The following is a 72,089-nucleotide window of genomic DNA, read 5'->3' as shown; positions in this document are numbered from 1 at the left end:
GCCCCCTGGACTTGGGCCTGATATATTAATTAAAATAATAATAATGTAGTTGAGAATAATTATGAAAGCATCTAAACTATTGAGATAGACCTAAGAGGAAATCATTAAGATTTCAACTCGATCACGCAAAGGCAATCAAAAATGAGCCTTGATCAAGATCGTCGCCATCGTCAACATCGTCACCTTTGTCATTCACCAACTCAAATTGCATTTTCATAGGAAATAAACATCTATGTTTTTAAGATTTTTATTCATAAAAATAATTGTAGATTTATTCTAAACTTATGTAGGCCTAACATATCATTTGAGAAAGAAAATGAATTAAGAAAAGTGTTTCACTTGCGAGGAGCAATGCGTCTTTGCACGCTCCTCCCTCGTCACAAACACGCCGGCAAGACACTCGATGTTGCCCGACCGAATTTTGGTCGAGCGCCCTCTCATGGTAAGGGTAAAGTATATACCCCGTTGCTCCTCGATTTCAGCGCCATTTGCAAATTCGCTGCGACAGGGTGAACACACAAGATCTCCCCTTCACACTCGTACCAAATTCATTGCACCTACACACAGCGTTATTACGTAACAGGAGTCTACATGGCCCAAATTCTCGAAGGGTGGCTAACTTAGCCCATGTTGCTAAATCGCGTCATTTGACGTCATTTAGCCCATGGTGCTAAATTTTGCATTTCTCGAAGCTCGGCTAACTTAGCCCGGGCTAAATCGTGGGCTAAATCGCGTCATTTGACGTCACAAATTTAGCCACCCCTTTGGCCATGGGCTAAATCGTGGGCTAAATTAGCCCGCCGATTTTGACCAATCAGAAAACAGAATCGTAGTAATTTCTCTTCGCGAGTAATTGCCGCCAAAAAAGTGCTTGTAGAAGTGTTTTATCGCTGCTGCAAAGTAGTGGAGATTGTGCGTGTTTCTTCAAATTTTCATACGAAATCGTAAGTAAATTACGCTCACATAAGAGTTCGATAGTTATTGATTTACATGTTGAATTTGTTTTTCATATATGTGCTTATTCAATGCATCAGAATATTAGTTGAAAATTGATGTTGCGGAAAGACCATTTAATCGTCGCCACGAGCACGATGATAATTTCTCGTAGTCCCGTATATACATATTTGTGTCGAAGAGAGCCCGTCAAGTCATGAAATTTTGAATGTAGTTATTTTTTAATTAAATAAGAAGTAGTTTTTTAACTCACTGGAAAGTAAGGTGAACTTCGTCGACGTCTTCGACTTCGTCGTCTTCCTCAACTTGATTCCCTCTTCCTCTTGCCAGAAATTCCAAAGCAGTTATTGCTCGATCATTTGTACCAACGTCATCATCGTAGGGATTGACAAGTTGCACAAAATCTGCTGGTACAATCTCCTGTATCATCTTCGTGGACTCACTTAGCTGTGGAGGAGGACCACCTCCAGTTTTTTTACAGCTCCTACTCCATTCGCTGTACTCTTTCTTGGCGGTGACCCGCATCTTTTTCCATTTTTCTTTTATCTGTTGTAGAGTATACTTTTGACCGAACCTGTGATCAAAGCTGGCTCTCACCGCCTCCCACGCAGCTGTTCTCTTTTTGTTTGTGTTAATGTCCGAACACTTATTTGAAAATATCGCGGCATTGTCATGCACAAGTTCGAGGAGGTGGTTGACTTCAGCCAGTTGCCAGTTGGCACATCTACCTTTACCCTCCATCTTGTTGCTATGTGGGTACTGCACACTGCACTGCAAGCATCAAAACTGTACTGAGCATGCTCAGTACAGTTGTATGATGTTGATAATAGTTTGCTAGCTTCAGTTCATGATTTAGCCCACTGTGCTAAATATTTAGCCCAGTGGGCTAAGTTAACCGGGGGTGCTAACTAGCCCACGCTTTGAGAAATGCTCGGTGGGCTAAATTAGCCCACGGGGGATAGTTAGCCCAGTGGGCTAAGTTAGCACGGGCTAAGTTAGCCACCCTTTGAGAATTCGGGCCCATAAGGCTATGTACGTTAACTCAATTGCTAAGAAACCCGGAAGTGAATAAAACTCACCCGATGCAGTCCAATTTCAGGTACGTTCTGAACACTTCCCTCCTCTTGACCGACGTCAGTTTTGAGATAGTTTGAAGGTGCCGTTATGGTGCGTGATTGGTGAAAGTTTTTTTGCTCATGCATTATGCATGAGTTTTTGACAGCTGTTACAACAGCTGTCTGACCGAATACCGGGAGGTGACCGAATACTGGGCGCGTTACCCTAGATTCTATAGCCATAGGTCTAGGCCTATAATAATTGTTACCAAAATCGATCATGGAGCTAGGAAAAAGTCTAGGGTATACCACTAGTAGTAGTACACGTAGTGAAGGTTATGAGTTTGTACATGCACGTCAGGCAGTCAGGAATTGCAATTGGTTTCAGTTTTTTGAGGGTTTTTTAACGTCATGTAATGATGTACATGTAGATCTATGTACACATGCGCCTTAATGCGTGCACTGTACTGGTGGCCGGCCCATACTTGCGTTACCTAGGCCCCTGTACCTTTTTAGTTTTACCACCAATACCAGCCCGATTCCATACCATAATATTCGTAATATTTGCAAAAAATTCACCACCTTTTTTGTTTTTTGCCAACTCTGCCTTCAGTTCCACATTCTTCTTCCTGCAGTAAAAGTGCAAGCGGGCATTGATGAACTTGCTCAACAGTTTTGATTTGATGTCATGACAGGTTGGCAGGTCGACATTCCTGTTGCAGAACTCTGCTTCGGCCACTAGACGGGTCCTGACATTTGTGTTTTCTGTCAATGTGCTCTGTAAACGGCGAAACATTAACTCAACATTTAGGAGCATGTCGTAAGCTTTAGACGAGATTTGCATGAGACAACCTGTCTTGTATTCTTTCAGCCAACTGAGTTCTGATGCTTGGTGAATCTCCTCATCTGGTCCTCTTGTCACAGCATTCATACACATGACGCATGTTTTTTCGTTTACGTTTGATGCTGTGCAAACAATATCCTGCCAGATTGTACAGGCTGTCTCTTTCAACTGGATTTTTTCAGATCTTTATGAAAATAGTGCACAATAGACATCTACCAAATTTCATAGTATCCATGAATCCGTTTTTTAATAATAATCAAAATTCACAATTCAGCCAAAGAATGTAGTATAATTTGTCACAACACACACACACAGTTTTACATTGGGCTTGCTGGAGTAGTGGGGGAAGCTGAGGAATTGTAGATTAAAACGATCATAAGTGCTTTAAAACAGTGAAAATAATTGAGAGATCATTCTTGCTTTCCCAATAGATTGATTTGTTGCAGTATTTCCTATCGGCTGAGATAAAAATAATGTGCCAATTTTTATTGGCACACGCTGTACTAGTCCACAATTTTCTTGTTCTATGGTGTTTATTTGTACAACAATGTTCAAGGGTTTCTTGCTCGCCCTCGTCCCCCAGATTGACTCCATCAAATCTGAGTTTGGAATCATTTTCTTGTTGTTTCCACTTTTATTATTATGGGCCACCATCCCATGATGCTTCTTTTTCAAGTACTTTAGTTTTTGTATTACATGTTTTTTGTCTTTGATGATGCCCTTTTCTCGTAGCTTACCCACTACGTCGGCATACAGCTTCGCTGATGGGTTATCCATTGCAGCCATCACGGCTTCCTCTGCTCGAATTTGGAGCAACACTCCTCCTCAGTGCTCCATTGCTCTCTGCCTCTGCCCTCATTCTGCATTTCCGCCGCACCACGAGTCTTTATTTCCTTTAATTAATTGTTGTCACCTAATGAACTATAGAGATCTAGTAAAGTTGTCAGGATGACGGCAAGTAAACAGTAGTCCCTTTTAAAGTCTGTTCTCAGCATGTGCAGAACAAATGAAAGAAAATTGTAAATATTACTTCTTACCGATTACAAAAAGGTGTCAAAAAATTAAATTAAAACATATTTTGGAAATATTGTGAGCAAAACAAACAATATTAACTTGTTTTTTAATTTTAGTGCATTTTATACATTTAAAAAGTGCTTTTTAATAAATATTGTTAGTAAAAAAAAAAAAATTATATTTTCGAGGGTATCTACTTGGACATAGCATTCAGCTGAGCTTGCAACTATTGCACGCAGAATCTCGGTACATGGGATTTCGGGTGGGAAGAAATTGACCTCTGACGTCATTAAAGAGGAGAAGTTCTCCGGTTAGCTTTCATACTGGCCATTTCACCGATGAACTTCTCTGGGGAAACATTTCCCAGTCAGCAAAATATATGGGGCCCATGTGGGATTATTCTGGGCAAAACTGGGCAACAATATGGGCCCCATTTGTGCAACAGATATGGGGCCCATATGGGAATGTATGGGCCCCATATGACCCATATGGGTCCTATATGCCGTTTGCACCGTCATCCCCATATGGGCCCCATATAGGCCAAGTGGGTTTCACGTGGGTTAAATGTGGGCATGCCCACATAAAACCCATGTAAACCCCACATGGCCCATCTGGGTCCCATATGAAAACAATACTGTGTTTTTATATGGGTCCCATGTGGGTTTCATATGGGGAAAATCTGGTTAAGCCCACATATGAAACCCATGTAAACCCCACATGGCCCATCTGGGCCCCATATGAAAACAATACTGTGTTTTTATATGGGTCCCATGTGGGTTTCATATGGGGAAAATCTGGTTAAGCCCACATATGAAACCCATGTAAACCCCACATGGCCCATCTGGGCCCCATATGAAACAATACTGTGTTTTTATATGTGGGCCATGTGGGTTTCATATGGGGAAAATCTGGGCAAGCCCACATAAAACCCATGTAAACCCCACATGGCCCATCTGGGCCCCATATGAAAACAGTACTGTGTTTTTATATGGGTCTGAAGAAACCGAGCAGATTCCTCGATTCAGAAATGCACCCGACAGAAAAACACAGGAGTCAAGTGCTAGATTGACGACTTTTAATATAGGAGAAAAGAAACCCCTGCATTGTACAGAAATACAAACAAAAACACGATAAGTACCGATTCATATAATTACTAACATATTGAATTAAATTACAGTATGAATGGCATTTATGAAAAGATAATATATTTCTGTAAAGAATGCAGTCAGATAAATTCGAAGTCGATATTCAATTAATGAATCAAAAATTAAATAACTAGCACATGGATATGAAATTTCACCATATGCAACAAATATATTATCAATCAATTAAATTGTATAATTGATATCATAATGAAATTAAATTTTATATATATATATTTTTTAAGAATATCTGAATCGATATACAAATCGATAAAAAATCTATAATCGATCACAATGCCAAATGAAATAACTATCGATATAATTTATTGGTTCTTAATTGAATCACATAAAAATACTTCACATTATCCATTAAGTAAGCTACACTCACCCTGGTCATGGGGCGGTAAAAATATGATTTACACCTACAGGTGCAGAAAGCAGCTCGGAACTCGGATGGCGGACCGCATTTGTAGTACGTGGCTAAAAATACAAATAAATTTAATAAATTATGAAATACACGAGTTTTATTTTCTAAGTTAACAGAGTCAAAAAAGTAAATCAAGACAAACCACATAATTAAGTCTGACACTCGAGACTAATAATTCAAAAAGTTTCAAGAAATTAACTTGTACCCTAAATTTTGCGAGTACCGCATGACAATAAATTGATCGTTCTGCCGCATAGATTTGGTCAAAATTAAAATTTATAAAACTTCTCAATCTTTATCTTTATCTTTTACGATATATACAACAGGTAAATTAAACATCGTTAAGGTACAACTTTCATTTTCATTACGATCAACAATAATAGATACCAGTTACATATTAATCGACAATAAATAATACCAGGCACTAGTTCAGTGCCACGCCCAAAAAATGTAAAGGCGGTCGATCGATCACATATCAGGTAAATCAAAGTAAATCAAATATAACTCGGAATTAAATAGCTAACTGCCATAAAACATCATAATACAACATACTTTATCATCATCATCATCACATAATCATTTAATATAAAATAACGTACCTTGGCTGATTAATTAAAATGCCTTGCCACGTACAAACAGAACATCGATTTATATCGAAGACGTATACTGTACGGTCAGCGTCCACCTTTCCCGATGACTAATTAGCTGCAAGTGACGCTAAACGCGCCTTCCCGGAAGGGCTTGCCTGACATAAGTTATTGGAATATTTTAATAAAATAAATCAGGGCTTCCGAATGAGAGGGTAGGTAATAAATAAATATGTTAAAACAATTGATATATCATGTAATCTTATTTTTAATATATACAAATACTTCACTGTTATTTTTAAGCAATAATAAAAATATATCATAGCTGGACTACTTAGTCAGCGGAGGAAATTATAAGTGATACGTTTTGTAAAGATTGTGACGTATCTAAAACGGCGGCAAAAGAAACTAGTGTGTCTTTAATTAGACAAAACTAAGAATAGGGTTAATTAAATTATTTTGGTCGCTACAAAAAATCCCCCCTTAGTAATGAAGTTGTAAACGTTTTCACACACAGGGAGTATATAAAGTGGTACAAAATATATTACAATTACAAAATATGTTACAATTACGAATTACAACTAAATTACGATTTACAATGAAGTACAAATTGTATATTGACATATTATCACAATTACAAATTGTGAACTAACCAACTGCCATTTATCGTTTAGGCCAATGAACATTTTTGCAGTTGACGGACTGGTTTTCGAAGCTGCGGCGTAGTTCGCTGGCGCTTTCTCAGAAATAAGTGCATCGCCATCAGCTCGCTCTTCTATATACGCAACTTTCAACTGGTTAACACTCACCGTTTCGCGCTTGCCCCCTATGTCCAGGTTGAAGAATTTGCTATTCTTCTTCAAGACTTTGAAGGGACCGTTATACGGTTGTTGCAAGGGCTTGCGTACTGCTTCTACCCTAACAAATATATATATATATATATATATATATATATATATAATTTATTGAGAAAAGTCATCTATATGTCTCTATTTCATAAAACTTACACAAATATGGTTATTAGATCAATGTAATTTTAGGTAACTTTTTTTTTTTTTCAATCATTTTGTTAAAACCAGGGTGAGATATACACATGTTTAAATGCTTTTTTTTTTTTTTCATCTGCAAGAGCAGTGCGCATTTTAGCTTGCATGCAGCTTGAGCGCCACGATGAGCGAGTGCGCCACACATTTTATTATGAAATACATTTTTTTTGGAAAAATACACTTTTTTTTAAAATCACAGAATACACTTTTTTATTCCCAGAGGTTGGCAGGTCTGCAAATCTTATCTGACAGGAAAAAGTGTGACCGTCATCATATTTGTAAGTAAGTTTATTTTTGGGGGGAGGGGGGCTCTACACAAATGCACTTTATAGCTGTAGGTAGGGGATGGGTTCCAGCCACCCTCCCCCTCAGCTTGAACAACGGCAACAAAACGATGGTTCTACTTAACAGATATGTGTCAGAGTGAAATGAAGGTGGCAATGATAGCCCTCTCCCGTTGAAGGCGAGCTGATTATGCTATAATACACATTTCCCATAGACACCAGCCCAATTATACTCAGGACTCGTCTTCAACAGGTTTATTACTGGAGCATTGAGCCTTCAAAATGCAAACTTTGGCCCCATGTCCTATATAATTCATGGAATTGCCCATCAGAAGGATTGTGAGGAAGACTGAATGGCAAAGAGTTTTATGGATGCAGGATGAAGAGCGACCATTAACGCTCACTTTTAAAAACTATTCAGCTCAGCTGAGCTAAAACCCTGCACATTCTAATTTAATGACATTTACAGCTATCTCTCTTGGTTACTTTTAACAGACTTGGGACTTATACATTCTTACCGCAAGAACCTTCTTGTAATCGTTCTGATCCTTTCAGAAACCTGGAACCCTGCTGATGTCTTCATACTTCTTGATCACAAATTTCACCAAAGGTTTCAGACCAGATCTAGATCTCACATTAGACCATTTTGCTATTGCACACAGTCGAGTTATTCACCTGGAAATGTTGCTTCAGTTGCTTTGATTTCTCTTTCAGAAATATCAGTTAGGAAGTATGATGGATTCCAGTTCTTGCCATCCTCTTTTATACAGATAGCGAATAGGCATGAGTGCGATGGTGCGAGATTTCGCTTGAGGTGAAAGAAAGATGCTCTATTCAACGAGGCGTATAAAAAAACAATAGTTTATCCCTGTAGTAATCTATGAAAAGGGAGCAAAAAGCAAAATCCCACAAGCGCACATGAACTTGGGGAGCATTGCGCATTTAGCCAGCAGGCTTATACGCGTATTGCACCTTCATTTTTGTCTCACCTGCATAGCAGAGTGAGACTATAGGCGCCGCTTTTCCGACGGCGACGGCGGCGGCGACGGCGGCGTCAACACCAAATCTTAACCTGAGGTTAAGTTTTTGAAATGACAGCATAACTTAGAAAGTATATGGACCTAGTTCATGAAACTTGGCCATAAGGTTAATCAAGTATTACTGAACATCCTGCCTGAGTTTCATGTCACATGACCAAGGTCAAAGGTCATTTAGGGTCAATGAACTTAGACCATGTTGGGGGAATCAACATCAAAATCTTAACCTAAGGTTAAGTTTTTGAAATGTCATCATAACTTAGAAAATATATGGACCTAGTTCATGAAACTTATACATAAGGTTAATCAAGTATCACTGAACATCCTGCATGAGTTTCACGTCACATGACCAAGGTCAAAGGTCATTTAGGGTCAATGAACTTTGGCCGAATTGGGGGTATCTGTTGAATTACCATCATAACTTTGAAAGTTTATGGATCTGATTCATGAAACTTGGACATAATAGTAATCAAGTATTACTGAACATCCTGTGCAAGTTTCAGGTCACATGATCAAGGTCAAAGGTCATTTAGGGTCAATGAACTTTGGCCAAATTGGGGTATTTGTTGAATTACAGCCATAAATTTGAAAGTGTGTTGGTCTAGTTCATAAAACTTGGACATAAGAGTAATCAAGTATCACTGAACATCCTGTGCGAGTTTCAGGTCACATGATCAAGGTCAAAGGTCATGTAAGGTCAAAGAACTTTGGCCACGTTGGGGGTATTTGTTGAATTGCCATCATATCTCTGTAAGTGTATTGGTCTAGTTCATAAAACGTGGAAATAAGAGTAACCAAGTATCACTGAACATCTTGTGCGAGTTATAGTAGTTTTCAAAATCAGCACTGCTGCTATATTGAATCGCGTGATGCAGGTGAGACGGCCAGAGGCATTCCACTTGTTACTGAGTGCAATGGATTAAATCGTATTGTGACGTCACCTCCTAAAGCCGTGCAACGGTACATTTTGGATGGTACGTCTTTTGTGCAATGGAACAAATGTTTGACATTCAGCCTCCCATTTGCTCGCATACAACAAGCTAAGTAGGCATTGTACAATATCCATTGCTTGGTGGTGTGAAGTCATAGTGATTTCAACAAACCAAGGAGATAGAGTGGTACCCCTTGAACAAACTTAATCCCAGCAGGAACATCATAGCCTTTGGTAGAATTTTTGTTCACAATTTTTCCTATGCCTTTCCAGGTATCGGGAATTAAAGAACCCCATATGGTTACCACAGATAACCAGTGTACTCTTTGCTTGCGATCTGTGCTCTTGGTAAAAGCTTGCAGGTTGGTGTCTCCAGCAATCATGTATTCACTTTGGGAATTCCTTCTTATATCTACTGAACTGTTTTATGCATTCATCTTTTTGTTGCTTTCAGGGCTTTCTTGACTTAATCTCTGTCACCATGTTTTAGTGTTATGTGACAGGACATCTTCTCTGTGAAATACTTTTAACTTTCCCAAATTCCAGGAATTTTGCACGCAATCTTTGTATGGTACTTTTGCCCACCCCAAATTGAATCACAACATCTTTTGGGGGTATTCTTACTTGGAGCAGTCCAATCGCTTGGGCCTTGAGGAATTTGATAAGCAAGGCATATTGAAACATGTTACAAACCACCACTCCTATAATGACATTTTTACCTCAAACACGCACTAATGAGGACAGATCTTTAAGATTAAAGGGCATAATTAATTTACTCAAAATTCACGTTTTATGCATAATAACCACCTGAATAGCATTCAAACATCTCATTCTTTAAAGATAGCACCATTCACCAGACATTTTTCAAAAACATTCACTGTCACCTGCATGGGCAAATTCTTTAAAGAAATGGAGACTCTGATTAGAAAATAATGCTTTTTGCATTTTCACTTCTGACTTTGCCCTATATTCTGGGTAACTGCACATTTGACGACACATCATGGTAAAGAGGAATAATGAAGCTTTCCTGTGATACCGTATTCACAAGTTTTGAATAGGCCTACTTCACTAAAAAAAAAGGATATCATCCCTCAAACTTTGGGTTGCAGAATTTTTTAGGGGTTTATATGCACAGAAAACCAAATACTAATGGATATACTTTTGTCATACTCATAATCACTGAAAGCCAGGTTTTCATAGTGATTCACTGGTTAAAATAAGGTAGATTCTTAGAATGCTTTTGCACCTGTTTTTGGTGCATTGAGAGAAAAGGCCACTGCGTTAGAGAGTTTAATATTTAAACATTTGATTCTCATTGTAAGGAATGAATTTTCACCAACTTCTGAAAAAATCTAATGAGACAGCAATTAGTTTTGAAATTGAGATAGAAGAATTACATGGTTTAGAAACTTATTTCTCCCATTGTATATTTTTGGGGGGTTTTATGCCCATTTACAAGAGTTTTAGCAGAGTAGGAGGAATCACACTTGGTGTCTTTTCAATTCCAGTCTTCCTATTTCACTGTAGTAATAATGATAATAATTATGATAATAATAGATTGAGTGCAAAAACCATTCACTAAAGTATATACTCTGTTACGTGTTACTCCTAAAATGATTGTTATTAGGGCACTTCCATACGTGTCGTACGGGACATTTTGACAACAATTTATAGTCTCTTAGTTGAATGCTTAAGCAATGAAACTTTCCTTTTGTCAACGATAAAGTTAAAGTGGGTAGTGATGTGAAAAACTGGTAACCAACCAAAAATGTTTTTGAGTATGGGTAAATGAAAGGTGAAAATGTTGTGTCATCCATGACACACCCCTAATTCATCTATGGAAAACCTGTTTTTGTTGGTTGTCATTTTTTACACGACAATCAAGTAGTACTTTGATATTTACCACAAAACAAATTGAAGTTCCTTGTTTGTTTGGACAGCAGGTTGAAAAGCGTCGTAAAATTGTTGATTTTTTTTTAGCATAGAATTATTGTAATAGATGTGTATTTAGTTTTGTTTTGAAGTTGTTTATGGGGTTCCATGACATTTGCTCCGGCGACAATTACTCTAGAGTCAATTGCTCTGATAGAAAATCTGCACATTAAGCCCAACATAAAACCAAACCTCCAATACTGAATAAACCATAATCATTATCTTTGCATTATTCTGAACCCAAAACTCTATTACAATGCCAACTTTAACCATATGCCCTCTGAGGTATTAAGTCTAGAGCAAATGTTGCAGGCGGGAGCAAATGTCTGTCACCGTTTAGGGATGGTTCTTGAATACTTATACGAAAAAGGCTGAACAGGATGTCTGCTAAGTATTGTATAAACTATAAGATATGCCACATAATTTTGTTATGGGTGTCTTATTATAACATTTCCAAATTAATGAGTGTAAAATTGTAAGGTGATGTGCTTGAATTAAAGGCAACAATGTTCAAGTGTCTTTTAAAACTTGTTTACCCTGATTGTGTAATGACCAATATTTGGAATGGAAGCATATGTGATGCTGTGATGATTTTGATTTAATTGTGGACCTTAGCAATAAAACATAAATAAATCTACTACTATAGGTATGCCATTTCTCTTTATTTCTTCAGTATTAAACACTTTAAATATCCCATCTTTTATTGAAGTAAGAGAGAGAGAGAGAGAGAGATTGCAAAACATTAAGAAAACAGATTTGAACACGAAGGTGGTTGGGCTCCTTGGTTAATGCATACATGTATTTCATGAATTACACTAACTTCATGAATAATGAATGCACACGTGTGCTAAACCCATGCTTGTTGCTATGACTATTAATGACTAATTTTTTTAATCCACTGTTGGAAAAAAGTGGGGGGGGGCATGGATGGGCTGCAGCCCCCCTCCCACTTTTTTCTGAAACCGTGTAAAAAAAAACACATAAAAATTAACATCTGATTGCGATTCTTGCATGGCCAGCCCCCCCCCCCACTTTTGGCTCAGCCCACCATTATCAAAACCATTACTAGGCCCCTGAATGGCAACAATGATTTCCAAAAAAAAAAAAACATGAATTGGCAATGCTATAAGACAACATCTGTTCATAATTGAATAGTTTCTCATTATGCAGGATAAATTAAGCATATCCAACTCATGAAATCTGCATATACCATGGTTAAAATCTGTGGATTCGAACCACATTTGTGATTTTTTCAAGAGGCAATTAGAAGTCGATTTTTTGTAATACTGCTATAATGAGGAGGCGCGATAGCTCAGTCAGAAGAGCTAGTGCCCTTTGGTAAGGCATTTAGATTCTCATTACCAGGTCCCTCTGAGAGGCCTTCAAGCCGTCGGTCCACTGGTTGCTTGTTTATGAATTATGAAATGGCACAATATAAAAGCTGTAACTTATCTTCTCTTTTTAATGTTGAATATTGTTATTTCATGTCATGAGCAATATTTAATTCAGTGTTGGTTTGGCTGTGGTTTGTAGTGTGAATGAACTTGCTTGGCAAAGTTTAAAGACCAAATATTTCACAGTGATAGCTCAACACCCACATGCAGTTGCATCATTCACCCCCCCCCCTCCATCCCTCTCCATTTCAAGTTTCCAACACCAAACTAAAAATCACCCACTGTGTTTAGCTTGAAAGTTAACCTTTACACTTGTCATTATAATAATCCTGGGTCCTGTTGCATAGGAGTTACTGTTATGGTAACTTTGCCATTCAATAATGGTAATTTCCCAAGAATTCCCTTTATTTTGATTGGTTGTATGACACCGTTGCTATGGCAGTTACAACTGGATGGCTATGTTATAATAGTAACTCTTATGCAACAGGGCCCAGCTCATTCAAACTTTTCAAAGGGTGTAAATGAAATGCTATTGTGAAGTTTGACTTTCTCTTTTTAGAGGGAATCGCCCTGTAGTTCTTTCCAGGTACATAGTACAAAGTATAAACAACACAAACAAGAAAACATTTTTCCCAATCACCAACTTTTTAATTATTTTTTCTCACTTTTTCATTGAATGCAATATTGTCAAACATAACTAAATTGATTTCAAGAAGATGTAGTAGTATTTGGAATAATCACATTCTACCTCAGAATACCTTGAAAATATAATTGTACTTCATAATGCTTGATAATGCCTGACATCCTCTAGGTATTAGATTAGGAAGGGTTGCAGATGCATTTATCCCATTCAAGATAATGATTAATTATAGTAGACTTTTTAGTAGAAAGTGTAATAATAATGATTATCATTTTCTTGGACAGGACTGTGATTCTCTGCATATTGACTCCTGTCATTCCTGACAATGTCAGGTAATTAGTAATAGGTTTCACAAAATGCTCTTTAATAATTCAGAATGTAACAGGAGAGTGTTGACATAAAATATCTGACTAAAAGTGATGAAAAACTTGATTTTCTTTTCATTTGTCTTAAGATGAAACCAATGGTCATTCATCCAAGGATTACATGAGAAGGCAGACACATAATTTCCATAGGGACCTTCCTCTGAATGAATCAGGGGCCCGTCTTACAAAGAGTTCCGACAGATCCGATCAACTCAACTGTACGGAACTCCATCAATGTCATAATTTTTTCTACAAGAAAATTGCACAATGTACTTTGTAAACAAGGAGAAGCACACTGAAATTCAAGATAAGAATGAATGTATGAATTTATAGCATATCCAGAAAATATTTTGAGCAAACATCCATTTTAGATGTTGACGTTGATGGGTTTCCATAGTTGTGGTTAATCAGATTAATCGCAACTCTTTGTAAGACAGAGCCCTGATCTACACAACAAAGCAGACAATCCACTGAAGATGTCAGAAATCCACTTCTACATGTACATGCAGCCCTAATTCTTGGAAATTTTGCCCTTTTGCAAAATTGTAGACATTAATAACATTCAGGAATGATACATACTGACATCTCTTTTCTTGAGAAAATTAGGATGGATATGTATGAAGTGAATATAAAAACAAAGAAAATGAAGATTACAAAATTGGCAATTACCGATTTTGTAATCTCCATTTTCTTTATGTTGGTTAGAGGATGCCAGGCTTACTGTATGTAAACAAATATTACAATCAGATGGGTATTGTATATTTCATCAAATACACTACAGTACATGTACTTTCAGCCTTATGTGTGATGTCAATCATGCATTCAGATATCATTACATAATTTTAGTAATTTCTTAATTGAATGATTGCACAATATAATCATAACAATTGCTATGCATAATGTTTAGAGGCTTTACTGTAATTTCATTTAAATTCTGCAATAAGTGTAATACATGTACTAAAAATCAAAGTTGAAATACTGATTTAGATTCATAGATTTGCCATAAGTCATTGTCATTCCAGTTCAATTCCAACAAATCAAGTCATTATAAACACACCTCTTCATTGGAGACATTACAGTTCATTATGGGAAATAATAATTCTTCTTTTCTAAAATCTTATAAAGAAATATTATTCTTCATTCTGGCTAGGATAGGCCAGCTTTTAGTAAAATATTTTCAATAAATTATTCAAATAGTTAAAATAAAATGTGACCACTATGGTGGTTGTGGATAGGGTAGGCCTAAAGACCATTTACACGAACGGGAGGACCGTTCACACGTTTGAGAGGGCCGTTCACACGTATGGGAGGGCCTTTTACAAGTACAGAACTCTTCACACGAGTGATCAACTGCTTGTAGACAACCTTCCTCTCAATGGAGTGATGTCTCAAACTCCACTCTGGACGCTGTCGGCCAAACGAGATGTACTTGACCTTATGACCCTCGTGGAGGTTAAAGGTCATACACGGGTCACTTCTCTGGTGATTCTCCTTGTCGTAGGTACCATATTGAATAGCCCCATCGGTGAAAGAGAGCCAGACTAGAGTGGAGGGGTCATGGTAGATGCAACTGGGATTAGTTGTCATGTCGATGGCGTTGCCACCGCGGGAGGTACGCAGCTCTGTCCTTGTGTCTTCCATGGCTGAAATGAAAATGCAGTGGAGAGACGAATAGACGATGGACAATAACAATTTCAGGTAACTCTGCCCAAGTTGAGTCTCTTTGGACCAGATAATTTTTTCAACTAGATGAAATTTGACTTTCAAGGTGTTATTACACATTTTTTTGCATATTCTGGTCTGAATTAATGCTTAGAGTTGGGTGATTATTCAAAAATGAAAGATTAACTTTTGCAGATAGTTATTAAATGAAAACCACCCTTTGGAAATTCTATCAGCCTTATGCATCATTAATAATGTTAAAAGTGTATATCATGTGATGGAGGGAGGGGAATAGGTCACAATGCTGTGAGTGCGATTTGAAAGAGCATACAAATTTCCAGTTGCCTGTGATGTATGTCACATCACTTCATTGGTCATATGAGCAGTAGACAAGAACTATTGCACATTGATTATGGAAATGTGCCCGCTGGCTCTAAATCATGATTTTGAAGTTTTTAAAATTCATTTATGAAAAGGCACTTGGAGGTAGCTCCTTTTGTTCCCTACAAAAGGCAAACATATTTGATTTATTGAGAATCATGATCATGTCTCAAGAATCTTGCCATTGAATCATTTTTACTGATATTTTTAAGATTTCACAGCATTATGGTATGTCCATTCTTATTTCTATCAACTGTACTGCCATTACATATACCAGTCTGTTCACATCTACCCAAGATATCAGATATACAATAATTCTAAGTGTGAATGTGCTGCTGGCACTGCAGCATGCTCTGCCATATTTACAGTGGTGCTTTTGCACAACATGGCAAATACCAAGGAATCCTAGATATCCTCTAACACAATACATGTAAACCTATGCATTATCTGTACACTATTAATGCATTTATCTTGTGTAGATGTGAATGTATCAAAATATATGTTTTCACTAATTACAAATATCATAAAGAATTTTTAGAGTACATATCATGTTTTTACTGCTCAAATGTTGCCCCAAGGTGTTTGTGAGCCCCAAATCAAGGGCACATACATGTACATGACTTTAAATTAAGGCACTTGTGAATTGTGAGTAGCTACAATCTTTGACCTGATAAAATACAATTTGTATGATTCATATGCAGTAAATCCTGTCTGTAGTGGCCACTTAAGGGAAACACAAAACTTAATCTTATACACACAATCTACCTCCATGGGATTCAACTTCAGTGGTCATTATAGGAAGGTTGGTGCTAGAGACAGGTTCTTATACACACAATCTACCTCTCCATGGGAATCCGTTTTAGTGGTCACTATAGGCAGGTGGCTGCTATAGACAGGTGACCACCAACAGATTTGACTGCACTTACCAAGCTCTGCTTCCAGGTTGACCTCTTCATCAAAGAAAGCAATCATCTGATCAGAATGTTGAATATTCAGTAGCTTCAATCCCCCATCCAAGTATGTGCTTATATCATGACAATGCTCTGCTCGGTAAATAGTTCCTGATAAAAAAACATTGATCATAACATTATTGCATACTTTATATAGTAATCCTACATGGTATTACAATGTTAGTAAGTACATCAACTGTAAACCTGACAACCTAGTGCAATGGTATGAAATCAGATTCAAACTTTGTTTCGCCATTACTGCAATGCAAGTTATTTTGGAAGCATTTCATGAAACACTAATTTTCACGGTGACACGACATGTGCCCCTGCGACATTTGCCCTTATCTTAACATCCCAGTAAATGTAAATAGAGTTTTTGGTTCAGAATAATGCAAAGATAAGGATTAGGGTTTATTCAGTTTTTTAGGTTAGATTTTAGGCTTGGATTAACATGCAGATTTTTCATCAGAGCGATCGTCGCCGGAGCAAATGTCGTGGAACCATTTTCACTGACTATTGTTTTAAGCTATCAACTTCCTTGTATCTGATTGGCCAGAGCAAATTTGTCAATGAAATATTACTGGTTGTTTATTATATTAAACACCCATCTATCATGAAATTCATGAAGGGTTTACTCTTCATTGTTTAAATTTGTTATTTAAACTTTAAATCCAAGTCTCTTATCTTGACTCACCCTGGTTGAGTCTGATGTGGTAGTAGCTACCGATCGTTCCTCCGAAACCATCATAGAAAAAGAGTGTGCCTTGCTGGATGCCATCGTAGGTAAATAATGCAGCTTCTTGGGTGGTGGAGAAGATCTTAAGAATGCCATCTTCAAATATTATCTGATACTCCAGGAACAAGGACGGATCCAGGAGGGCTGGCTGGTCTTCACGGATGGTGACGGAGGAGATGGCTTCACAACCAAGGCACTCCGAGAGAGATATCTTCCGGGAACTCATATCTGGAGAGGAAAATAGAAAGAATGGTAAGAAAATAACAATGACATTTAAATCTTCATACTTTTAAAAGTAAGACTCATGAACATCCACTGAGAGCATTTTCTCCCAAGTAGTTATACTATTATATGAAAACTGTGGTTAATAGCAAAGTCATACATATTTTCTGTCTAAAGGTTATTATTCCTAGGGTCTGCTTCGTGAAGATTTCTAATTATCGTAACTTTGACAGTATATCTACAGTGGAAACTTTGACTTTGATCAGCTGCTGAGCTCTTTTGCCATGTCAGTTATCTTAAATGGCAAAGCTCAAATGATTGCAAGTTCTCGGTGAAACAGGCCGTAGGAATGATTTTTTTTTCGTTGAAATGGCCATCTGACAATGTGATTTCGATAATTTTATTCATGATCCTCCTCTTCAATTATCAACATACAAGTCAATGATCGGTAATGATACAAATGAAATATTTTAGAACAAAATATATCACTCAACACAATCATATTAAGTAAAGAGTCCAAGGTAATTCCGGTAATCTCCTGTCAACTTACGTATCAAACTCATGCTTGACTCTGGGTGCGCCTGGTCTGTGGCAAGTGCAATCAAGACAGTACCTGAAGCTTTGATCTTGAGGTCTACGAATGGTGCACCTCGCTCATATCGAAGCCGGAAGAAAGTAAGGGATGTTGCTCGGATGCGGTCATGGGTCCATTGCAGAACATTGGCTATAGGTTTTAGAAAAAGATGTAATAGGCTTGAGACAAAACTCAAAAGCATTGAATTTATCATTATATTCCTGCCAGCATACTGTATATACAGTATATCACAAAAGTAAAAAGTTATTTCTGGATCGTTTTTTGTGCTATTTCGTTCGTATTTCACACAAAACATAAAGAGGTACACATGTTGATACATATAGTTAGGAGAAACAAGAGAAAATGATGACATCCATTTTACTTTATATAAACTTAAGCATTATATGAAAAATAAATCATAATTCTTTTCCAACGTTAAATAAACAATATGCGGGTGCTGAAATGTAAACTTCAGTTAAATTACAGGTTAGAGTAATACATTAACGCAAATCTAGCAACCTTATCAGGTGTCATCAATACAATTATATTACATCATTTAAGTTCTACTAACCATATAAATAGAAGTATTTGTAGGTGTGAATAAGATACACGCTGTCCACCTTAGCAACAAACTCTAGCTTGGACACCGAGATCTCCTCCCCAATGACCCAGTCTAGCATCGCTTCGCTGTCCTCTGCTGATTCTCCAAACTTAATCCTGCTGTTTCTCCAGGATAGGTAGTACTGCTTGCCTGAAAGACTCAGCACACCTTCTTGAACCCGACGAGAGGCATCGCCAGGAGACGTTGCCTCACCGAGGGATCCTGTAACGTATTCGTTGCTGTTGTCTCCAACACCTGGGGTAGTTTCAGAAAGAACATTTAGGGTATGAGAGAGAACCATGGAAACACCTTAGAGTACTATGAAAGTATCATAGAAAGCTGTGAAAGTACCGTGGAATACCATGTGGTACCATGGAAAGTAGTATTGAGTTCCATGAAGTACCATGGAGTTCTATGGGAGCATAGATAACTGTGAGAGTATCATGGAGTACTCTGAAAGTATCATAGAAAACTGTGAAAGTACCATGGAATTCCATGTTGTACCATGGAAAGTAGTACTGAGTTCCATGAAGTACCATGGAGTTCTATGGGAGCATAGATAACTGTGAGAGTAACATGGAGTACTCTGAAAGTATCATAGAAAACTGTGAAAGTACCATGGAATACCATGTTGTACCATGGAAAGTAGTACTGAGTTCCATGAAGTACCATGGAGTTCTATGGGAGCATAGATAACTGTGAGAGTAACATGGAGTACTCTGAAAGTATCATAGAAAACTGTGAAAGTACCATGGAAAGCAGCATACATGTAGAGTAGCATGGGGTACCGTGGAAAGGAGTGAAGAGTTCCATGCAGTACCATGACATATAAAGAAACAATCACAGGGAACTGAGAATCTACAATAAAGTACTTTGCCAGATTTGGTCTTCCATGTAGTAGTTCATAGAATGTGCAACTTATTCATCAATTGAATTGGATAAAAATCAAAGAGATCAGTTAGATAATAAAAAAAAGTTTTTTGAAATGAAGGATCTGGCCGGTCATCACAGAAATAAAGTTGTACCCTGATAATCTGTATCCTACTTCTGGAGTGTTTCCATTGGAAGGTGAGGGCACCTAACCCATCTTGGTAAGACTTTGTTCCCTCTGACAATTCTTCTTCCTTGAACATTAAGAAAAGTCTCTCCTTCAAGAAATAAGCTAGTGACGGGCTTGGAGAATCCAAGGAAATGAGAGACAATTTGCTGCATATTTATGGGGTCCACTTATCAGTGCCAATGGGAAGTATAGGCCTATACAACAATGTCTCAGTCAAAACAACATATCTTTGGCGAAGGAAGAAGAAGAAAAGGAAAAGGAAAAATGTGATGATGAAGGAGGAAGAAGGAGAAGATTAGGAGGAAGTGAAAGAGGAATTCGACAACATTCAACTTACGGAGTATGTACATGCCGTTGCTGGTGTACAGATGAATGTAGAGCAATTCTTCTGCTTCTACACTGAATACCAGCTCGCGATCAAACACATCCACTTCCAGACTGCAAGAATCATCAATATCCCGAAGAATGATTGAAGACGACCTCTGAGTAGTACCTGTATCAAATGTGGAAGAAGGTCATGTGACTCATGAATGCACATGATCTACTCCACTGGGAACATTCTGACAATTGCAAACATCAAAATTCGGAAATATTGTAAAATACTCTTTTAAACAATCACTTCATCGAGTTGCAGGTTGTCGTTTAGCGCATATATGAAATACATTATCTACGGTACTCAGTGGGGTTAATTTCTTGCATTAACGATGATTAATCTGATGTATTCTCTTTCTAACGCATAATAATGCACACTCATCCCACCCCCACACATGCATTCACACATAATCTTGCCCTAATACATACAACCTCATCCAAATACACACACCCACACACTCACCCACCTACCCACACACACTACCCATACACGAACACACACACACATATATTTATATATATATATATATATATATATATATATATATATATATAGCTTTACACATATTAATGATTTTCCTCTGGAACTTTATCAGCAGCAGTCAGTGCCCTTGTGTAGGAATGGCTCTTTCTGCTTCTCTCTCATTGCCAATATCATCAAATTCTAACTACCTTTTTTCAAAATAAAGTGAGCATGACCAACTGAAACGTACCAGGTGATACAATTGAGAAGATCTTCCATGTCGCCAAGTACCCTTCAGAAGTGCATCCAATGTACCTGATATAGAAAGTATCTGGATACTCGACCACCACCTCCTGTCCGACCACAGCTCCTCCATAAAGCAATGTGAATTTGTAGGAGTATGCTCCGTCATGGTCATCCTTGTCATCGAATGTCTTCTGAATCTTCAGAGTGAATATATATGCTCCTAGCACCTCGCCCTTAAAAAGAACAGATCAAGAAAGCAACTTTAATAATAGTGCATATCCTGAGAAGGATATATAAACCCTTCATGGTGTGGCAGGGGGACAGGAGAAAACCATGATATATTAGGCATGGATGACTCACAGTCCCAATACCTTTTCTTAAGAAATTACCTGACATGTAATATATACATACATGGATATATGCTTATTATCAATTAATTCAAATTATTTAAATTCCATATATTCATAAATTGATTTGCATGCCGCTATGTCCTGCACAGCTGTCCTCAATTCCTGATTTTCAAATCAAAATGTTGCAAATATGCCTCCACAAATGATCAATGTCAGGTCATAGATAACTGTATATTCTCATGTCGAAACAAGTTCAATTATCTACATGCAATTTTCAAAGATAATGTGGAGGAAACATGAATCAAATTACATTTGAACACAAAAATCCTGATATGATATACACTATACAGAAATAGAACAAAAATCTCTAAGCACAACTATTAGTGGAAAGATTAAAATAAATGAATTTAGAATAGGGAGAAATATAGGGCTCTCTGAAAAGGCTAGGAAGGCAGGAGGTAAACTAAAGTTGACGAAAAGTACAAACGGCAGATATTCATCATTAATTTGGGTGAAATTAATTTGATATAAGTTCACTTACAATTTGTTCAATTGGTCCGGCGTAGAGGGAATCGCATTGGTTAGTTTCTGTGTTACATCGCATAACCATGAATTCATTTCCTTCAGTTATGCCTGACATAGAGCATGAAACGATAAAATGAAATAAACAATTTAATCCCTGTTAAATCAGTAATTATTTAAAATAAGACCAAGAAAAAACAAACCCCACAATCAGTCCATCAGTGTTTGCAGGTACCTGTAGTCCAAATTTAGTAAGATATACACAACAAAAAAGTAAGTCCCCCTTAAACAAACATCCATAATTTACGAACCAATGCGAGTTTTCGATATATTTTTACATGAGCGTGTAGGTAATTTTATAAGCTACCCTCTGAGTAAATGTTATGGACGTATTTTATGTCATGCTTCAGTGAGCACCGCCAGAAGGCAAAATTGTCACTTTTCAAAAGTCACAAGCCAAATATCATGATTTTGATTCCACTTTATTAGAACGAATTCCACATTCTCATGAAAAATAGTCAGAAGGCTTGTAAAAGGTACTTTCTAAAATACGATACAATGTTTTTGCTAAATTTCACGGTTGAATCAACACAAGTTAAAATTTGCTATAATTTGATTTTTTTACACATTTCTATCGATAAAAATGATCGAATATGATGACAATTATTTTTGGGAAGAGTATCTTCAACAATATTCATTGTTTCACGAACCAATGAACATTTAATGAAAGCAAAAAATACGAATTTCAAATATCATAGGCAAGTATTGTTTCATTTTGGTAACTGAAATGATCTTTTCTCAATTTTTTTTGTTATGTTCATGACCAATTAACATGTTTCAATGATTCAAATAAGTTTAATTAAACATTCATGCTTGAATGAACATGTGGAATGCAATTAGCTCTTTTTTATGGTATTGGAAAAAATGCAATTGCTAACTATGGATGTCTGTCACAAACCTTGCATAGTTCATTTGATTTGATTTTTATGAAAATCCCGATGTCTAATGCTTCAGTGAGCACATAATATTCGAAAATTATGCAAATGAGAAGAAAGTTTAAGGCCTTGGCCCCACTCTGTGCCATATCGAATGACTATTTTGGTGTGCGCGCCTTTTGGATAGTGTAAATCTAAAGCTATGTGCGAAGTTTCATGAAAAAAATTGTTGGCAGAAGTAACAAAATCCGTCCATGAAACAAACCCTCATTTCATTTTTGTTAAAATTTTGACTTCCTCTCTCATAGACATTGTGTACACTTTGGGTTCATATGTTTAAGAATAAGTGACCCCTTATTCAATATGGTGGAACTTTTTTTCAAGGCTGTCGTTAGCAATGTCATTTGACAGTTATGTTTATCAACCTATGGGCAGAATTCTGTGCAAAAATGAAATCGATATGTTTATTCATGGATGAGTGAGCATGCATCAAAGTGGGAAAAGAGGCATTTTCAATGTCACAGACTCATTTTAAGGGGTTAATTAAGCGAATAATGGGGGCAAATTCGGTTTCAAATGTGACTTAATTGCTGTTGTTTTTATCATCCATCAGTTTTATCACCACACACTTTCTGAACTTTTTACATTTTCATGGTTGAGCGAGCACATTCGAAAACTTGGGAATGAATACTCTTTATACTGCATAAATGCATTATTTTCCTAGCAATTTCTCAGGATCAGTTGAATTTATGGACAAATCAGTGGTGGATCCAGAATTTTAAATTGGGGAGGGGCCGAGTAATTGGGGGAGCCACCAACATTTTCCAATTTTAACATGTTTAATAAGTTGTATAGGGGATACTGCCATAAACCCCTATGATAATACGTCACAAAACATTGTGCTCACTCAACCATAAACATACGATATCAAAATTTTGTGTGAAGTGGCTAAATGATGGACAGTAAAACAGCATTAACACCATGAAATTCACCTAAAAACAACATTTGCCCAACTTTGTATTTACACAATCTGAAATCGACTCTTGTGACTTTCAAAAATGGTAATTTTTAATTCAATCTTTGATTTCTCATGCATGACTAAATCAATGAATCTCATTTTTCTTCAGGAGTTGCATAATGAGTGTAGAAAACCACCTACGAAATTTCATATTTTGAAATTATTCCATTCAAAAGTTACAGTAATTTGATTTAGGGGGGACTTACTTTTTTTGTTGTGTATATTTGGTAGGAGTTACAATTTTCACAAAGTATTCCATGACAACTTATGATCAACTCTCAACATACCCATTTGCATCCCAATACAGTCTCATGTCAGATGAAGAATACTATTAATTTTTTTTTAAAGGAAAGAAAAAAAAGAGTTTCTTTTCTTATTTTTTTAGGGGGGGGCAAGCATCCCAAGTCGAACACATTTTACAGCAAATATTTTCATATTTAGAAATTTAGGAAAGTGGAACATTTATGAAAGTCTAAATAGAAAAAAAATCACCTTTTTGTTCTTGTATGGATGACAAAATGTTCAGACATGCTCAAGATGCTAGTATGAAATAAATGTTTGTCAAATAATCTTGAGAACTAGTACTTAAGAGAAAAAGATATATTCTCACCGATTGAATAATAATCTCCATGAAGGAATTGTTCTTGTGTCAAAAGGATTGAGAAACCTTTTGGTATGGTCACGCTGAAATCAAACTGAAGCTGTAATAGACGATCAATATCCAAAGACTGGTCAAAGAACTGGGCATCACCAGAAGGTTGAGTTTGTATTATACCCGACTCGTCTAACAGGGGGAAGACAGAATAATAAGTGAAAACTTTATCTCTTCTTGAATAGTTTTTCAGGTACACAAATTAATCAAATATAGATGCCTATAGTTGTTTAATCAAACATAGGCCCTGGTGAGTGTTTCATAAAGCTGTTTGTAAGTTAAGAGTGACATTAAGAACGACTGGTGAACCTTTCTTATGCGCTAAATAATCACAAATTAACATTTAATGGTGAATATTATTTACCACAAAAAAGGGATTACCGGTCATTCTTAAAGTCACTCTTAACTTACGAACAGCTTTATGAAATGGCTCCTGGTACAGTCAGATTTGCGGGCCAAAAATGAATGAACAGCAATTTAAACAAGCAACCTACAATCATAAATAGTAATGATTACGGTAAATGATAATCAATAATATCAAAACCAAAGCTTGATAAAGATCAATATCTTGTTATTTTTTATATTTCAGTAAAAAAACCGTATATCTCCCATCGTCCTTCAGTGTTTCTTATTGTCCTGTAGCAGCTTTAAATTTCTTTAAATTGGCCTTGTGGTTTCAAATTTCATGAATTTCATCAATTTCATGTCCATTAAGTAATCCTCAGATTGGACTTAAACTCCAAAGTTTATATGACAACCAAAGAAGTTACTAATCATGAATATATTGGAAGAGTCCGCTGTCCATTGTTGGATATTTAATGGGTGTATTTCGCATTTGTAGAACTTGTCCCAGCACTTTTTTTTGCTAGAAACCTTATTGAATATGGTCATAGAACTTACCAGGCTCTTCATTGAATGGTTTCACAGCTATATAATGGAGAGAAGAAAAAGAAGTGGAGGCTATGTAAAATAATGCAAATTTGTTGAAAAAAAATTTTACAGAGGTAAAAAACATGTATACAAAACTAATATGAAATATATATGTTTACATGTAGATATGATGGATAAAAACACCCTACAAAATATGATTCCTGTTTAAATATATTCAGCAACATTATCATTATGAAGGGCAAAGTTAATGACATATCATTTAATATTACAATGAGCATACATATAAGCGCAGTTTATTTCTTGAGAAGTTTTTGAAAGAAGTGTACAGTTGTGGGATATGTTGGGGATAGAACCTAATTTTGACCATGGTAGGATCTTGATAGTAGTGAGCACTTTATAGCCAGTATGAATCTTGTCAGTTGGAAAGACCCGTGTCGGGTATAGGTTTCCATTGCCCAGGGTGTATATCCTCTGGAGCCTGTAACATAATTGCACTGACTACAATGAATGGACAATCAATCACAAACATCAAGCATACAATTAATCGCTAAGCTTTGTGTTACAGAACCAAGATAGGTATGATATACTCATCCTGGGGATATGGGGTAAAATTTTAGCATAACTTGACTTACCAGGCTCTGCGACTTCAGGGACAACTGTCTCTTTTACATCTGCGTGAAATGAATAAAAGATCCCAGTGAGTCTGATGCAACAACAAGATCAACAGATAATTCCACTACCACCACCAACATCACCACCACCATCACCAGCACCACATCCTCTCATCATTCTTTTTATAGCCTCCTCATCCTTTTCTTAATACTTCATATGACAATGTTGATGATGACCATTGCTATTTATCTTATTTGTAATTCTACATGTACTCCTTGTAGTTCAACAAATAATATATTACTACTGCTACTACTACTAGTACTACTACTACTACTACTACTACTACTACTACTACTACTACTACTACTACTACTACTATTACTACTACTATTACTACTATTATTACTACTACTACCACTAGTACTACTAATACTACTAATACTACTACTTGTAGTACAACTAATATGCTACTACTACTACTACTACTATTACTACTACTACTACTACTACTATAGAGTACCAAAGTGATGATGTCACAAAAACTTTTTTAGCATTTCAGCATCTTGATACTATATTTTGGTAGAACATGATGACCCCACTACCAAACTTTGGAGGGAATTGTTCCATGGGGGCCTTAGATATAACCTCGTGAATACATTAGTCCCATTGAAGTCGGTGTATTATTGGCCTGGTTCTAAATGTTAGGAACCAAGCCTATCATGCATTGACTTCAATTGGTATAATTATGTATTCATGAGGTCATATCTTGGGACCCCACGGACCGATTCCTACCAAATTTGGGTTGTAGGGGTTTTTCATCATGCTCTACGAAAATATGGTATAAAAAACGATGATATGCAAAAAGTGAAAATTGATGATGTCACAGTTCAGTACTCTATTACTTCTTCTACTACTACTGTACTGTTCCCGCTCCTAGCTCTACTAGTACTAGAACTGACATTGCAGAACACAAGATACCTTTTATGGATATGTAGTAAATAAAATTAGAAAGAGGCAAAAATATAAAAATACTCATGTATTATCCTTTTCATCATGGAAACATAACTCAATCCATGTGAAATATCTTCAAGACTAAAAAACATAACAATTCACAATGAATATAGGCAAAGTGATTTTTTTTAACCAGAAAAATGTTAAGTTTTTTAGTATTATCACATGCACTTAATGATAATTCCATCCATGTGAAATATCTTTAAGCCTAAAAAACATAATTCAGAAATTCAGATTGAATATGGTTTGACAAAGTGGATTTTTTAAAATCAGAAAATGCCCTGATTTTTAATATTTTCATATGCACGTAATGATATTCTTATAAAGCAATATGTTGTATAAGAAGTTAATATACCTGATTCGTCAGTAGATCCAGTGTTTTGAATTGTTTCGATGACTGGGGGAACTTGAGATGGTTTCAAAGATGATCCTTGTGTTGATTGGTCATTACCTTCTTGTATGATTCTATTTCCCCGATTCCTTGGTAATTCTACCACGGGACTGTCTCCCCTTGTTCCTTCATCCGGTTCTGGTGCCTCAGTTTCTCCAGCTGGTGGCTGTGTTGGTGATGCCTCAGTCTCTGCAGGTGGTGGCTCTGTTGCTGGTGCCTCAGTTTCTTCAGCTGGTGGCTGTGTTGGTGGTGCCTCAGTTTCTTCAGCTGGTGGCTCTGTTGCTGGTGCATCAGTTTCTTCAGCTGGTGGCTCTGTTGCTGGTGCCTCAGTTTCTGCAGGTGGTGGCTCTGTTGCTGGTGCCTCAGTTTCTGCAGGTGGTGGCTCTGTTGCTGGTGCCTCAGTCTCTGCAGGTGGTGGCTCTGTTGCTGGTGCCTCAGTCTCTGCAGGTGGTGGCTCTGTTGCTGGTGCCTCAGTCTCTGCAGGTGGTGGCTCTGTTGCTGGTGCCTCAGTCTCTGCAGGTGGTGGCTCTGTTGCTGGTGCCTCAGTTTCCTCAGCTGGTGGCTCTGTGGCTGGTGCCTCAGTCTCTGCAGGTGGTGGCTCTGTTGCTGGTGCCTCAGTCTCTGCAGGTGGTGGCTCTGTTGCTGGTGCCTCAGTCTCTGCAGGTGGTGGCTCTGTTGCTGGTGCCTCAGTCTCTGCAGGTGGTGGCTCTGTTGCTGGTGCCTCAGTCTCTGCAGGTGGTGGCTCTGTGGCTGGTGCCTCAGTTTCCTCAGCTGGTGGCTCTGTGGCTGGTGCCTCAGTCTCTGCAGGTGGTGGCTCTGTGGCTGGTGCCTCAGTCTCTGCAGGTGGTGGCTCTGTGGCTGGTGCCTCAGTCTCTGCAGGTGGTGGCTCTGTTGCTGGTGCCTCAGTCTCTGCAGGTGGTGGCTCTGTTGCTGGTGCCTCAGTCTCTGCAGGTGGTGGCTCTGTTGCTGGTGCCTCAGTTTCTGCAGGTGGTGGCTCTGTCGCTGGTGCATCAGTTTCTTCAGCTGGTGGCTCTGTTGCTGGTGCCTCAGTCTCTGCAAGTGGTGGCTCTGTTGCTGGTGCCTCAGTTTCTGCAGGTGGTGGCTCTGTTGCTGGTGCATCAGTTTCTTCAGCTGGTGGCTCTGTTGCTGGTGCCTCAGTCTCTGCAGGTGGTGGATCTGTTGCTGGTGCCTCAGTTTCTTCAGCTGGTGACTCTGTTGCTGGTGGTTCTATGGCAAAGGAATAAATTAATTTTTTTTAAATGAAAAATGTTTGACAAGTTCTTCAAGTTGGCTTAGTGTATAACAAAGGATAATCATCATCAATTTTCCTACAGCAATTTTAAACTAACTGTTAAAATTATTTATAATTTCAGAGCTACCCTATTATAGGCTACCCACCGAATAGAATGTCAGAACATCACTTTGCCAGAAAGGAATGCATGGATTTTCTGCATAAGCACACATCCTCCCATAATCAATAAACTTAGTTTCAATCATTAAAAAATGAAATCCATTTGGGTAATTTTTGTGCAAAATTTTAGGTCAACGTATTACACACATTTACTGAAATGGAATTTCCTGTTTATTCAACTTCTTTTGCATCACATACATTATTATCATTCTTCTCAGGTAATGCACAATTTAAATACAACTTCTAAATGTCTGAGATGCTCAGTCAGCGAAGTAGGGACATATCACTTACTAAAAAAAAACTCTCACCACTTTGTGCTCACTCATTTCTAACTTATGAACATCTTTATGAAAGACCAACCTGTCCCTTCTCTACTTCTTGGATAGAATAAAAGTGATGGATTATGAGTAACAGCTATTTCCCCTATATTGGTTGACTGGGTGATTTTACAAAAAACAAGATTTTTGTGCCCTTCTTATTCTGAAATCCTCAATCTGTCCCTGCTTGAAACGTTCTACCTACCTTCGACTTCTTCCTCGCTGAAATCCTGAATACCACCTCCTTCCGTCCTGATGTCGATGTGATTGTACAAATGGGCTTCTGATATAGCAGCTGTCATAGTCAAATCGGTAGCCATATTGCTAACTACCACATTGGTTTTTTCAACCGTAACTATGAGGTTGTTTTGTATGGGAATGTCATTGCCCCACAGGAGGAAAGGTTCGCTTGGTGACTTGGCGAGGATTTCATCACTCCCAGTGATAATAACAGATGAATCTGTCGGCTTTGTACTCATTTCTGCAGATATATGAAACAGAGAATAAAAAGCATTTAAGAGAAAACATGAATATAATAAAAAAAAATGATTGAAGATGATCCAAGTACAAATGACTAACCCTGTGTTTACTTAAATATTTTTACCATGACCAAAGTTATATAAAGATTTATTTTAATTAGAAAATGTGACATTCTTATCTTGTGTAGATTGAATATTGCTAGATGTTTATCTCCATAACGTTTCTTATACAATGTGTCCCAGAAAAAAGACCTGATGCATGCCTTAGTGTCAAGAGAGTGGAATGGTGAGAAGCTTTGTAATTATTATTTTTTTTTTTGGGGGGGGGGGGTGAAATAATTGTAGAGATTTCATTATTTAAACAGATAGCATGTTATGTTTTCTACATTATTAATGATTCATAATCGCCCTGATGATAACCCTAATTTCATTCCTCATAGTTGCAACTCTTATTCTGGTATTATGGAAAGGGGATATATGACCCCAAATTAATGTCAATATTGTTCTTCATTATTAAATAAAAGTATTATATAGAGTATTATATAGAGTCACTTGGCCATAACCTCGTATCCTTCTGTTTTCTTCGATTCATCTCTTTTTAAACTAAAGTAGTTTTTTTTCTTATTCATCTTTTGTTCATTACTTGAAGAAAAAAAAGGACCATCTCCCCTGCCCCCTTGAAGCACCACCAATGCCTAACCCTATGGCCCATAGTCTGAATTCTCTTTGAACTTAGGTCATGGTATTAGTAATTATAAGTTATCATACCCAAATAGTTATGAATGATTTCAATTTCAAATGAGCAGATGAATCAAACCTGTATTATTAAATATTTGTGTCACATTTGGGTCTCCATAGTCAAACTACAACTTTGGACCAGAGCTTGAATTTAACCCGAGTTCAGATTACAGGCCTACATCCGCTCAGAAAGGAGAGCAGGAGCAAATTTCCAAACTAATGTCAGTATACATAAGTGACTGAATCTATTTACTTATCGTATAACTAGACCCATCTGAGCGACTCAATATCAGGTACAACAGGTCAGCCTCGAGATTAAATGAAAACTGTAAGGTTGCAGGGAAAGTAAGTTGTTCAGCAACCGTTGTCCTTTCAAGCGATGTCTCAGAAGAAATCTCTCGACTTGCTGACATTGAAAAAAAAAGAGAACAAAAACAGGAGAAACAGAATTATTATACAACTATGTAATTAAAGCATACTTTTTTAGTTTTTATCACTGGAGATATACTGTAAGGGATTGATAGCAGATTTCTATTGAAATATAATCTAGGATATTCACAATCTGAAAAAAAAGGGTTTAGTCAAAAAGGATTTGAGTGACACGCACTAGATTTAACCTTGAAATTAGATGGGATTGAGACAAAATTTTGTGTAAGTATATCCAGGCCAAGAATTTCATGTGGAATAATTGTGTTTTTTTTAAGATAAACCATGGTTAGGGGTATTTTTTTTTAAAGGGAGAAAAAGAAAACACTGAAATCGACCGAAGAAAAAGACAACAGGAGATACCTTCAATCTCAATCATCTGTAGTTCTGTGAAATCACCGTCATCTGTAGAAGCCGAGACAGATTCAAACCGACGACCTTTAGGAATGTCAGCGATGAGTTGGCGTTCACCATCTGGATTGGTATTCCAGATCTTGAGGTAACCCCCATTGACATCGAAGAAGATTTCAAATTCCTTATCTTTGTTTGGGATGATAAAGATACCTGGTACCTCATCACTCACCAAATCTCCTTGGTAAGTGATTTGGGATGTTTCTGTAGGTTGCGTGCTAAGGTCTATACCGGAGAAGATTGAAAGAAAAAAACACCGTTATGACCATGGTGATAACATTAAAGCTGATATCAATGTAAAATCATATCGAAAAAGCCAAAGGGACCATCTTTTACACATATATAGATTTTGTGAATAACATAATTAGGAAAGCAAGGAGGGATTCAATTTGCAGTATACAACGAAATATATATGTTGTCAGTTCCATACACACCATCTTCCATTTGACAATATGTATTTTCAAGACTTTTCAAATTTGAAACATCTTTAATACTTTTTCTTGTGAAATAGGCGGTTTGTAATCTGTTTGACACTCGCCTTGAGCACCTAAAAATATGACCCCTGGTATAAGTGAAGTCAGTTACCTTAGCGGTATTCAGGAGACACAATGTTCACAGATTTTCCATATGGCGATGGGAGAAACTTTCTTTCCAGGAGTGAATTCAATGTGTGTAGATATATTTTCTCTTGTGACTTAACCCCCCCCCCCCCAGATTACTGCATTCTACCTCTTCTCCTTCACCCGTCTCTTGTGTTCAAGTATATAGGGGTGTCAGGGAGTGATAGAGCAAGTGTAGGGGAATGAGAGTCCTCAAGGGTATTGTCCTTACCGGCTATGTAGCAATTGCTACGATCAAAACAAAAGTAGAATCTGACGAATGTGGCCACGGTGCGTATTCCACAGGACAGTGACGTTCTTTTCGAACCAATATCCTCAAAGGCAGTACTGCGAGTCAGAGGTCCACCAGAGCTAGTGAGTTTTTTGCCCACTAAGATAATTCAAAAATGAATATAGCATATCAGTATGAATAGAATAGAGACAAACTGATAATTTTTAAGAATCGTGTGATTAGGCCAGCACTAGTGAATTAAAAAACTGTTCAGTGTATTCTGATAATCATGTCATTACATATTTGAATTCTTTTCTGTTGAAGCTCTGCACTTCTGCCCTAAAGTATTGCTGTATTAAAAGGAAGTAAAGTAAATAGTAAGGGTCATATGATGCAAATATATACCACATAATCCTTTTTTTTTTGTTAAAAACAAAAATAAAATGAACTTGTATAACTAATGCCAGTCATTTGATCTCCATAATTTTTTTTTAAGTATCCTGTAATCATTTTATAACTTGGCACAATATATTTGTAATATTTGTAAAAACGTAAACAGAGGATAATTTGTTTGGATTCTGGGTATAGAATAGGCTGTATACATGATATTGCATTCTGGTACTAGTAGTTAACCATTAACCGTTTAAGTAGTCCAGGACATGAGCTAAAGCTAAACATTGTGGAGTTGGTGTTTAGGGGTACACAAAGCTGAAAATTGTGTGAATTGAACACAAAAATACTAAAGAATCCATAAAAAAATGGACAAGGTATGACAAAGTTATAAATATTAAAAATTTTGCATCAGTTCTATGTATGTCCTCATGAACATATATGAACGGATTGATTGCTGATTTACAGGGTACGACAATTCCTTAGACCTATTTTGTTTAAGGAATACATTTTCTTACACACAGGTTAAGTACCCATTTACTACTTGATTGAAATGAGAACATTTATGAACAGACACTGATTTTAAAAGAATATATGAAGAGTGAGCTAAGGTACATACTTCTTCGGAGGCGGATTTTCACCTTTGTCCATTTTCCATCTGGTGTGGACATGTAGATATCTTCAACTGATGAACCTTCTGGTAATTCGACCGAAAGCTGGTCTCCATGGCCATTGACGATGCTTAATCGATGACTTGAGATTAGCACGTTCAATTTGGTTCTTCTGGCAAGTCTAATGAAGGCTCCCTTTGTGCTCTCTGCAACCTTGGTGCCTTTGTAATCAACGTATGCGCGAGAATCATCCTGTGTACTCATATCTACAGAAAGAAAGAATAGAAGACAATATTGACATTCTTGACCAGTGCACTTGGAGTATTTAAGCAGGGGGCACAGTACACTTTCTATATCATTCAGGCGAAATAACAATGGATGTCACCGTAATTTGGCATGGCATTGACATCAATTGATACAGATCTGTAGATATCATGGTTAACGTAAAGAAAAAAATTGATTCCGTATGAATTGGTAGGGAATGGGGCACTTTGTCTAACCATTGTGATAACAACATACAGATGCTGTAGTTAAAGTGATAAATAATAATACTAATAATAACTCATTAATCCACACCCTATGAGAAGAGGTTCAAGAACACCTTTGGCAATCTCACACTGAGATTGTCTTTGAGGGCACAGGTGTAATTTAGCACCTTGGTCTGACACTGGACAGGAACCAATCAGAATGGTTCTTTCATCGCTATTATTTCATTTCATTGCAAACCTTTTATGTTCCAGGGACCAGATCGTCTAGATTTACTAAACCATTGCAAACTTACAAGCAGTGAGACAGTCTTTGCCATTTGGTGCCATGCAGAATTCTAGATCGAATCGAGCTGCCCTGCTTCTGACGTACATAGACATGGCAAGTTGTTGTTCATCGAGGTGAAGTGCGTGAGATCTTTCTTTCCCGCTGAGAGTTCGCCATCTATAAACTAGAAAGGTGATACGACACAATGAGATGAAAATAATTGTAACATTGATATAGGATATCTATGAATAATGCACAAATAACAATAACATATAGCATTTATGGGGCGCCAATCATCCAGTTGCCAATATTCAATGATGCTTTATACCCTGGCTTAGCTCCAGCTGCTCAATAAGGCACTTGATGCATTAAAGGAATTAGTCCTACTAGGTATTCAATTATCTCATCTGGATTAAGTACAGCACAATCAATATCTTACTGAAGGAAATGATACCATGCCTGGGATTTGAACCCACAACCCTGTTTAAAAGTCCAGACACTAACCCACTGGTCCACAATGCTCCACAATGTTAGGTGCTCAAGGCTATTGGTGTAATGATCCCAAATTTTGAGGGGGCCAAACATGATGTATGGAACAACATTTTTTAAAGGTCACAAGCCAGCAAAAATACTGACTCTCTGAATTCTGAAAAAGCTAATTTAGTGTGATTTCTTTTTTTCTTCTTTTTTCTCATTTTTTTTGGTGGTGGAACTTTTGGTGAGCATTGGCCCCCGAGCCCCCATCTGTATGCCATTACTCAAGATGCTTATATCACCACGGCTAAGCTGTGGGCTAGCAATTCTACTGCTCAAAGGCTTTTAGGAATTTCTTCTTGCAAGTTCCCATTTTACCTCACCTTTGGCGAGTGCAGCACGATAATAATACCATTTGTGACGTAATCATGATAATATGAAATCATTTGAACAGTCAACAAAAGGCAAGTTAAGGCAAGTTTGAGACATAAACCTTGGCCATCAGAGCCAACTTAAATCAAATGTGCCAGTTCCTGAACTCTGTCAACCTTTTGTGTATTATCACTGACAAATTGCTAATTTGTTGACAATTAGGAACGCATGGTATAAATGTGATAAAAGTATACAGTGCGTCTCAAAAAAAACTATACACTTTTGAAATGGCTGCCAAACAAAAAATATGTCACTTTGGGGAAAAATACTTATATATATGGAAAGCCAATAAATTAAACTTTCAAATGACACCAAAAAGTTGGAAAACTATTCATGCTTGAGTGAGCACTACCCACTTAAACAAAGGGTATGAAAATTAGGGTGGGCAGGAATTAGCCTTCCAATTTCTTTCAGTTTTTAAGAGGCGAGTCCCTTGGAACTTGCAAAGTTGAGGGTGTTGTGATAAATTAATGATCAATTTAAATTGTTAGAGCAAATTTCATGAATTACTAGATTGAAATTTCATGCATGAGTGAGTGTCAGTTGTAATCTTTAGTGCAGCATTTTAACTTTTTATCATGTGGATCTCAGCAGTGTGTTCATTGAAGTAAGGAGAATAGGGGTGAGATAGGACTTAAATGGGTGAAGTAAGCTAATGGGTAAAAGGTCAACAGAATGTTTAGACTCCCTTAGATCGAGACTGAATGCTATTACATGTACACATAAAGTCCAGAGCGGACTGTCAATTTGATAAATTTTGAGAATTCGATCATCAACTTTTACCATTTGATCAACAATTTGTTAGTAAATCAATGTGATCAATTAAACATTCAGCTTTTTCAATAAATTATCAATCAATTATTCAGCTTTTTCAATGAATTCATAAATCATCATAATTAGTAAATTTCTTAGAATCATTCAATGGAAAATAAAAGACCCATCAACCATCAGTCACTTAGCATTTAAGTTTTGAATACCATGATCCAGGAGAAAGAGAGAAAGAGGGGCTGAAGGGGAGGGAATTTGTAAGAGAAAACAAAGAAGAAGAACGCCCTTTTAACTGTTTAACCCAGTCTTACCCTATCTGACACCCCTTGCATGCAACAGGTGACATCACATTACTCTGACTCTCACAAGCACACTTGCTAAGATCCACATAATAAACTTAAAATGCTGCACTAAAATTAAAATTCCTGTTTACTCATGCACTGCATTTCAATTTAGTAACTCATGAAATTAGCCTAAGTAAAACCAAAAACTGATCTCAATTCATCAATAATTTAGCATGACACCTTTAACTTGGCAAGTTCCAAAGGACTCACCACTAAACAAAACTGGAAGGCTCATTCCTGCTCGCCCTAGCAAAGGCTAGTCTCTCAGGATGGGAGGAAGGGGTAGAGAGAGAGAGGGGGGTGGCTTGTTCTGTTGGCCTTTGTGCCATCAACCTACTTCCCCCACCTAAGTCATATCTCATCCCTATTCTGACTCCCATAAACACATTGCTGAGATCCACGTGAAAAGGTCAAAATGATGCACTAAAAAATGTAATTCATGTTCACTCATGCATAAATTTAAATTTGATAATTCTTGAAATTAGCTCTAAGAACCTAAATTAATAATGATTGATCATTAATTTATCACATTACCCTCAACTTTGCAAGTTCCAGGGGACTCGCCTCTCAAAAACTGAAAGAAATTGGAAGGCTAATTCCTGCCCACCCTAATTTTCATACCCTTTGTTTAAGTGGGTAGTGCTCACTCAAGCATGAATAGTTTTCCAACTTTTTGGTGTCATTTGAAATTTTAATTTATTGGCTTTCCATATATATAGGTATTTTTCCCCAAGGTGACATATTTTTTGTTTGGCAGCCATTTCAAAAGTGTATAGTTTTTTTTGAGACGCACTGTAGAGAAGCGAATGAAAACTTACATTTGCCCCTTCGTGATCTCCATGATCCACCTGTTTTACAGTAAAAGGGGGAAAATAAATATAAGATTCTAATGATGATAGTGCTTTTCGTCTACCAGGGGAGTCAATCCATGTTTCAGATTGGGGGTAGGCAAAAATGTCTAAAATTATAATAAATAATTTTGTGCGTAAAGGAAGCTGAAAGGTTTACAATTTTTATGATTAAAAGTAGTTTTAAGGTAGGTTCAGTGGTTTTATAGCAGTTTCTCATGCTTTTGTAACTATTTGTATTGCATATTATGAATTTTCAGATTTATGGGGGGGGGGGGGGCAAATCTGTATGTATGCCCTTCCACCAATATTTTCATGGGGAATGGTGATCGCCCCCTGTCCCCAATGATTGATGCATATACTACTACTACTACTACTACTACTACTACTACTACTACTACTACTATTACTACTACTACTACTACTACTACTACTACTACTACTATTACTACTACTACTACTACTACTACTACTACTACTACTACTACTTTTATACTACTACTACTATTGTTGCTGCTGATGTTACAGAAAAGTAGCCGAGAAGAGGCAAAAACCTGTATGTTACTACGCCCTACAAGTTAACAAGCAATAATTCGTACAACAAAATGTGAACATTGGAGAGAACTAGACCCATATACTATGTTCAAAAATAGACAAGAGAATTATGGTATGAATGAAGCAATCTGTCCCACCTCTTCTACTGCCCCATTGTCGTCTGTCCTTATACCTGTTTCGCCTGGATGCAGTTTCTGTATATCCGACCTCCTTCCTCCTACTCTCTGGTTGAATAAATTTACCAGATAAAAAATATAGGCCTATATTAACCTGTGATAATTTCTCCTCATAAATGTAAATAAGCTATAGTGAGTATGGCCCTATGTACGTATTGAGATACATGAACACCAATGTAGATGCCAAAGGGACAATTATGATCAAACTCATTCTACTTGAAATTTTCCATAAGATATATATTAATATATTTCTATTTTTTTTCATTCCATTGGATTAGGTGTACTGCATTCTAAAGGTTTTAAAAAGGGACAGTTTGTCTAACCATCTTCATCATCAGCAATATGTTCAAATTCAAATGACAATTCAAATTAGTTTGTATTCATTTAAACAGAAATAATGACAGTAATCATCTTGAATTCATTCAGCAGCAAAAAGCCAGCAAGGTATCTTTTTTAAAGCATTATAAATAATTCATTCCACATTATTAGGAATATTTACCTCGACCCCTACCATTTCCCCTCCTTCGTCCTCCATCGCTGTCATTTTCAACTTCACTGTCTCCGCCATTCCTATTTCGGTTACCTATCCACGAAGATATCAATCAATCATATTTCTATATCAATATCAACACTAAATAACAAAACGAATAAAAATAATGATCGATCGTTTATTCTCCCTTTGCACCCTTCTTGTTCTCTTTGTGCATATGTAGTGTTATTGCCTTACGTATTTGTTTATTATACTTTCTCTTTAGCCCCTGCTACATGGATCTTAATTTTATTTATCTTCTTTTAATATTCCAGTGTAATCTGTTTTGGGGTTCTCTCAAAGTTTTTTAATACACTAAGGAGTGGAAAGTGGCAGCCAAAAATGATCAACAAGTCCATCGACAGATCCAGGATTTTATGAATTGATTATATGTCTTTGCCATTATCATTATTCGTCGGAGAGATTGCTGATTCTGCTTTGCATTAAAAAGGTTATTTCACGTCCCCAAATTAACCTAATTCTCCCATTAAAAGTAATCTGCCGAGCACAATAATAAAAAAGGCTTCACACTGAAAAGGGACAAATTTTTCTCCGTACTAAGGGGGGGGGGTATTATTTCCAAAACGAGTGACCCATTTCATAACAGGTGAGTACTATATAGTCACATCAACGAAACCGACTTCGTACTGAACATTGATATGTCATATGAAATAATATATTTGGTCAGTCTGGGCCCCGTTGCATAAAAGTTACTATTAAAGTAACTTTGCCATCCAATGGTAACTACCATGGAAACGCTGATCAACAGCCAATCAAATTCAAGGATTTTTTATGCAAGTTACCATTGGATGGCAAAGTTACCATAATGGTAAGTTTTAAGCAACGGGGCACCAGGAGTCAATTTTGCCGGTGTGACACTGGCCTTTTATTTGCTGCCACACCCTATTGGATACATGCCTCAATATGTTCAATGAATAAAATAATACGTGTACCTCGTTTTCCGCTTCTGTCTTTACTTTCAGAACTGCTTCCACTAGAGCCTAGAATGAAAAAGATGTAGGATAATGTTGTTTATACTTTACCTAGTTATACCGATTTAATTGCAAAGTACAGTACATTAAAATTGATAGAATGTTCTATCAACATAAAGGTACAACACTATACAAGGCCTCAAAATGTTGTGGAAAGTGAGGGGGGTGAACATACAAACACAATAAATGGTAAAATAATATATTTTTGTACACGTTTACTTTAAAAGATGGCGGGGGATGAAACTTCCTCATTCTTCAGTTTCGCGGTCCCTGCTGTATAGTAGCCGTTAGACACAGCTAAAAATGCCAAATTCTACCCGTTTACAAAAAAAAGCCCAACCAATCCAAAAAGAATGATTACCGTTTTGCAGGATACATTTGAAGCGGTAAATCTAAATTGTTTTACCACCTTCTCCGTTCAAGCAGTTTTTATAATTGGTTCAAGTTTCAATCCTAAAAATGCTATTGTCACGCGAGTCACATTTTCAGATGGTATGACAAATGTGTGGTTTACTTTTGTGTCTCAAAACAAACATTATTATTCGTCTATCAACTGAATCCAACACGCAGCTTGTCACTAACCAAAGCGGGTCTGTATACATTACATATTGATAATAAGCTATTGATAATAAGCTATTAAGATAATATTATTGATAATAAGCTACTAAGATAATTACTATTGATAATAAGCTATCATGGAAACCACACATCAATAATATATGCAAAACAATTTCAAGAAACATCGGAATTATGAACAAACTGAAATATTTTCTCCCATCTCACACTTTACTAACACTGTATCATACATTAATATTACCATACATTAGTTATGGCATTTTGGCATGGGGTTGTGCGATCCAAACACAATTACAAAGAATACTGTTGCTGCAGAAGAAGGCTCTTAGAATAATTTTTCAAAACCAATTCAGATCACACACAGATATACTATTCTTCCAAAATAATATTCTTAAAGTGAGTGATTTATATCTTTTCCAACTCACCCAATTTATGTATAAACTAAACAAAGATGATCTCCCAACAATTTTTTTCAAATATGTTCTGTAAAAACTCCTCTATACACGATTACCCAACGAGACAACGTAATTGTTATCACCTACCCCCTAACCGTACTACAGTGCGTATCAAAAAAAAGTTTACACTTTGAAAAAATCCTGTAAAATTATACATTTGTAATATCCTGAAGATTTTTCCACATTTTAACATTAATACAGATCCATTTAAGCGAATGACGATATAACTGTCGAAAAATATTTTCGCTTGAGTGAGCACCACTTACTTTTGAAAAGTTAGTGAAAAATGATTTGCGCAGAACTTTGAAATAGTTATGCAATAAAAGTAGACCTTGATCATGAAAAAAATGTGGAATTTAGCTAATAAAATTGATTTAAAGATATCTTTTTACCTTTTTTAACTTGTTTCCTTGCCCAAAACACTTCGAAGAGTGAATTGCGCCCTATCCCGCTCCCCCACACACTGAGGCCATCGTGACGATATTTGCTTTACACTAAGCTGTGATTTACATGAAATGGCTTAGGCTTGATTTTCATTTTTTTAATCATTGTCAAGCTTGGGAAAAGTGTGGAGAAACAAGTGTTAAATGAAAAATGAAATGTAAACCCACTAAGAATGATAAAAACTAAGTGAAAAAATTCTGGAGATGTCTGATATAAACTTTTGTTCAGATTCAGTTATGTCCTCAGATCCAGCTAGCACAAAAAGGGTAAAGGTTGTGCTTACTAAGTGTTGAAATTTCAATTTGGATGGCAAAATTGTTACAAAATGCTTGAATGTATCTGTTTTACTTCAATTGACTAAAAGTGCAAGGGAAATATATGAGAAATGTTTCGCAGGGTAAGTTTGATTTCGCCCTTTCCCCTTGACACAACGTGAAAATGAGCATTTCTGCGCAAACAGATTTCTGCGAGCTTTACAAAAATGGACAGTGCTCACTCAAGTGTAACATCCTGTCAAAACTTTTACTTTCATTTGATAGATGAGACCCAAACTCAAGAATATATGTGAAAAATGTACCCACATGTTGTATATTTTTTTATTCACAGGGCTTTTTCAAAGTGTAAACTTTTTTTTGATACGCACTGTATATTAGCGAAAAACTCTTTTATCTTTTTTGGACCTGTGTATTGGAATTCCCTGCCCAACGACTTTAAAGAATCTACAAACCTTAATATTTTTAAACGCAAACTTAAAAAGATGCTCATTTGTCAATACTCCACAGGGGCCGCGGAACCGGGGGGGGGGGGGGCTTCAGCCCCCCACTTTTTTCCAAAACCGTGTACAAAAATGTAAAAATGACCATATGATTGTGATTTTTAGCATGGTCAGACCCCCCACTTTGAAAACCGTTCCGCGGCCCCTGCTCCACACCAACATGTCAAGCTAACACATAACCTAAACTAAAACTACATAATAACTTAACCTTTAACTACCAATAAATTTGTCAAACTTTACTTATAAAAAAAAACCAATACTACAACATGATACAATACATTACGACCTGTGCACCTGCCATGTTCCTCTTTTCATTTGCACTTTTTATTTGCACCTCCCTTATCTCCCTCTTTCTTTCCTTTGCCACTTTTCCCTCCCTATTATGATTTTGTATAAATACTTTTTTTTGTGTGTTACCACTGTAATTATTATTATTTGAATTACTTTCTCTTATTTTTGTTGTCGCTTATTCGTTTTATTTTGATATTTGTGGATTACTTGTTTTAAGTTTGTCTTCTGTGTCCGTCTCGATTTTTGTATAGAGTTGTATATATAGTTTGTTTATAATTAGTATTGAAACTAAGTTTAGGGGCTTGCCTTCTCTACAAGCTATTGCTTTTCTTGGCAAGTCCCTCCGTTCATTTCTTGTTTCTTTTCATTTATAAAATTACTGCAACAAATTTTAGTTTTGTTTAATTTATATTCAACATTTGTTACGAAATTTCATTGATTTGTCTGTATCATCGATTATATTGAATATGTATTGTTACTTTGATTATATTTTGAAAAAATTGTTGAACGGAAATAAAATCTAAATCTAAAATCAAATCTAAATCTAATAAGTATTAAAAATTAAACTTTTTTGCTTAAGATTTTCGTACACTTGTTTAAAACTGTTTAAACAGTTTGTAAACGGCGTTTTTACTGTGAATACCCCTTTTATCACGCTAATGATTATATCCCTGTAAATTACAGTATAGTTCAGCTGATGTTAACTTCTAAAGGAAAATATATAAGAGATATCTACCTTTACTATTTCCCTTTCCTCTCTTACGTCCTCTCGTGCGTTCAGCTTCAACTTCAGCATCTCCAACGTTCCTCCCAAGGTTCCCTGTTAATGCATATGATAAGGATTAATGGCATACATGCAAGAGTCGGATGTCTATACTTATTACAAACAGAAATAAAGATTATGAATTATCAATTCTTCATAATTTCTTCTTCTGTTGCTGTTTTTGATCTCCTTTTCGACTCCGATTTTCCTTGTCTTTTTGTACAAGTTATATGTTCAAACATTTTTCTTTTTCTTCTCTTTTTCTTCTTTTCTTCTTTATTTCATTTTCTTTCTATGTTCTTCTTCTTCCTGCATTGGCATTCGCATCCCACCAAACACCTGGGTGGAGAGTGGAAAAGTGTGATTTGATGCTTTGTGATAATGGGACGTTATAGTGTCTCGATGGGATATTAATACACGACCCTCCCAGTAAAAGATGAGAGCCAGCATATCATTACAACAACAACAAAAACATGTTTCTTGTGCTATTATTCACACATTACAGAAATAACCAAAGCAAAGTCCATATAAATTATCCCACATTCTTTATATGTATCACGAGCACATTGTATTTACCTCGAACACGTTCTCGGACTCTGCTTCCGTATCGTGATACAAACTCGGAGAGGAAATCTGAAGAAACTGAATAAGGTTTTGAGAAAAAAAATGTTAAAACACTTGGACACATATTTTTTTTTTTTTTTTATGATAACCTTTTTTGTTGCTTGTCAACAAATTTTGGTGGTCCCCCCATAATTTTTGGGCTTCCGCCGCCAATGCTGAAAACTCGTAATTGGGCAAAACAAAAGTTTGAATAGTTTGATAGGATATATATATTTTTTGTTTAACATGTCAAAAGTCTCCTTTTTATGGGGGTGACAATTCTTTTAATCCTTTGCCACCGATCCCCCAGTATACAAAGGTGTGAATAAGCTTACTTACATTCGATCTGTTTGACGTTCAGCGACGTTGTAACGTCCGATCCACCATTTACAGTTGCATAACAGAACCTATAACCGACCAGTACATCCTCGTCGATCACTGCCACCATTTCTGCTCCTTCAATATTATCATTACTGACAACGAGTCTCCCTGATGCATATCTGATGCTGAAGGAAAACTCCAAGCCAAGTGTGTAAAATGAGCCCAGCATTGGCTCGCACAAATCCTGTCCACCAAGCCTGATGGATGATTCTCCAGAAGAACTTAGAACTGTTGGAGATGATATTCGAAATTTAATATCCGATTAAACATCAGTTTATTTTATACCTCTCTTTCTCTCTCCTTTTCTTTCTTTTCCTCTCCGCTCAGGATCCAATACGTCTATAAATGATTTTCTAAGGGACAGGTGTTTCTCCTTCAATATTTCACTAAAAATATGATTTATCATACAAAATATGTGACTCCAAACTTTGATAATTAATGCTCCGTAGATTTACCAGAATATAATAAGTGCTTTAATTGTACTACCATTTCGGAGAAAAGGATTTGCGCAAAATAAAATATCAGGGTTTATTTCATAAACATTTTGGATGATAATATCATGATATTCCCCTTTCTTACCAATAACGATACTGTCGTCGAAGGCATTCTTGCTCCTGGTAAACTCGATCCTGATCGATTCGGAATCAGTGCTGCCAAATTCAAACTCCAGATCTCCGTTCTCAGATAGCCCTCTAAGCACCTGTTCACGTTCGCCCCGTCGACATTGAAAAGTACGCCATCCTTCACAACAAAATAATATGTAATTATTGGTAAGACTCAAATTCAAACCATCTCTAAAGAAACGATTTCTTAGTTTGAGCTTTTGTGAAGTAAAATCATAGAAAAAAATACCTATAAAATCAGCCTTTGTTTTCAGCAAGGCCCTAAAATCAACAATTAACTCGATAATTACATGATTTACATTGGCATTAAGGCAGTAGCGTATAAGAAGCCTAAAGATCTACCTTTTGACAAGGTGTAACACATGAAGTTGCATGGCAAAGTGGAGAATTATGGGATTACGGGCCTAAAACATGGTTGGATCATAGGATTCCTGGCAGATCTCATCTTTTCCAGTGTGCTCTCAGGGTGCCACAAGGCTCAGCACTTGGGTCGGCATTATTCCTGATATATGTCATTGACATTTTGTGAGGGCATCTTTTCAACAAGCTGACTTGTCCTGTATCGCAAGGTCGACATAAGATGTCCTTAAAACCAACGGGCTTATAGGTTATTACTGTATCACGGTTATGAAAGAAAAGGCCTAATAAACCAGCAAAAGAGTGTTTAATAACGACAAAGGCTAATCACATTAATATTTTACCTCGTCTTCCTGATTTCTCCCTGCTTTTTGAACTGCTTTCACTAGAACCTATTGATACAAAATTAAAGCGGCAAAGTTTAGTTATTTTATGACTACCAGATATTGACATTTATAATCGGTAACCACGGAACTGTTCATTAAAAACCAAGTGACCAATCAAAATGACCTTTTCGTTTGCTATTTGCATTTACCGCTGCATCATAGTATTACCTTTTCCTTTCTTGCCACGTCCTCCACGCTGTCGTCCAAAATCAACTTCTGCATTTCCAACTTCGACTTTGCCTCCTGTAATCATCATGATTCAAAATATTTATCTCAATAACTTAAATAAATTATATCTTATTTCATAATCAAAGTATAAGTGGAATGCATGATGAATACTTTAATCTTGATAACCATTGTTACTGATTCCTATTTTATTTTTTGAGGAATATTCCCAATAAATTAACTTACCTCCTTTGCCATTATTCTCTTTGCTTCCTGAATTGCTATCGGAATCTATCAACAACAAAAAACATTCAACGACTTGAACTCGTGTTTGAGTGTATTTTACTCTTTTACAATTTAAATCTAACTTTAAAAGTTTGACATTACGTTATGTGCTAAATATCAAGACTATTGGAAGATTTGTTAATCTTTTCTGCTATGTTTTAGGGATCTAATACCATTACGTGCAAGCAATTCACGAGAACTCTTATTTATTCGTTTGCAACATCTACTAGTACTTGAATACGAAAATCAGAATACTACACTTTATCATGATATTCAGACATGACAGAATAAACGTCCCTTATCAAATTGAAATTCATGAAATCTCTTCTAAGCTTTAAGCAAAATCAAGTCATACACAAAAAATAATGGGTATACATGGGGTATACTTCATTCTCGAATACCAAAATTACTCATTACTGCATGGATATTAGTTTTAAGGAATATCCCTAATAACTCGGATGTAGACTAAACCTCACCTCCTTTCACCAACATCGAATCATGTTTGGAATTGGAATGCATGATTAATACTTTAATCTTGAATACCATTATTACTAATTACTACATGAATGTTATTTTTCGAGGAATATTCTCAATAAATTAACCTTACCTCCTTTGCCATTTTTCTCTTTGCTTTCTGAACTGCTATCGGAATCTGTGAAAAAATGGAAACATTCACCGACGTGAAATCATGTTTGAGTGTATTTTACTCTAATTCAATTTTAAATCCAACTTGATTAGATTGGCATTAAGTTACGTGCTAAATGTCAAGACTATTGGAAGACTTGTTAATCTTTTCTGCTATGTTTTGGGGATCTAATACCATTACGTGCAAGGAATTCACGAGAACTCTTATTTACTCGTTTGCAACATCTACTTTAATATCCGAAAATCGGAGTACTACGTTTTATTATAATATTCAGACATGACAGAGTAAACGTCCTTTATCAAAATGATATTCACGAAATCTCTTCTAATATTTAAGCAAAATCAAGTCATACACAAATAATAATGGGTATACATGGGGTATACTTTATTCTCGAATACCAATATAACTCATTACTGCATGGATATTAGTTTTAAGGAATATCCCTAATAACTCAGATGTAGACTAAACCTCACCTCCTTTCACCAACATCGAATCATGTTTAAATGTGTTTTATTCCGATACAATTTAAATCCAACTTTATAAGCCCGACATGTATGCTAACTTTCATTGTTATTAGAAGACTTCAAAACTTTATGATGCACTATTTAGGTGTACAGAATGCCAGGGGGCTCTTAATTGATTGTTTGCTACGTCTACTCCAATATCCAAAAGTCAGAGTGGATTAAGATGAATTCAACTTTCCCGTATACACAGTATTACCTTTTCCTTTCTTGCCACGTCCTCCACGCTGTCGTCCAAAATCAACTTCTGCATTTCCAACTTCGACTTTGCCTCCTGTAATCATCATGATTCAAAATATTTATCTCAATAACTTAAATAAATTATATCTTATTTCATAATCAAAGTATAATTGGAATGCATGATGAATACTTTAATCTTGATAACCATTGTTACTGATTCCTATTTTATTTTTTGAGGAATATTCCCAATAAATTAACTTACCTCCTTTGCCATTATTCTCTTTGCTTCCTGAACTGCTATCGGAATCTGTGAAAAAATTGAAACATTCACCGACGTGAAATCATGTTTAAGTGTATTTTACGTTAATACAATTTAAATCCAACTTGATTAGATTGGCATTAAAGGTCAAGTCCACCTCAGAAAAATGTTGATTTGTATCAATAGAGAAAAATCAGACAAGCACAATGCTGAAAATTTCATCAAAATCGGATGTAAAATAAGAAAGTTATGACATTTCAAAGTTACGCTTATTTTTAACAAAATAGTTATATGAACGAGCCAGTTACATCCAAATGAGAGAGTCGATGATGTCACTCACTCACTATTTCTTTTGTTTTTTATTGTTTTAATCATACAATATTTCAATTTTTACGAATTTGATGATTAGGACCTCCTTGCCTGAAGCACAAAATGTTAAAATAATGGAATTCCACGTGTTCAGGGAGGAATGAAACTTCATTTCACATGACAATGACGAGAAAATCAAAATATTTCATATTTCATATAATAAAATACAAAAGAAATAGTGAGTGAGTGATGTCATCAGTTCCCTCATTTGCATACCGACCGAGATGTGCATATAACTGTTTTGTGAAATGAAGCGAAACTTTAAAATGTCATGACTTTCTTATTTTACATCCGATTTTGATGAAATTTTCAGTGTTATGCTTGTTGAATTTTTCTCTTTTTATTCAAATCAAGTTTTTGTTGGGGTGGACTTGTCCTTTAAGTTACGTGCTAAATGTCAAGACTATTGGAAGACTTGTTAATCTTTTCTGCTATGTTTTGGGGACCTAATACCATTACGTGCAAGGAATTCACGAGAACTCGTTTGCAACGAAAATCAGCGTACTACCTTTTATTATAAAATTCAGACATGACAGAATAAACGTCTCTTATCAAAATAAAATTCACGAAATCTCATCTAAGATTTAATCAAAATCAAGTCATAATCAAATAATAATGGGTATACATGGGGTGTACTTTATTCTCGAATACCAGTATTACTCATTGCTGCATGGTTATTATTTTTCGAGGAATATCCCCAATTACTCAGATGAAGACTAAACCTTGCCTCCTTTGCCACTGTTCTCTTTGCTTTCTGAACTGCCACTGGAATCTAAATAAATAACGAAAACATTCACCAACTTCAAATCAAACTTTGAGTGTGTTTTACTCTGATAAAATTTAAATCCAACTTTATAAGCCCGACGTGTATGGTAACTTTCATTGTTATTGGAAGACTTCAAAATTTTCCGATGCACTACTACTACTACTAATAATAATAATAGTCAGTTCTTGTACAGCGCATATGAATAACGTCTCTATGCGCTTCCAAATGAATTGGATATTATTACCCCGGCTGTAGCTCAAGGAGCCTCTCCAGCGCTCGGCATTTCAAGGAATAAATTCCTACCAGACCCCCTGTTTCAAAGTCCGGAGACTAATCCACTGGGCCACAACGCTCCACTCCACTACTAGGTGTACATAATGAAAGAGAGCTCACAATTGATTGTTTGCTACATCTACTCCAATATCCAAAAAGTCAGGGTGTATAAAGATGAATACAATTTTTCCGTATATTACCTTTTCCTTTCTTGCCACGTCCTCCTCGCTGTCGTCCATAAGCAACTTTCAAAAATATTTGTCTCAATAACTTATATAGATTAAATCTAATTTCATAATTAAATTATAATTGGAGTGCATGATGAATACTTTATTCATGATCATGAATACCATTTTACTAATTACTACATTAAATTTTTTTCGAGGAATATTCCCAATAAATGACATGACCTTACTTCCTTTGCCATTGTTCTCTCTGCTTCCTGAACTGCTATCGGAATCTGTCAAAAAATGGAAACATTCACCGACTTGAAATCATGTTTGAGTGTATTTTACTCTAATACAATTTAAATCCAACTTTATAAGTAACGTGCTAAATGTCAAGACTATTCAAAGACTTATATATCTTTTCTGCTGTCTATGGTTTTTTTGATCAACTATTACGTTTAAGGGATTCACGAGAACTCTTATTTACTCATTTGCAACATCTACTTTAATATCCGTAAATCGGAGTACTACCTTTTATTATAATATTCAGACATGACAGAATAAACGTCCCTCATCAAAATGAAATTCACGAAATGTCTAAGACCAAGTCATACATAAATAATAATGGGTATACCTGGGGTGTACTTTATTCTCGAATAACAATGTTACTCATTATAAGATGGATTTTATTTTTTGCGGAATATCCCCAATAACTCAGATGAAGACTAAACCTTACCTCCTTTGCCTTTTTTCTCTTTGCTTTCTGAACTATCACTTGAATCTATATAAATAATGAAAACATTCACCAACTTCAAATCAAACTTTGAGTGTATTTTATTCTGATACAATTTTAATCCAACTTTATAAGCCCGACGTGTATGCTAACTTTCATTGTTATCATGTTATTGGAAGACTTCAAAATTTTCTGACGCACTACTAGGTATACAAGATGCAAGAGAGCTCACAATTGATTGTTTGCTACGTCTACTCCAATATCAAAAAGTCAGAGTGTATTAAGATGAATTCAACTTTTCCGTATACAAAATATTACCTTTTCCTTTCTTGCCACGTCCTCCACGCTGTCGTCCATAAGCAGCTTCTGCATTCCCAACTTCGACTTGGCCTCCTGTAATCATGATATTTTTCTCACTAACTTAAATGAATTAAATGTAATGTCATAATTGAATTGTAATTGGAATGCACGATGAATGCTTTAATCTTGAATACTATTATTACTAATTACTTCATGGATTTTATTTTTCGAGGAATATTCCCAATAAATTAACTTTACCTCATTTGCCATATTTCTTATAACTGCTATCGGAATCTGTCAAAAATGGGAACATTCGCCGACTCGAAATCACGTTTGTGTATTTTACTCTAATGCAATTCAAGCAATTCACGAGAACTCTTATTTTCTCGTTTGCAACATCTACTTTAATATCTGAAAATCAGAGTACTACCTTTTATTATAATATTCAGACATGACAGAATAAACGCCCTTCATCAAAATGAAATTTACGAAGTCTCTTCTAAGCTTTAAGCAAAATCAAGTCATATACAAATATTAATGGATATACATGGGGTATACTTTATTCTCGAATACCAATATTGCTCATTACTGCATGGATATTATTTTTCCGAGGAATAAGATGTGGAATAAACCTTACCTCCTTTGCCACTGTTCTCTTTGCTTTCTGAACTGCCACTGGAATCTAAATAAATAATGAACACATTCACCAACTTCGAATCAAACTTTCAGTGTGTTTTACTCTGATACAATTTAAATCCAACTTTATAAGCCCGATGTGTATGCTAACTTCCATTGTTATTGGAAGACTTCAAAATATTCTAATGCACTACGTCTACGTCTACTTCAATATCCAAAAGTCAGAGTGGATTAAGATGAATTCAACTTTTCCGTATTCACAATATTACCTTTTCCTTTCTTGCCACGTCCTCCACGCTGTCGTCCATAAGCAACGTCTGCATTTCCAACTTGGCCTCCTGTAATTACAAGTGTATTTCTTATTAATTTGTTCTGATTTGGGTCAATTCCACGGTCAGCCGCGCCATTCGGTCCCATAAAATTGTTTTCGTAATATTTCTAAGCTAAATCAGCAGTTGGTTCTTTCAAATTATCATGGATAAATAACATTAACAATGGCGCATACCTTCCATAAATCCAATGTTCGCTTTAGTCGAAGCAATTCATTAGACCAGATTATGCTTAACACGTGTTATTTACATCTTCCACCATGTTTACTTCTAACGGATTTTTATGTTCACAATAAAATCAAATAAGTCAAAGTTACCTATTTTTCCCATAGGATTACTAATTATAACGTCTAAATGTGATCTATCAATGAATATTCCCAAAATTATAAAGACTATATATTTTACCTCCTTTGCCACCATTCTCATTGCTTTCTGAACTCTCATCAGAACCTGTCAAATTAATAAGAAAACAATCACCGACATGAATTGAAGTAACTATAAGCTTATTCTTACTATAACACTATCCAAATATTATTTCATGAACTTGACATGAAGTTACGTTGATGTGTTTGTCTTACTTTCTATTTCAATTTAAACCAACAGAGTGCCAATTTGAATTTCCCTCTAAGTTACATTATTTTCTCACGGTCATTTGTTATACCGCCAGATCATTTTAAAAAATGCGTAGAAGTACGATAAATGTAGATAAAATGATATACCTTTTCCTCCTTTCTTGCCGCGTCGTCCACTCCCTCGTCCATTGCTAGCGTCTGTATTTCCAACTTCGACTTGGCCTCGTCCTGTTACACAAATATATTTGAACTCGGTGGTCTAACTATATCATCACAGAGCTTGTAACCTAACATCCTCTCAAATAATTGCTGACAAAAAGATTAACCCTAACTTTGCATTTGAAGGTTTACTGAATTCCAAACCATGGTTATCATGAAAAGTGGATTTGTTACAAATGTATTTGATGGGGATTCTTTATCTTAATAATAATGTACCACAAAATAAATAACAGTGACATTTCCTTTTGGGGCACAATCTTGAATTCTATGATAGATAAAAAGGGGGCGCGTTTTGCATTTGAAGAAAACCTGAAATCACCCCTTTGCATCCTGAAATGTGCGATACGTTATATGCATTCTATACTTCTTAGAATATTGCATCTAAATCTAAAAGTGTGTGAAATTCGGACATTTTTTAAACTTCAGAGAAAGCGCTTTAAGTCACATCATTGGTTGCATGATGAAATACCTCCTTAAACCCAAATTTGGTTGGGAATCGGTCCCTTGGTGGCCGTAGATATAACCTCATGAATACATAATTAGCTCCATTGAAAGTCTATGACCTGGTTCTAAATGTTTGTCATCATGCTCTAACAAAATATGGTATAAAAAACGCTGAAATGCAAAATAAGTTTATGTGACATCACTTTGGAACTCTATAAGAGTTGCTGTAAAATCAAGGGAACAATGTAATTGGAGTATGAATTAACATTATAGTTGATACTTCATGATTTTCATTGAAAATTTTCCATCACAATCTTATTGAAAAGGGATCGAAACTAAGTGCAAATATATCTCACAAAATATGGTATCAAATTATTTAGGAGAGGATGCTTTTACTGGATATATATTATAGTTTAATGCTGATGTCAAGCTTAATCATTAGATTTTACTTACTCAGTAAATATTGTTTAATTTTTTTAATGATTTTCTTAGTCTGTTGAATGAATCATGAAAACTTACCGCCTCCACGTCCTTTACCTCTATACCGTCCTATAAACGTCGAGATCTCAGTTCCGGAAACTTAAACATTGGAAAGGGATAAAGTGAACACTATGATTAGGGCTGGATGTCATAAATGATTTAATGTGATTGCAAACATGGTCAATGGTTTTTTCAGTATATACATACATATATAAATAATAAAGATATGTTTGTGTATTATAAATAATACAGATATGTTTGTTTATTATAGATAATACAGATATGTTTGTGTATTACAACGATCTAGTTAAATAAAAATATACCCTTTTGATATCAGCGAAATAACACCTTCTATATGAGACTTTAAAGCGTATTTTATACTACCTTTTACTTACCAAACTAAACCGGGGTTGTCATTTTTTTTCAAACAATCTGCTTATAATGCTAATCCTTCTCCTGCAAACTGTAAATGTTATTTTCTTTGTCGGTAGTAGATCATATTTGTTTAGAATGACCTTTTTATTTTTTTTTCTTTATGATTCATACCAAATCAATTACCGATATATTATGTTTGTTACGTAATGAAAATTGTATTGTATACGAATGTTATGAATGCAGAAGAAAACAATAAATCAAATCAAATCAAACTAATGCGCATGAATCATAATTACCTTATGGCGCAAAGTGTAAAATAGGAAAGATGTTCAATGATAGTCAGATCATGAATAATTACCAGACAAGGTACACTGAAGTCAAAATAAGCAACTAAAGAATAATCTATGCATGATGGTAAGCCAAATAAATCGGGTCCATAATATTTAACAAGTTAAAGCTATTCAGCATGACCCAACAGGTCACTCACCCTTCCCCCTTTTCAGACAGAAACAGAAACTATTTCTTTGATTTTCTTTTGAACAACGGGATTTTCAGGTTTAGCTGTGAAAAGTTTAGAAAAGACATGTAGGGATCGTTCCATAAAGACTTACTATGGTAACTTTGAAATCGAGGTTTCCATGGTAGATACAATACTGGCAAAGTTGCCATAGTTGGATCTCTTTACGGAACGGTCCTGTGATCGAGGTGAAGTAATATATTACGTTTCCTATATCCCTACTGAGCAGAACACTGTGTGCTCACAGTGTGTTTACAGTGTGGAACACAATATTATTCAACAGTGTGAATTACATCTCCGCATTGTCCACTTACATGTATTATTCGAACAAACTGTGAATAGAGTGCAAACACACTGTGAACACAATGCGAATACAATGTGAACACCCTGTGAAAACACTGCGAATACAGAGTGAATATGCCGTGAACACAATTTGAACTCACTGCGAATACACTGTGAACACACTTCGGATGCAGAGTGAATACACTGTGAAAACACTGCGAACGAAATGCGAACTCACTGCCAATACACTGTGAACACACTGCGAATACAGAGTGAATACACTGTGAACACACTGTGAACACACTGGGAACACTATGTGAACTCACTGCGAATGCAACGTGAACATAATGCAACCACACTGTGAACACACTGTGGTAGTTTCTTTTTCCAACAGGGATTTTTGTGTAGTGGCTCAACTTACATTCAAGCTCCTTAATCTGTAGCGAAGAATCTCCTCCACCATTGGAAGTGGCATAGCAGTAGTTGAAACCACTCAATTCATCACTCTCGACCGATGCAGCAAGTTCAACCCCTGATAAAACGTTCCTGACAACCAGACAATACCGGGTGTAGATGATTGTGAAGGAAAACCTCTTCTCTTTTTCGTAGAATGATCCAATGGGGAGGCACAAATCTTCACCATTAAATTTCATGGTCGATTCACCAGAAGAGCTTAGTACTGTAAAAAAAAAGTAAAGTGCAAATACAAGTTTTTGTGTCTTTACAGATGTCCTAATATGGCTAGCTCTCCAAAGCGAAAACAAAAATAATGAAATGAAAAATGACAAAGTATAGTATCCATAGTACGTTCTATAATGTGACATACGTTAAGTTCTTAACCTTTCAATAAACAGTATTAAGAAATACGAGAAATTATAGGCAATACCACGACAATAGTTTCGTAAAGGCACTATGAAAAACAAGTTATAGAACAATGTTCATGTATTTCATTGACATTATCATATACATGTTAGATTTTGGACACTTGTGAAACATATTCATGATTGACTAGTAAAAAAAAGTTCAATGAGCTGGAATGAGGAAGAAATGAATATTCTTGGAGACAGGGGATACATAAGAAGCGTAGATTCTCAGAAGCTTTGTTTTTTTACTCTTAAGAATATAGGCCTATATTTTTTTCTTTATCTCTTACCAATCTCAAGACAGTTCTTTCCATTTTTATTTCGACAGAAACTGAAGGAAAAAGATTCGGCAGAGCTTGTCATTTCATATTCCAGTTTCTCATTCTCGGTAAGATCTTCAAAGACTAGCTCTCTTTGTCCTCTCCTACATGTGAACGTCCTCCACTCTGGGGTAAGTCAAAATAAAGTAATCGTCATTGGTTTATAACAATGGTGAATACCTGATTATCTTCCAATATCATTTCTAGTTCTTTCAGAACAATTTTCTGAACAAAACGCCCGGACAAAAGGACGGATCTTACCAATGTGTCATACCATTACAATTGAAAGTCACAGTTTAAAGGAATTCTGGACTGTGGAAAAAAAATGAGCTGTACAGTCAAAAGTGTCAGATACCTGTCAGTGTCTGTGATATGTTGTAAAGAAATAAACTGAAAATTTTTGTTCAATTGCCGAAAATAACATCCAAATTATATCATCCATTGTTTACCATGATATTCTTTGTTGAAATATTCATTATGATTTTCTTTTATTTTAACATATTCTTTTCTAGATGCAATGATTTGTTTTTCAAGATGTTGTTCTTATATGATTTTCTTGATAAGTTTGACTGGCAGAGTTGGCAATTGACTTTGTTTACTATTACTATCTTTTGTTTATTCTATATATATATATATATATATATATATATATATATATATATATATATTTATATATATATTTGTAATTCAATGTGTTCTTTTGTTATGCAGGGCCTCCATGTAAAACAGTATTTAAATTACTGATGGGGCTACCCTGTTGAAATAAAACTGAATAAATAAATAAATAATTAAATTTTATTACGTAAAGTTATTGTGTTATAAATATTTTCCCCAGCAGAGAAATTAAGCGAGGATTTTTTTTTTCAGTCACAGATGTTTTGAAGTGTCTGTACAAATTTGATTGTGCTTATTATATTTTGAATCCACATAAACAATATAAATACAACACACACATTAAAGGATTTAAAGTTTAAGGCAAATCCACAAATAAGTAGGCCTAGACTTACAGTACATGATTCTCACAAATGCAAAAATCGAGGTTCACCACCACCTCCACCATTACCATCATCATCATCATCACCATCATCATCAACTATTATATGTGTAATCTTAATTTCATTCTACATCTTCAAATGCCTTTCTATCCCCTCCCCACACGGTATTTGACACAACGTTATATGGCCACCTTGAGTTATAATATTTATTGATGTACTGTATAAGTATTTACCATTTCGGTTTCTATTTTGAGATCGACCACCACCCCGTACTCTCTCGACCACCGTCTCAGCATTTCCCTTGTCCGCTTTTCGTCCTTGAAATGACAACAGAATAGATTGATATCGACCACGGGGCAAAGAACGGAAAATAGACACGTACATGTCATATCATGAATAAATGAATATAATGGTAACGTGTTTGGGAAAATTCATACTTGTGCTAAGAGTAAAAAAGGGTCGATTCTTTTAAGGTGGTCATATTTGTTATGTATTATACGACTGGCACCCCAATTAATACTCAAAAAGTGTTAGCGTATTTAATAAAAATATATGTTTACAAAAATTCATTCAATATAGAAAGAAAAATCGAGACCAGGAGTTCAACAGAAAGTGATGGAAAGGGAGCTTGCAGAGGGAGAGAGATGTTGGTTCGAGGGGGTGGGAGTGTTATATTGAGAAATGGAACTCAAAATGAGAAAGTGCATGTGTGAATGGTGGACTTATGTAAAAACGTGAAGACATGCTCACAAATTCTTTTGAAAAAAAAATTACATTGGGCACCCCATTGGTTATCATAAGAAAACTTTACCTCCATTTCCTCTGTTCCTTTGGCCTTCCGAACTGCCGCCTTTAGAACCTAATGAAACATTGATGAAGTCCTATTAGTATGACCTAAACTTGTTCGAGAGCTTAAGTCGGTTTCAATTACTTATTTCTGCTCGTATTACTTTCAAATATTACTTTGATTTTTCATAAAAAGAATGATAGACACTAATTGATTTGTAAAATTTTGCTTTAATAAGCTCTTCTTCTGTTCCTTTTCCAGAACTTAATCAATTGAATCTTCCCTATTTTGCCTGGCCTTTATGGTGGTAACGCCCCCCCCCCCTCTGAACACCATAAAATCAAAATGCCTTATTATAAATATATATAAACATAGTTTAATGTCTTACCACTTCGATCTTTATCTTTACGTCGACCACCTTCTCGTACTCTCTCAATCACTGTCTCAGTGTGTCCCTTGTCTCCTTTTCGTCTTCCTAGATACAACCACAAAAGATAATAGCTAATCAAAATGCGAAAAAAATGATTATTTGAAAAAATAAAATATTTCCACTTCCCTCCAATTCAATTAAATATTCATTTAATTCCAATGAGACATACATCAATTGCGTCAAAACTCCTTTAAAATTGAGCAATTAAAAATTCAAAATATAATATTACAATTGTAATAATAAACAACATACAAGACAAAAAGAGTATTGGTTTTGGGCAGTCATAAAAACCCCGGATGTTATTGTAAAGATGACCACCCTTGATACAAATACAGTGTATTACTTTAGTATTAAATCCATAATAAGAATTAATTAAAATTCAATTTAAAACAGTTTATGAATAGGTAATGATCAACTATATATATTTTGGTATTATATAAAAGAGGACAATATACTAAAATCAAAAGGTTAAGATGTAAAACCTGGTTTTATTCGTCATGGAACATGTAAGGTCATCTGTCTTCAGTTTATTTTAAAAAATCTGATAAAATGTGAGCATGAGACATCCGACGATTGTTATAAATCAGTCATTATTTAAAAAAAATCAATAATTTTTTTAGCTATCTTTCATACCATTATCGTCTCCATTTTTGCGACGATCTCCTCCCCGTTGCTTGACTTCCGTTTCTTCATTTTGTTTATTTTTCTTCCCTGGTAAAAAAAATAAATAATAAAATGAGACAATGTTTTGACAAATGACAAATTTTATAAGGATATCATCTTGGTGATCCCATATTTTATACAATGTTAGACTCCTGGGGCTTGTTGCATAAAATTTAGCCTTAAACTCTGGCAAACAACATTATACTATTGACATTTAACACATTGAGTTTTTCTTTTATGCAAGAGGCCCTTGGTGATTCTTAACAGAGTCCTTTTTTTCGTTGCAATGAAAAACCAGTCTTCTTGAATCAACAATCTGTTATTTGAAAGATAGTTTCAAAAAAGGCGTAATGCATTTTTTTAATTGGGTTATGAGTTAGAGATGACTTGAACGTATTGCAATAATATTCAATATAATGATCACACTTTAAATAAAAAATGAAAAAACAAATAAATTAATCGTTACCTTTTCGTGACCTTTCTTGAGTTGTTTCTGTATCCCCTCTCTGGTTCTTCATTGTACCCTTGTTACTCTCTTTTTAGGAAATAGAAATACAGACAACCATTCAAAACTGACACTCTTCAGATTTTTAGACGAGTCTCCGAGCTAACAGATGTGCATCATTTTTAAATGGGCACTTTTCATTGATTAGATATACAAATGATATTTACCATTAATTTCATGTCTATATCAGTGTTATTCGTGTTTGTTTCACTTACATATTAAACAAATTCTTACATCCTTGATATTAACAAAAATATGCAGCATTTTTACAGGGACTTTTACCAGCAGTAGTAGGCCTAACTGGTGAATCTAGGAGAGGGGAGTTGATGGCGGTTCCCATCTTACCAGATCCGCCCCCCCCCCCTCTTTCTCTCTAATTCTGCTCATAATAATATATTTCATAAATTCCGTATTTACCATTTTCTGTGGTGATGGTCTTCTCACTGGTTGAATGTGACACTTTCGTGAAACCACTTTGCTGGATGTTGAGGCCTTGAAGACCTGACAATGAAAGCATGATTTCAAAATGTCGATTTCACTTTACTTTCCTCCTTAATATCAATTTTTAATACATCTTAATGAAAAAAAGATTGCATCGACAGAATCGATACCAGAACACTTTAAAACCAGTTATTTACAAAATTCACGACTTTTTTCTGTCCAAATATTTATCTTGGATTCATCTGTTCCTAATTTGTTAACGTGCAAATTTGATGGCTTTATTTATTGTTGTGTAAAATGTAAAGTACACAGCTCAAGCTAAAGAAGGAAGTATTTTCTGAAGCTGGAGTAGACGCGTAGTATTAAGAAATAAGGGCTAGGTGTAATGTAGACTCATGTAAATAAAATTCAAAATCTGTTGTAACTTAAACTGAAAGAAACATAAAATTCCATAACGTAAACTAGACTTTCATATGTGAATATGAAGCGCTTAGAAACTAATGTAATAAGCGCTATATAAATGTACATTATTATTATTATTATTAATATAGATATTGAATATACTGACAAATATCTTGTTGAACAAATTTTTATCTTCTTTTTCTCACCTGATCCTCCGCTATGTGTGAAACGATCATTATTATCTGCAACTGTGTAAATCATAGTGATAATGAAGAGAAGGAAACAAATATTTTTTTTAAAGGAGAATATATTTTAATCTTTTCATCAGCAATATATATGCCCGACTGTCAGGGATTAGCCAGAGTATAACGAAAGAGGAGGGGCGAACTGAATAACAATGGCAGTATTAAAGACCTACACGGCCTAAATATGTTATGTTTCGTTACTCTTCTTTCTTCTATGTTTATATTTCTTCTTCTTCTTTTTGTTACTCTTTCCTCTCCATAACTACCTGAAAAGTTACGGGTTATGCCCATTATCCCCATGTAGCTGCTTTGCCTCTGTAACGCTTTGTAGTTTGAGAATATACAGCTTCCGGTCCATTTGAACACGTGACCAACGAGAAATTCAAGCAGCGAAAGGGACAAAGAGATATATCATTGATGTATATAGGCGATTTACATAAATACAAATATTATAATGATAGGCTGCAATATAATAACTTACGATGCAATACCCCGCCCGCAATAAATTGGTAGATATGAATAAAAACAATAGATATGTAACAAAGAATTTATGAAATGGAAAATATAATATAATGCATTGATGAATTAATGAATGGAATAATGTTATAATTGTTAAGGTTGATTTTTTAGAGGAAAATGAATGTGTTAATTTTGTTTAAACATCGAAATTAAAGAAAAATAAATGCAAGACAAAAACATGTGTATTTCTCAAGATAGTTTAAATGATATCAAATTAAAGTCAATCCTTACCGTTGTAACTGCCACCTGCAGAGACTGTAAAAAATAAATATTAAGAGATGCGAAGATTTAATCATCCATCAAACTGCATTTTTCAATGATTGTCTACTTCATCTTATTCATCTTTCTTCTCCTCCTCCTTTTTCTGCTTCTTCTTTTTGTCTTCATTATCAATATCATCGTCACCACTCTATATTTTCTTCCTCCATCTAATTTTCCTCCTTATTTCATCTTCTTGATATACTATTATTTCCCCCCTCTCTCTACAATTTTGCAAGTCTTTCCTAATGCAAATACTATCGGTAATTTCCTTTCTTCCCCGACTCTTCTCACTTTCTTTATTACTCTCCCACACTCTCCCCTCTCTATCTGTGCGTGGGTGTGAGTGTGTCACTGGCGTAAATCCCGGGGGGGGGGATGGGGGATATATCCCCCCACTTTTCGAGGAGGGGGGATGGCCTGTACAAACATCCCCCCACTTTTTACGAAAGAAATTTAAAAAAAATCACAAGAGGTAATTGTTTTATTGGTGAAAATTCTTCCTAACATACCGCTTAACAAATAAAACAATATTATTGAATCATAAAATGCAAATAAAGAGCCAGTTCACCATTTCCAAACGAAATACTTATGTCCTTTATAGCATTGAAGAGAAACCCCCGTTGGGGTCTTTGGGAAGGGATTAAGATGGAATGTCAAAATTGTTTTGAATGTAATCTCTAATAAAACCATTAAACCATCATGGGGTAAAAAATATTGGAGGGGTATTCGCCGTATGGACATACAGTGATGTAACTACGGGGGGCATGGGGGGGCACATCCCCCCCCCATCGGCTGACACAAAAAAACGGGGAAAGGGGGGGAAGGAGAAAAGAGGGAGAAAGGAAGAGAAACGTAGTGGGAAAGAAGAAAATATTATTCATTATAATGTTATATTATATTATAATTATGTTATGTTACATTACATAAGAAACATTTTTATCATAACTTTATGAAACATAATTTGCCCAGGGCCTATGTCTTCATTGTTCTTGGTGCTCGCATTGTCTGTTTAACGAGATATATAATCCTGTTGTACTAAAACATCCCGTTTTCAAGTCAATATAAACCAAATATATTTCCCAGCACTTGAGTTATTTGAATAAATTGAATTGAAATTGAAAATTGAATTTTTGATATTCAGATCAGAAGAAGGGACAGTTTAAGGACTGATTTTAGGAATTCATGAAGAGCAGACATATTAAATTAAATTGAAATTGAATAGTTATCATTGTTTTATGTAGTGACATATGCTTCTTTTTCATGACTCAAAAAGTGATTGCCCCATGTTAAGGTCTTCGTATATATGAAACATTTCCTGTTCGTGATTACGTTCGCATTAGTGGATCGGTGAGATATGTCTGCTCTTCATGAATTCCTAAAATCAGTCCTTAAATTGTCCCTTCTTCTGTTCTGAATATCAAAAAAATTCAGCTCGCGCTTCGCGCTCGCATCATTTGGTTAATGAAATACGTATGGTCCTAGTTAATTCCAACAAAGAAACCTTAGAATGCCCCACTTCAGGTCTGAATTATCTAAATTTTCAGCTCGCGCTTTGCGCTCGCATTGTTTAGCGAGACAGGTACCTATCATGATTACACAAATTTGATTATAATGTCCCTTTTTAGGTGTGAATATAAAAAAAATTCAGCTCGCGCTTCACGCTCGCATTAGTTGATTGGTGAGATACATATCCGTTTAATGACATTGTCTTTAAAATGTCTCTATTAGGTCAGTATAACTGGCAACTGAGCGCGCTTCGCGCGCACTCACTCAGTGATTCAAACATTTTGCTGGTGCCCCCCCCCCCCATGCCGTGACCCACGGTACGCCACTGTGGAAATAGTAATGACAATTCCTTGCATATCTAAAAACATGATTGCAAAAAAAATGCCAAAATATTTCAGTCATCCCCCCACCCATCAACACGGATTTACGCCAGTGGAGTGTGTGTCCCCCCTCTCTTTCAGGCGCGCACACGCACACCCTCACATAAATACACCTTCACCCCGTTTACGAATGCACATACCAATCCTCTTTGCACACAACACACACACACACATTCTTCAACCCACGCACTAACGCACACGCTACCAATCCTCTTCTGGTAAAACAAATTAGCAAAAAGCAACAATAACGTGCATACGTAGGCGTTGGCACTTGAATGATGAATTCAACAAAGGTTCCGTGCTGGGCAATGCTGGGTGACGAGCACCCACCATTCATGACTTTTGTGACAGGCACCTTACTCCCTCATTTGTGTGCCGTCCACACAATTCGATGCACGAATACATTCATATTCAAATAAAATAAACCAATTAATTATTCAAAATTGCAAATTCTTACATAAAAACCCCAGCAAATACTTAATTCATAATAAATATCATATAATACCTGAAGTTGAAACGACCGCAGTCAGAAGTAGGGCAACACTCAACGCCACAGTTTTCATGGTGAACATGTCTCACCTAGACAAGCCCTTCCTGGCAAAACAATCTATAATTTGGAAAGAATTTATGTTTGCACAATCAAGAACAAACGGAAATAGTGTTTCTTTTTTCCTTTTTTTCAGAGAATGGTGGGTTCGAACCCTTCTCCGGATTTTTGTAGCCACAAATCCATCCACGTGATACTGTAATTAACTCTTGTGAACAAATGGGTTTTTAGGGACTTTTGCTGGAATAAGTGTTCGGAGCTATAAAGAAACATTTAAATAATTATTATTGTCAATAATCCTTTTGACAGAAGAAAAAACAATATCATTCTCTTAAAAAGACATTGCCCCTTATTTATTGCTTTATTACACATATCTGTTTCGGGTCTTAACTGTAATAAAAATATATACTTCTCATACTTTTCTCGTTATTTTTAATATCAAATGAAATACATGTATTTTATCAAACAAAGAACTAAGGATCCAATTACATTGAAATTATTTGTACTTCCTGTAAATCTAAAGGCCATCCCTGATCCAGTGCATTGCTTTCGAAAGATACATGCTCCATTTATTGATATGATTGTACATATATCGCAATACGTCGACATCTTTGTTCATAAGTTTGTTGCTTCAATGTTTTTTTTTATGGCAATAACTGGTACGCCTAACAAATCGAATCAGAAATAAAACTTGAGACTTCATTGACTTGACGGATAATGAACAAAATATTTCTGGTCATGTAATGTGTTAAATTTGAAACTTCAACTTGATTTTTATTTTAAAGGGAAAGGACGACGGATCGTTCCATACTAAACTAGTCAGCTGGTATCTACAAATATCGATTTGTTATGGATCACTTTTCTCGCTCCCTTTTATTATCGTTCAATTAATAGAGAACAATTGAATAGCAGGTGAGTTAAAACAGACCTGTGAAAAGTTGATGAGAAGTTGTAAATCATGACGAAATGCTAATGGACCTTTATTTGTGAATAATACCAGATGGACACTTTCTCTTTCATATCACCAGCAAGGCCCCATTGTTTAGAAGGGATTTTAGTCAATACCTGGTGGAATTATTGTCCAAATTCAGAAAAAACAAATCTCATGCAGTTTTGCACGTACTCAAATCGATTTTTATTTCACTTTTCAAATTCACCTTTGATATTTTACTATATATTTTAAACACAATCCAGTCAGAATCACTCAAGACTGTGTTAATTTGTCAAAAGTGGTGTAACTCAGTGAAAACATTTCTCGCCCATGTTCAATAAATTTTTTTCATCATGGTAACTTTTCAATCCATGGTAACTATCATGAAGAGGTGATCATCGCCGGTTTAGATGGCGGTTGGGCAAAACCGCTGTGCTTTGCCACAGACCGTGTTGACACCGTACATAAACTCTGGACATCTGTCGCTCATCCGCCTCAAACCCCAATATTCTCGGGGAACTGTCCAAAATTAAACATGTTTAATTTTGAGTGGCAATATTTGTGGTCTGCAATGGACCGTATTCAAAACGCCGTTCATCGTGTAAAGAACGGAGGATCGTCCGTGTTCGCACAGGAGGATCTGTTTAATCTTTATTCGTAATTCTTGATGGACCAAAAATTCTGAAAAACTTTAAATAGAACCTCCCGAAATAAAATCCAAAATATACTATAATGGTAAATAAGATACAAGATTTTTTTCAATTTGCAGTAGATAATGTTCGCATTTACCATGTTTACGGTGAATTTTATTACCAAAAATTAATGAAATTAATGGTTTTTTCCTTCTAACCAAATTTGTCTTCGCGCCAATATTCCCAGTTCCTCTTTTAATATTTTTTTTTTTTTTGGAAAGTTGACATTTTCGTAATTTTGTGAATAGGAACAAATAGAAGTGAAATTCATACCTACGTCTTAATGACATCGCCTATGCTGCCAATTTTAAGTCTCCATAGGTTTTGTGATTACGACGAGTTTTTTTATATTCATTTTAATTTGTGTACCTTTGTGTACTAGTATCTGAGCCTTAATTGTTTATTTCTTTGATAAGGTTTCGTCTCTGTCCCCTTTCTAACGGCTTCTTTTTTCATTGAAACATGCTCACAATTACTATAGGCCTATCCTTTGAAGCGTGAACTACCTGCTAGTTCGTATTATTCAAAGTCCATCCCACTGGAATGTTAAAATGTAATGTAAACACATTGTTTTGCTCTCGCCTTGTAAATTGTGAGAAATGGGTGAAATTTTTTATTCAAATTATCAAACTTCCCTATATTAAGCCTTTAAAATTCCAATAAAATATCGATTTGAATAGAACAGATAGAAATTATATTAAAACGGAAAATTTCTTCAAACATGGATAGAAAATGATAAAAAAAAACATTTTAAACTCCCGCTTATTTTCGCAGTGATATTCACATCATAATGCGATATGGACTTGAAAGAACCCATGACGTCAGAAATTCACTACATTTATTTATTTTGCATACATTTTACTGTGTGGATAATACTCTGCATTCAATTCTGTCCTTCCAGTTTTCGTATTGTTCATGAAATATGTTTCAGCTCATTATTTCAATAATTTATTGTGATTTTATAGAGATCACACTGTTAGAAAATTTATCCTTAAAATAAAAGAAGTTCCTGCAGCAAAGTCTCGAGAACACCTGTAATCTTACCAGATTGCGTAATCTTACATTATATCATGTAAAATTACAGGAAAGTGGTATTTGGTGTATGGAACCTTAAAAATTTCCTTAAATAAAACACCCTTTTCCCCTTTTTAAACAGACCTGTTCTGCAAAATTGCAGAAAATTCCTGTTTTATGAAATTTACAGAATGAGTCTGTTATTGCTTTCTGCAAAATCTTTTTTTTCTGTAAATATCAGGGTTTTTTAACAGTGCATCTTTGTCATCATTACGAAATTAAATTTGTTATATGAGTGTGTGACATCATCAGGTCTTTCGTTTGAATATTGACTGAAATGTGCATACAACTGTATCATAAAAACTAGCCGAACCTTAAAATACCATAATATTCATATTTGATTTTCAGTAAGTTGAATTTTCAATGCTGTATGAGTGTCTAAATTTTCTGTATTTATTGCTTTATCAAAATTGTTGTTACTTTAACAGCAAATAAGGCAGGTCATTTACTATCAAGGAGCTCCGATATATAAAAGCTTTTATAAAACATACTGGACAATACCAATCTCAGATTGGACTGCTTATGTTGAATAAATCACTAATTCCTCCTATCAAGCGACCTGTCTGGGTTCTCCATTTTATCAAAAAAAAATATATATATACTGTACATACATGTCACAATAGAGTTTTTGCCGATGTAGAGTAATATTTTTAGATATGCTTTGCTTGAAATGAAGCTAGTATTGAAACAGAGTGATGATAGTGATATAAAATGCACTGAAATTGTTAAATAATGCATATTATCTAAATCGACAAAAAGCAGTGAGAATATTTAGCACAATACCCCTTATGTTAAATTTATCTAGCAATTAATTCATTTTCTCAGCATAAAGAACAATTTGCAATATGTACAGGAATGGAAAATAACATGTATCATGTATCAAAGAAAAATGGAAGCCATGGAAAAGTTTAGAAAAAAGGGGGTAGTAATCAGGTAAATTCCTAAAAAGTGATTTGGAAATCCATTTCTTATTGGCCTGCATGGGTCCCGTAACAAAAAAGGTTAACTCAAAAAGTTAACTAATCGTACACTTGATTATCACTATTAATTTAACAATTGTACATTTTCAGCTGACGTGTTTGAAAATTGGTATACATTTTTTTTGTTCGGGATCCCAATCAAGATATCCTTTCATTCAGAATAGCAAAACACTTTAACATGGTTTGATTTCATATTATTTCAATCAAAACAGTTTTAGGATATACACATTCTTAAAATATAGTAATTAAATGGAAAAGTTACAAAAATGTGAGGGTCTGTGGGGTGTGTGTGTGTGGGGGGGGGGGTGGGGGGCAATGGTGTAAATTAAATTGAATTATATCAATTCAAAGCCATTAAAGCTTTTTATTAGATGAAATATCCCCATTAAATATCAAATTTCAATTTTAAACGTGTATAAAAACCCAATAGCAATATACTGCTCAATAAAATCACATATAAGAATGTTTCAAAAAGAAGTAAAAAAAAAATACCTATTCCAAAAAAAAATTATACAAAAAATACCTATTACAAGAAATGATTTATAAAATGGGTGAAGCGTAAAAATGTATCTCTCCAAGTAAAAAAGATTCAAACACAAATAAGTAATTGTCCTCTCGTTCTACCATGTAGTTTATTTTACTTTTCTGTTAATCTCTAAGCAACTTACTAAAAACTAAATTCCTCTGTATCTTCATATTACAATATAGTATTTCAATATTGTTAATTGATTTCATTGATTACATGTCTGTATTATCATTGTTTAATAAATAAAAAACAAAAACAATTGTGCGTATGCGTTGACCCTTTTAGTCTCTCGTGAACTTAGTTACCAAATGAAGGAAAGTGTAAATCTACATGTACATTTAATTTGTTTTAAATTGTCAAAGACTAAGTCTGTAAATAAACTAATAACACATAAATTAAATGAATAAAAAAATGAACGAATTACATTACTGAAAAAAATAAGCGAACAGTGAAACACGTTACCCCATAGTTATTTTTATTTTGTTATTCAAGCATCACTTAAGTATTGAAGTATATAATTTGTACATGATTTGTTTAGATTAACGACCCCCTGCAATGTCGAAATATAAATTGGTAACCTTACCTTATTATTGTATAGCTTTACGATTCTGTATGGGTCTGGATTCCAAGTCAAATTCACAAGAAAACCTGGAGTTTTCGGTGCATTTACTGTCACCGATCAACTCTTTGACAGAAATGAAATCAAACTGAATCACAAATGCGTTTTTCCTCATCTACCGATGAAAGCAATAGCTGCACGTTTCACACGTAATGATCACGCGGTCTAACAATCGACCAATCAGATTGAGGCCATACCCAATAAATTGACTGTCGGAATTTGGTAATAAGGCGCCCTTTTACTGGTATCTAGTATTGATTAAAATACTCCATTGTTTTACTGCTTTGCGATTTCCCACACCCACTTTTGGTTTTATAATATTGCCTTCATTTGTAAAAGTACAACTCCTTTGTTCTTTTTACTTAAAATATGGGAAATTTCTACTTTTTTTCTTTGGCGAGGAATCGGTGGCAGATGGGATTGCATAACTAAACAGTCGACGTACAGAAAATATTACCCAAGAAAAATAGTCACTCCAAGGAGAAAGTAGATTGCTCTAATTTAGTTTGAAAATATTATGGTGAATATTTGTTTTCCTTTGGGATGGAGAACTGAAGAGTGTTAAAGTGATATATTTACTGTTACATAATCACCCCCACCTTATAGTAGAAAGAGAATGAGTATCGGAGAAGAAATAATAAAACATAAAAGGTATATATATAGAACCGCCTGTTTGCTTGAAAAGTTTAAAGTGTTGAAGATGAGGTTGAAGTGATCGAAAAAAAAAATGAATTTGGAGGAAATATCTTAAATCATACAAAAACATACAAATTTACAAATTTGTATAATTTTTGAGCTACCCAATGAAATATGTGCTCTTATTTTAATGTTTTTCTATTCTTTTAAAAAAAAATAACAGTGGACAACACATGACTATTCCATCATTATACTCTGTATAATTATATTACAATTAGTATATGGTTTACTTCCGATTGTGAACTAATTGCGCATTTCTTGATTTACTATTCATTTCTTTAAAAGCCCTTCTGATTATTATACATCATAAATGGTTCCCATAATACTTCAAAATCACCCGTCTAGACCTTTCTCCTGATGCTGCTATAACTTGGAGGTGTCTATGCATGATCCCCATCTGGACCAGACGACTTCTTTGTCGTTCTTTGTCTTTTATTGATTTTAGAACGGATATTCACACCCAATAAACGAGGTTGGCAGGTATAATAATTTCTCACATGTGCTGATATTTTATTTCAGCATATGTCAGCTGTCACTCCCAGTCACTTTGGGAACAATTCTGGTGATCTGCCGATATGATTCAATTCTGAGTGTGATCTAGTTCCGATTTGTTCTTTTTTTTTACTATAACCATTTAAACCTTTTTTTAATCCTTCTTCAACTTCCTCCATTCCCCCTGCCTCTTTATCTGATTGTTATTTTCATCATCTTCGTCGTCATCATCTACATCTCCATCACGAGCATCGCCACCAAAAACACCACCATGGCCTGCATTGTCATTATGATGTCCGATGTTAGCCTTTTAGCCTCATATTTTGTTTCCTGATTTGCGTCTCTATTTTTCTTCCAACCTGTCTGTCTGAGTTTTATCTATCCCTCTTTCAATACTCTCACTCCCACACACACCCTCACCCACACCTTCTACCCTCTTACACGCACATCCACTCCCCACGCTCATACCTATAGCTCACATTTCTCCATGTATTTCTTCTTCTCTATCTTACACACACAAGCACACAACCTCACACTTTTGGACATTTACTAACGGTAAATTGCCAATTCGTCCACTGCCAACTCGTCCACTCACCACATGGTCTAACTTCATTTAGTCTTATGCCATTCCGTCCATCAACAGTTCGTCTCATAATAATTTGGTCAAATAACAATTTGGTCCAATCATCACTTCGTCTAATCACCAGTTCGTCTATTACCATTTCGTCTAATAACCAGTTGGTCTAATACTTATTTTCTTTTCATTCATTTTGCACAATTAACACTTTAGTTTAATTACAACAAATGGTATATGGACTAAATGACTATTGGACCAACCGGTCATTAGACGAAATGGCATTAGACTAATTTAAAGTAGACCAGGTGATGAGTGGACGAAATTATGGTAGACCAAATAATAGTAGACGAGTTGGCAATTAGACGAATCGGAAATAAACCTTACTAACACACCCACCCCACACTCACACAACCCCACGCGCACACACATTCGCACTCCATCACACACATATTAACCTATGAAAAAAAAACAATCGACACTGCTTATAGTTACTAACAGTACAGTACTGACCTTATAAATAATGTATATAGACACTTTTCCAGGATCAGCCGCTGACTGAGAAGGAGGGGTGTATTAAAGGGAAAGGTTGGTCATCTGCTAAAGTAGATCGCTTGAGATAAATACAGGGATTATTTATTGTGACAAGATTTGTTTAATGTGCAATATTGATCATATTATGACTTAACTGTTTAAATAGTAAAATCTTACATGATGCTCTCTGATAAAAGGCAGTCTTCACCCAACGACTTCAAATATAATAATTCAGGTCAAGTCGATGCCCTTTTAAATCAGTCATGCTCGGTGTAACAATCATGTCAATGGCGTGCATCTACATTCTGTGAATGGCTCCCTCTTACGTCCTCCCTACGTCCTTGGAACACTCACAACGAGAAAAAAATATCAATCGATTTGTAAATACTGCTCTTTGAAATAAAATCCCGTAAGTTTCTTATGTATTTTGTAAAGAAACAATCAACCAAGACTTTGAAAACTTTCAAGGTTCAGGAGTAAATAAAAGAAATAAAGGAACAACCGCATTGGAAACGGGGCGGAAACCGTGACAAAAGCGAAAAATAAATCAAACAAAGTAGGTATTATGTTATCATGTGAATACAAATATAGACCCATCGCTCTGTACATGTATACATAAATACAGTTGCTCAATGTGAAATCGTGTAATACATAAATTAACATTATATGTATAATCGACAACAAGATGTGAGAGATTCAACATTAACATGAAAATATGTCCATTTATATACAGTACGTGTCAATAAAAAGTTTACACTTTGTGAAAGTCCTGGGAATTGAAAAACATACAACATGGGGATGATTTTTTCACATATATTGTTAGGTTTGGGTCTTATCTATCAAATGAAAGTAAACATTTAGACAGAATGTTACACTTGAGTGAGCACTGTCCATTTTTGTAAAGCTCGCAGAAATCGGTTTGCGCAGAAATGCTAATATTCATGCTTCAAAAAAGGCGAAATCGAACTGACCGTCGGTACATTTCTTATACATATCTTTTGCATTTTTAGCCAATTTAATTAAAACAGATACATTTAAACATTTTGTCACAACTTTGCCACCCAAATCCAAATCAACATTTTAACCCTAGGTCAGCCCAACCTTTACCATGTTTACCTTTTTTTGTGCCAGCTGGATCTGAGGACATAACTGAATGTAAACAAATGTTTATTTCAGATACCTCCAGCATGATTTCATTTTTTATCATTTAAAGTGGGTTTACATTTCATATTTTATTTAATACTTGTTTATCCACAATTTTCCTAAGCTTCATTATGATAAACAGAAGAAAAATCATACCTCAGCCATTTCATGTGAATCACAGCTCTGTGTAAAGCAGATATCATCATGATGGCCTCGGTGTGTGGGGAGGGGGGGGGGGCGCAATTGGATTTTATGTTCATGTTCTGCACGAATCCTTTTTAAAGGAGAATGAAACTCTTGGAGCAAGTTAGCTTTTGTGAAAGCAGAAAAATCAAAGAATAAGATCAACAAAAGTTTGAGTAAAATAGGACTAGCAATAGAAGAGTTATGAGCATTTGAATGTCGAGATCACTAATGCTATGGAGATCCTCCCATTGGCAACGCAACCAAGATCTATGATATCACAGATGAACAACTCTCCCCTTTTGGACACTGAAAATATACCCCAAAACATCTCTTTTTGCTCATTCTAATCATATGACAAACGATTCATCAATGATATAATGTTGTGAAACCTCTGTACTTGCCCTCTCATAAAGAGAACATCTCACCTTGTGATAGATTCTATAAAAGTGAGAATATAAGTGAAATAAGTACTAAAGCAATGAGGGAGTTGTACGTGTGTGACATCACAGATCTTGGTCGCATTGCCAATGGGAGGATCTACATGGCATTAGTGATCTCAATATTCAAATGCTCATAACTTTCTTATTATTCATTCAATCTTCCTCAAACTTTCAACAATATGTTTCTTTGATTTTTCTCTTTGATATGGATTCAGCTGGTTTCAAGGGTTTCATTCTCCTTTAACGAACTTTTTTAGGAAGTGGTGCTCACTCAAGCGGAAAGATTTTTCGACAGTTATATCGTTATTTGCTTAAAGAGATCTGGAAACTGCTTTTGGATATTACACTTAAATAATTTTACAGGATTATTTCTAAGTGTAAACTTTTTTGTATACGCACTGTATAAGTGAGGGATTATTTTTAATTCGCCCATTTCTCTTCCTAATTGTGTCAATGTACATGAACAATGTTATAAATGCGTTATCCTTGCAATAAACATAAATTGAATGAATTAAATTTGCGAAGAAGGATTCATCACTGTGTCTATTCATTCTAAATTAAGAATGTAATCACATCGATTTTTTAAATTGTGGTCATCTCTCCAAAGTTATAGTACTCTGTAAAATAGGGCGATTTTACACATGGCGTGCGTGAAGAAGCTACAAACAAAACTCGACAAACAGTATGTCTCCCTAATAAAAATGCTGTAATTTTTTTAATGGAATAATTCTGAGATGTATAATTTTAAGGGAGGGGTAGATTGGTGAAAATGTGGCTGATAACAAAGACGACAAAGAAGAAGAAGAGGAAGAAGAAAAAGAAGAAAGTAGTTCTCTGAAAAAATTCTATGTTTAATTCGATAAAACCTGATTTTTTTATAATTCTGTTATGATTCCGATTGAATTAGCTGCATAATTATACAGTGCGTCCCACAAAAAGCGAAACCGAGATTTATCGATGATTTATCATAACTTAATCGCAAATACAATAGACAAATGACCTACCATTGTAAAGCTTAGAATCTCCTCTTTCATCTGAAATAAAAAAAAATCATCGCTAAATCTCGGTTTCGTTTTTTCTGGGACGCACTGTATAATTGTCTAATATCATATCCAAACCATGATCTTGCTCGCTATTATATTCAATGTGTTTGCATTATATTCATTCTATTGTGCACACCACAGGGAAAAATAAAGAAACCTGGTTTTCTTACGGTTTTTTAATGGTTTCCTATATTTTTACGAAGTAGACAGTCATTATACTTCTCGCATCCATATCCATATTTCTCTACCTCATTCATGTCATAATAAGAAAGCGTATAACCAAATTGTATATGACAACACCTCTTGTCACCTATAATAACGTAACATCATTTGCACC

General features: G+C 35.5%; 1 protein-coding gene across 9 annotated transcripts; it reads right to left on the bottom strand.

Annotated features, from left to right (window-relative positions):
* Nucleotides 1-13,273: 13,273 nt before the first annotated feature.
* Nucleotides 13,274-66,747, bottom strand: LOC129260138 (uncharacterized). Of its 9 annotated transcripts, XM_064099312.1 has the most exons (52): nucleotides 66,609-66,747; nucleotides 61,781-61,882; nucleotides 59,360-59,383; nucleotides 58,571-58,612; nucleotides 57,939-58,022; nucleotides 57,483-57,551; nucleotides 56,987-57,064; nucleotides 56,312-56,398; nucleotides 55,948-55,995; nucleotides 55,370-55,453; nucleotides 54,112-54,267; nucleotides 53,380-53,637; nucleotides 51,824-51,883; nucleotides 50,789-50,869; nucleotides 50,475-50,519; nucleotides 50,010-50,078; nucleotides 49,742-49,786; nucleotides 49,123-49,197; nucleotides 48,808-48,852; nucleotides 48,320-48,364; nucleotides 46,500-46,544; nucleotides 46,257-46,331; nucleotides 45,498-45,542; nucleotides 44,852-44,896; nucleotides 44,609-44,683; nucleotides 44,399-44,446; nucleotides 43,654-43,815; nucleotides 43,033-43,302; nucleotides 42,667-42,732; nucleotides 42,064-42,147; nucleotides 38,748-38,795; nucleotides 37,765-37,848; nucleotides 37,227-37,313; nucleotides 36,505-36,534; nucleotides 33,697-33,852; nucleotides 32,924-33,181; nucleotides 31,915-32,073; nucleotides 31,036-31,308; nucleotides 30,500-30,652; nucleotides 29,235-29,510; nucleotides 27,266-28,528; nucleotides 25,920-25,958; nucleotides 25,297-25,323; nucleotides 24,355-24,528; nucleotides 21,811-21,902; nucleotides 20,924-21,152; nucleotides 20,176-20,331; nucleotides 18,749-19,033; nucleotides 18,154-18,327; nucleotides 17,340-17,609; nucleotides 16,622-16,756; nucleotides 13,274-15,295 (listed from the first exon to the last, which is right to left on the bottom strand). In XM_064099312.1, exons 2-52 carry the CDS (start codon nucleotides 61,845-61,847, stop codon nucleotides 14,895-14,897), a joined length of 7,146 nt encoding a protein of 2,381 aa, XP_063955382.1. In that variant the 5' UTR covers nucleotides 61,848-61,882; nucleotides 66,609-66,747; the 3' UTR covers nucleotides 13,274-14,894. The 9 variants fall into 9 exon arrangements, with proteins under 9 accessions (XP_063955382.1, XP_063955394.1, XP_063955385.1 ...); XM_064099324.1 differs by lacking the exon at nucleotides 44,399-44,446; XM_064099315.1 differs by lacking the exon at nucleotides 44,852-44,896.
* Nucleotides 66,748-72,089: the final 5,342 nt, after the last annotated feature.

This window comes from Lytechinus pictus, chromosome 1 (assembly GCF_037042905.1).
Source record: "Lytechinus pictus isolate F3 Inbred chromosome 1, Lp3.0, whole genome shotgun sequence".
In the NCBI taxonomy this organism is placed as follows: domain Eukaryota; kingdom Metazoa; phylum Echinodermata; class Echinoidea; order Temnopleuroida; family Toxopneustidae; genus Lytechinus; species Lytechinus pictus.
The sequence above is the reverse complement of the archived record's forward strand: the minus strand, read 5'-3'. Positions and strand labels throughout refer to the sequence as shown.

Bases quoted from the DNA above. Each gene is read 5' to 3' on its own strand.
- LOC129260138 (XM_064099312.1), bottom strand. From the start codon at position 61,847: ATGTTCACCATGAAAACTGTGGCGTTGAGTGTTGCCCTACTTCTGACT. The intron at 43,816-44,398 runs GTAAAATATTAA...TTTGTTGTGAAG, and splicing joins GGAGAAATCAGGAAGACGAG to GATGGCGTACTTTTCAATGT. The intron at 43,303-43,653 runs GTAAGAAAGGGG...CATCTCCAACAG, and splicing joins CGACGACAGTATCGTTATTG to TTCTAAGTTCTTCTGGAGAA.